The sequence below is a fragment of the Microtus oregoni genome, unplaced genomic scaffold (assembly GCF_018167655.1).
Source record: "Microtus oregoni isolate MIOR12 unplaced genomic scaffold, Mior012 000019F_ref0000042, whole genome shotgun sequence".
NCBI classification, from domain to species: domain Eukaryota; kingdom Metazoa; phylum Chordata; class Mammalia; order Rodentia; family Cricetidae; genus Microtus; species Microtus oregoni.
This window is the reverse complement of record NW_024543078.1, coordinates 4,845,994-4,917,885: the sequence shown is the minus strand read 5'-3', so window position 1 is coordinate 4,917,885 and position 71,892 is coordinate 4,845,994. Positions and strand designations below refer to the sequence as shown.

The 71,892-nt window shown below is 42.7% G+C and overlaps 3 protein-coding genes across 7 annotated transcripts in view; 1 reads left to right on the top strand and 2 right to left on the bottom strand.

Moving 5' to 3' along the window:
- LOC121459364 (zinc finger protein 431-like) overlaps positions 1-6,315 on the bottom strand; it is a 21,078-nt gene extending 14,763 nt beyond the window's left edge. Inside the window, exon 1 of the mRNA XM_041669031.1 lies at positions 6,140-6,315. Within this exon, the coding sequence (XP_041524965.1) occupies positions 6,140-6,142 (3 nt within the window). The 5' untranslated portion in view covers positions 6,143-6,315. The remainder of the gene's footprint in view (positions 1-6,139) is intronic.
- Positions 6,316-19,726: 13,411 nt separating this feature from the next.
- LOC121459365 (zinc finger protein 431-like) lies at positions 19,727-34,549 on the bottom strand. 2 transcript variants are annotated; one of them, XM_041669034.1, is made up of 4 exons: positions 34,228-34,549; positions 23,639-23,765; positions 23,375-23,435; positions 19,727-22,866 (listed from the first exon to the last, which is right to left on the bottom strand). In XM_041669034.1, the coding sequence occupies exons 1-4, from the start codon at positions 34,228-34,230 to the stop codon at positions 21,465-21,467; spliced, it is 1,593 nt and encodes a 530-aa protein (XP_041524968.1). In that variant the 5' UTR covers positions 34,231-34,549; the 3' UTR covers positions 19,727-21,464. The 2 variants fall into 2 exon arrangements, with proteins under 2 accessions (XP_041524968.1, XP_041524969.1); XM_041669035.1 differs by lacking the exon at positions 19,727-22,866 and having other exon boundaries at positions 23,371-23,435.
- Positions 34,550-49,079: 14,530 nt separating this feature from the next.
- On the top strand, positions 49,080-64,611 carry LOC121459477 (zinc finger protein 431-like). 4 transcript variants are annotated; one of them, XM_041669292.1, is made up of 4 exons: positions 49,080-49,211; positions 61,197-61,323; positions 61,517-61,577; positions 62,701-64,611. In XM_041669292.1, exons 1-4 carry the CDS (start codon positions 49,209-49,211, stop codon positions 64,262-64,264), a joined length of 1,755 nt encoding a protein of 584 aa, XP_041525226.1. In that variant the 5' UTR covers positions 49,080-49,208; the 3' UTR covers positions 64,265-64,611. The 4 variants fall into 4 exon arrangements, with proteins under 4 accessions (XP_041525226.1, XP_041525228.1, XP_041525229.1 ...); XM_041669293.1 differs by lacking the exon at positions 49,080-49,211 and adding an exon at positions 60,147-60,196; XM_041669294.1 differs by lacking the exon at positions 61,517-61,577 and having other exon boundaries at positions 62,701-62,827.
- The last annotated feature ends 7,281 nt before the right edge of the window (positions 64,612-71,892 follow it).

Genomic DNA, 71,892 nt, shown 5'->3' with positions numbered 1-71,892 from the left:
TGGTGGGAAGCACGGAAGCATGCAGGCAGACATGAGGCTGGAGAAATAGCAGAGAGTCCTACATGTTGCAGGCAACAGGAAACAGTCTGTATCACCCTGAGTGAGGCCTGAGTATATCACATCTCTAAGCCTGCTTCCACAGTGACATACTTACTTCATACCTACACCAACAACGCCACAGCTCCCAATAGCAATAGTGCTACTGTCTTTCACACCACCACAGTGGCCAAGGTTGCACCTTGCACTGGCAGGTGAACTTAGGAGTGTTAGAGTCATCCAGGTGGCACTGGTTTTGAAGGCATGAAGGAGTCGTGAAGGGCACCTGAGGCTTGGCTAGTGAGAGGCCATTGGTGAAGACGCAGTCTTAGTAGCAGCTGAAGGCTCAGGATTGAGCAGAGCTATGCAGGGAAGTTGAGGGTTAGCACCAGGAAGTAAGCCAGGAGAGGCTACTGGTGAAAGTGGAATTGCAGCAAGAAGCCTGAGCACAGTGGAGATACCGGTACCACGAGATGACACAAGAACAGCAGTGGAGGAGCGGAGGCAGTCGGAGCCTGGAAGACAGGATGTGTGCGCTGCAGAGGGCGGGGCTGGAGAAGTGAGCAGAGTCCCTTGGAGGAGCCCAGAAGACTATGAATCCCAGATAGATGGACAGTGAGCTATTTATACTGCTGGCGTTTGTTTCTGCTTTGTTCAGACTGTGACGGTGACCTAGTTCTTCCCGACAACTGGGCTGACAGTGGCTCCACACCTCTCCTGTTCTCCAGATCCAATTTCCCCAGACTCATGCCCAGCTGTGTAGCAGAACACCTGCTGCTGTCTCCCTTTCCTCCCTGACCCCACCCCTAATGGATCACAAAGCTCTCCAACCTTCCTTCTCCCAACGCATCCCAGTACCCCAGCCTCCAACACCAGCAGGCAGTCACTGTAATACACCAGCCGAGCAGGCTGGGGAAACGGGTAAATTAACCGAAGACCTTCACCTTCCTTCCTCTCCGCACAACCCAATACCCAATCTCGTCTCAACCTCTGCAACAGAACGCCAGCTGCAGACTTCGCGTCTGTGCACATGTGCTGTGCATCCCACGGACTTCCCCCTTAGCCGCCCTCTCACACCTGTTGCTTTATCCCAGTCCCCAATTCCAGCAGGCACATCCCATTAAGCAACAGACCACTTCTGCCAAGGAAGCAAGTAGGCTGTCTGTTTATCTTACCCTCTCCTTTTGTTATTCTAGATCCAATCCATGAATCTCATCCCCAGTCCTATAGCAGACTCTCTAGAGCAGGCTCTTTTCACTCTCTCCCTCCATTCCAAGGAGATGCCATAAGCAGATCCTCATTGTACACTCTACTCTGCTCCATGCTAATCCCTTCAGATCCCTAGTCTGTTCCCATTCCTAAATGTCAGCTCCCAATACCCAGCAACATATTTTACCTGGGACCACCATTGGCCAAAACTATCAAGTCCACAGAAAATGTCCTACCAGGCAACACACAGCCATTACACTCCCGGAAAATGCAGAGAAAAAACAGAAGCCAAGAAACACCCACCCAACAAAGACAAACTCAGAAATCTGTCCTAGACCTATAAACAATCCAATCCCATCTATGCCTAGATGCCAGCATAAAACACAATCATTAATAGCCAAGGTAATACCTCCACTAGAGCCCAGGTATCCTACCACAGCAGGCTCTGAATATTACAACATAGTTGAAATACAAGGAAAAAGCTTTAAAATTGCCTGTATGAACTATAGAGGTCCCTAAAGAGGAAATTAATAAACCCCTTAAAGAAATCCAGGAAAACACAAATATGGAGTATAAGGAGATGAATAAAGGTGCCATCCTTGGGCTGGTGGTCCTAGGTTCTACAAGAAAGCAGGCTGAGAAAGCCATGAGGAGCAAGCAAGTCAGTAAATAGCATCCCTCCAAGGCCTCTCATCAGCTCCTGCCTCCAGGTTCCGGCCCATTTTGTGTTCTTGTCCTCACTTCCCACAAAGATGAACAATGACATGAAAATGTAAACCAATATACCGTTTCCTCCTTCAACTTGCTCTTTGGTCATGGTATTTTATCTTAGCAACAGAAATGCTAACTAAGACATGATTATTCAGGAGACTCAGGATTAATACTATAGATACATACCATCCTTGAGGAAAACATGATAGCCTTTGCAAATGTTGGAATATTAAGATGTAAATAAAGATAGATAGATATGCCATGCGGAGCTTGGGTGTAGAGTTTATTTAGTGAGTTATGGAGGGGGAAAGGGAGGAGAGAAGGAGGGAGAAGAGAGAGAGAAGCAGAAGATGCCTCTCCAGAAGAAGGGCAGATAGAGATGGGGGAGGGAAGGAGAGAGAGAGGGAGAAAGAGAGAGAGGGGAGGGAGAGAGGACTGAAGAGGAGGTTGGACAGCAGACAGGGGAGACTGGAAGTGGGCGGGGATTGTCTCTAAAAGGGACAGGATACCCAGGTGACAGACCAGGCCAGCAGATTACAACAATCCCTCCAAAATGAATGGGCTCCAAAAAGGCAGGCAGTTCAAGCACAATGGATAAATCCTGTTTCCACTGCCAGCGGCCCCACAGACGGCCTAAGTCACACAACTGTCACCCACAGAGGGCCTAGTCTAGTTCTCTGTAGGCTACTGTGCTGTCGGTCCAGAGTCAGTGAGCTCCCACTAGCTCAGGTCAACTGTTTCAGGGGGGTTCCCCATCACAGTCTTTACCCCTCCGCTCCTGCTATCACTCTGTTCAACTGGTCTCCAGTAACTCAATCCAGTGATTGGGTGTGGCTCTCTGATTCTGCTTCCCACAGTTGCTGGATGAGGTTCTATGATGATAATTAAGATAGTCATCAATCTGATTACAGGAGAAGGCCAGATGAGGCACCTTCCCCACTAGTGCTTAGGATCTTAGCTGGGGTCATCCTTGTAGATTTCTGGGAATTTCCCTAATATCGGGTTTCTCCCGGCACCTAGGTTTCAGTTCTTCCTCCAGGTGCCAGAATGACAGTGTATCTGTTCATTGTCCTTGTGTTGTTATTAGACTGACATGGATGGTATGGGACAGACTAAGAGAACTCTCACTCCCCTAACTGTAATTCTGGAAGACTTTCAGACTTTAGAAATAAGGCAAAAAGAGACAAACTGGAGACTAAAGGGGTAAACTTAGCATCTTTTGCAAGAATAAATGGCCAACATTTGGAACCAGGTAGTCAATAGAGAGAACCTTTGACCCATGTTATCATTTCTAGGACAAAAGACATGATCTTCGGCAAACCTGAACACCCAGACCAGATTCCTTACATAGACACTTGGGAGGACTTTGTAGCACACCCTCCCCCTTGGTTAAAATCCTTTATCTCCACAGGGCTGATTAAGAAAACCATCTTTGCCTTGCAGAAAGACAAAGGCTACATGACACCTTGCTCTCAAAATAAATTAATGAATAACAAATTGAGAAACATCAAATGAAGTTCTTATTTCTTCCTTGTTTTGAAGTTTTTAGAGGAGGGGGTTTCTCTGTGTATCCCTGGCTGTGATGGAACTCACTCAGTAGACCTGGCTGGTCTCAAACTCAGAGAGATCTGGTGTAAGAGGTTCTTCTGTTCATGTCTTGCTTTCATTGGTTAATGAATAAAGAAACTGCTTTGGGCCTGATAGGGCAGAAATTAGGTAGGTGGAGAAGACAGAACTGAATGCTAGGAAGAAAGGGAGAGAGACAGAGAAGCCATGGATCCTCTGCCTGAGATGGATGCCAGTTAAAATCTCTGGTAAGCCACAGCCACATAGCGATACACAGATTAATGGAGATGGGTTAATCTAATATGTAAGATTCAGCAAAAAAGAAGTTAAAGCTAATGGCCAAGTAGTGTTTTAATTAATACAGTTTCTGTGTGGTAATTTTGGATGTAAGCTAGCCATGCAGCTGGCCCCCTCCTCTTGTAACAGAGATCTGCCTGCCCCAGCCTCCTGAGTGCTGGGATTAAAGGCCTGCAGTGCCACCAGCAGGAATAAACTCTTGATCACTGGCAGTCACTGGAGAACAGAAGTGATACTGTGGTAGTTTGAATGAGAATGGCCTCCACAGGCCTTTATGACTGAATACTCAGTCACCAGAGAGTGGCACTGTTTGACAGGGATTAGGAGGCGTGGCCAATCCCTCCTAATAGGTGTGGGCTTGGAGGAAGTGTCTCATTGCAGGTGGGCTTTGAGTTTCAAGGGCCCAAGCATGGCCCAGTGGCCTTCTTGCTGCCTGTGGATCCAATGTAGAACCCTAAAGTACTTTCTCCAGGACCATGTCTGCCTGCCTGCCACCATATTCCTCACTATGATGACAATAAACTAAACCTTTGGAACTATAAGCCAGGCCCAATTAAATGTTTTCCTTTATAACACTTGCCATGGCCAAGGTTTCTCTTCACAGCAACAGAACACTAACACAGGCACCAACAACCGATGTGTAAAAGTCTTAAAAATAAGCAGAAAGAACACTTACCTATACTGATTGCACTAGAGCATGTCCTTTCCTGGTAGAGGGAATGTCATTACTGCGTGTATGGCCTTCTCTGTGTAAAATGTTAGCTGCTGAGTGCTGTATGCGGACACATAAGGCACAGCCAAATGCCTGTGTCTCAGTCCTCTCGGCACGTCTGCATGTACCAACATGAGAGAGTCGCCCAGTTGGAAACTTCAGAGGCTCGAGGTAAGCTCCCCAATTTGTAAACCCATCAATTTGGTTTGCACTCATTCATACGGTGCGAATGAACACACGCTGGAAAAGTGCACAGACGTTCACTCGCCATGCCCCATCAGGTTCCTCTTCCAACGGAGGCCTCTGCAGCTGTCTTAGAATTAACTTGAAATCCAGCCATTGCCTAGCCTGCTGACCCCTGCAGTGGACAACTGGTCATACTCTTCTGTTCTCCACGGAGAAGCCATGCTCCAAATACCATGCTCCTGTTCCTGAAATGCACAGCCCACTCGGAGTCAAATGGGGAGATCTAGCGCTGTGCAATGCTACAAACCTGTAATCCAAGAATCGAGGAGCAGATTCAGGGGGACAGCCACATTAATGGGCTGCGGGGCTGTACACTGGGATCCAGGCAACCTTGGAGCACACTGAGACCTTAATAAAGAAAAATCTCTTCAATAATAAGTCTCCGGCTCTGGCTGACACCCCAAGAGGATGGGTCCAGGAACAGATCTGCTAACTCACACACACCACAGGCTTGTGTACTCTATATGTGCTGTCAACCTGGAGAAATGCGGATGACTGCCCCGCTAGCATGGCCTGTTCAGTTTGCTTCCTTATACAACTCAGGATCACCTGCCCAGGGTAGGCCCTATTATATCAACCACTAATCAAGAAAACACCCTATAGCTTTGTATACAGGCCAGCGTGACTCTAGCTTGTGGCAAGCTGACCAAATTTAACCAGCAAACCTCTTCTGAGTCATCCCCCAAACATGGGCGGTGGTGGCGCATATCTTTAATCCCAGCACTTGGGAGGCAGAGGCTGGCAGATCTCTGTGAGTTGGAGGCCAGCATGGTCTAAATAACTAGTTCCAGGACAGGCTCCAAAGCTACAGAGAAACGTTATCTAGAAAAACCGGGGGTAGGGGCGCAAACTTAGAAACAAAATCACAATTAAAACACCGATATTTTAACACATGAGGTCAGGTAATCCAGTAAGTAGGTCTGGCCTTATTGACAACTGAACCACCCTGGCATCTCCAAACAGATGTGTTCATGACACAGACTTTACGCCCTGCACAGAACTAACTGTAGACGGATCCTACACCTGAATGTTCAGTGCCAAGTGCAGAACTTCTAGAAGACGCTAGAGGAAACCAGGTATCTGCCAGTTAACAAGTCTACCTCCCACTGCACAGATGAAAGTTGCGCATGCGCGGCATGGTGGCTTCATCCTCGCGCATTCTCTCCTTCCGCTCCCTCCCCCCCAAATCTCCATCCCCGTGTTCTGCGCAGCCGCAGCCTTAGATGAGTCATTCCGGGGCCAGGGGACCCGGGAGCTGCAGGGAATGCAAGGACCTCTCCGCCGCCGGTTCCCACAGCCCCAGGAGGACCCCACACCGGCTCCCGCGGCTCCTCTCGCGTGGGGACTGCGGCCCTCGCTCACCATGGCGGATTCCGAGCTCGCCCCGCTCTCCCCACAGCTCCCGACCGCGGGTCACAGCGCAGAACACGGAACACAAGACTCTGCTTCAGGCCCGGGGCCTCAGAGCATGGCGGACCGGAAGTGCCCGCCCCATTCTGACGGGTAGTCCGGCTGGGAGCCCTGATTGGCTACTGAGGCCTTAGTCACGGGAGCAGCATCCTTAGGAACAAAGTGTCGTGAAGGAACGCAGCCCTATAGTTCCCAGCTCTGTCTTCCAGCCCAGGCACACAACTACCCCAGACCTGCAGAGACTGGCATTGCAGCAGAACTTGGGGCTGGACTGCAAAGTCTTCCCTGAACATCTCTTCACTCAGTAGGACTCTTTTCTGGGGCTTTAGTGAGGTCTTGCTAAGAAACTGAGAGAGGACTAAGGAAACCGGACACTTTCTGGATAGTCATACACTGTGGAAAATGTGCTATTTTCATTTTTGTAAATAGAAAGTTTGATTTAAAGGACTATGCACCAAAAATCTCTTAAACTATCCTGTAGAAATGGCCCATACAAAATTTTGGTGAACTAAACCGATGGGGTCAAAGTATATTTACTTAATCACTCCATATTTACCTCTTAATATTTTGACTCAATTATGCTTATTTTACTGCCCACTTGATATATAAATCTACAGATTGATTTTTCTCTCAGTTCTGCACCATTTGTGAAAAGCCACATTAAGAAAACTTATATATACATCACGATCCTAGAGTTTCATTTTCTTTGTAGGGTCTCACTCTGCAGCCTTGGCTGTACAGGACCTCACTCTGCAGACCAGGCTAGCCCTAAAATCATAAAGATCAGTTTCCCTCTGCTGCAGAGAGATCAGATTAAAGGTCTGCACCACCATGCCCGACTTCTATTCATTGTGCACTTGTATTAGTGAAATAAACAGAAGCCTGGTGTGTTGCACAACTGAACTCTGGACTGAACATTGTATCAGGGAGAGCACTCTGAGAGTTAGGCAAGCCTGGGTTATAAGTGAGACCCTTTCTCAAAAGACCAAAGGTAAACACGAGCAGCCGCTGCCACCCCAGCATTTTGAGCCTGGAGTCCTGGAGTCTCCACGTGGGACTATGGAACCTTTTCCCCCAAGTCTACAATCACTTTTGATCTCTCTGTGGGGAACCCGTGATGGTGCTGAAGCAGCGGCTAACAGCAGTGACAATGGCAGGAAGAGCCCGTGTCCAGCTGCTTTACTGCTGTGCTCCACTGCTGTGGGGAGGAATTCCATCCCGTGTCCTGCTTGCAGGCCTTCCACTGAGGAGTCCTTAAAGCCATGCTAATGCGTGACTGCCGTGTTCAGTCTGGCACACTACATGATTCCTGGCTCAGGTAATCAAGTTTCCCAGGGCTACTCATTTGTACATGAACTTAGAAACTGCAGGCAGTTACAGAAAGTGGTTGGACAGTCCTTGACAGCCCACCGGATGGATTAGAGGTACATGTGGTATTTTGTCAGAACTTATAAACAATTGTTAAAAGGACAGAAAGCAGTGGGTGACCGGTGGCTGAAGATAGCTCTCCCTTCTCAGGCGACCCTGCTGGGGCCAGGTTCTTCCCATTCCACCTCATCAAGTATCTGGCCATGTTAAAGCAGAAGCTCATGTTCGTTTGCACCATCTTACTGTGGACATGGAGACAGCCATGACAACCAAGACCAGGAGTTCTACAGTGACTCCTGCTCTTTCTGAGTGTACATTGAATGAGCGCACTTTGGCCAGCGAGTTTTTCTCTTTAGAAAAGTAAAGTTAGGTAAAACCATCTTTTTTTTTTTTTTTTTAACCATCTTTTACTTAAGTCAGTTGGTACTGACTCGCCAACTTCAGAAACCTGCAGTACCGGTCGAAAACGCACAGCTGTGCTCTTGCAGAGGACCTGAGCCTGGATCCAAACACACAACATGGTTGGTTCGCATGCCTATGACCCCAACTCTAAGGGGTCTGACCCCTTTTCTCTCCTCTGAGAGAATTAGTCAGGCGGGTATGCAGGAAACAAAGATACACAAAGAAACCTCAACAAAGAAATTGAAATAAACCCTATGAAGTAAGGCGCAGGCAGTGTTTTTAAAAAGCATGCTATGAACAAGTTAGAAAGTCTAGAAAGCATTTTTCTTGTTTACCTCACAGCTTGTGATATATTGTATAGATGTTACATAAAGATTATAAATATGGTCTGTATGGTGCCTTATGCCTTTAATCCTCAACCCATGTGGGACCGAGGTGGTTGGATCTGTGACTTAGATGCCAGTTAGGACCACACAGTGAGACCTGGGCTCAAAACTAAAAATGAATAAGCAAAGAGTGGAGGTGACAAATAGAAACTCTTTGCCTGGGGAGACTACACTCTTGAATGTAGTTCTTGAACATCACCAGTCTATCATGTGAATTGATTTTTCTCGTATAAATGATCCTCATAATTATTTGAATGCTTTTATGATGATAAAAGAATCAACTTGAGCCGGGCGTTGGTGGCGCACGCCTTTAATCCAGCACTCGGGAGGCAGAGGCAGGTGGATCTCTGTGAGTTCGAGACCAGCCTGGTCTACAGAGCTAGTTCCAGTTCCAGGACAGGCTCCAAAGCCGCAGAGAAACCCTGTCTCGAAAAACCAAAAAAAAAAAAAAAAAAGAATCAACTTTTAGGGGGCTGGAGAGATGGCTCAGTGGTTAAGAGCATTGCCTGCTCCTCCAAAGGTCCCAAGTTCAACTCCCAACAACCACATGGTGGCTCACAACCATCTGCAATGAGGTCTGGTGCCCTCTTCTGGCCTGCAGGCACACACGTAAGAATATTGTATACATAATAAATAAATAAATATTTTTTAAAAAAGAAGAAACAACTTTTAAACATCTACAAAAGTAAACTTGTTGATTTAAAACTGCAGAGGTTTGATCCTTGTCATTTTGGCTGGATGGTGGCTCAGCTGTAAGGAGCACACACTGCTGTTACAGAGAACGCAAGCTGCACTCAGCGCCTGTGTCGGGCAGATGTGAAAAGACCTTGAATCCAGTTTTTTAAAGTAAGCATTTATTTATTTAAAGCTTTTTCTCTTTTTTGAGACAGGGTCTCTTTTCCATATGTAGCCTTGAACAACTTCAAACTTGCATTGTAGACCAGGCTGGCCTTGAACTAATAGAGATCAAACTCCTTTACCTATTAACTTCTGGGTTTAAAGGCTAGAGCCACTACCACCCACCCAGGTTCTTGAAGGGTTTTTGGTGTTATTGTTTCTTTTTTTTTTTTTTTTTTTGAGAAAAGCTTTCACTGTGGATACCCAGGCAGCCTGGAACTCACTATGTGGGTCAGGTTGGCCTCAGACTCACAGATGTGTCCTCCCTGAAACAGCGGACAAGCGAATACCAACGGAAACAGCGGACAAGCGAATACCAATGGAAACAGCGGACAAGCGAATACCAACGGAAACAGTGGACAAGCGAATACCAACGGAAACAGTGGACAAGCGAATACCAATGGAAACAGTGGACAAGCGAATACCAATGGAAACAGTGGACAAGCGAATACCAATGGAAACAGTGGACAAGCGAATACCAACGGAAACAGTGGACAAGCGAATACCAACGGAAACAGTGGACAAGCGAATACCAACGGAAACAGTGGACAAGCGAATACCAATGGAAACAGTGGACAAGCGAATACCAATGGAAACAGTGGACAAGCGAATACCAATGGAAACAGTGGACAAGCGAATATCAATGGAAACAGTGGACAAGCGAATACCAATGGAAACAATGGACAAGCGAATACCAATGGAAACAGTGGACAAGCGAATACCAATGGACACTGTGGTAGACCATGAGCAGACACGGAGGTGATGTTTGTCAGCGCTGCTGTTAGCCAGCTTCATTGGTTCCCGTGTCCCCGAGGGTGAAGACAAATACAGCCAAGACACAAGGCCTGAGAAGTCATCCCTGCAGACGAGGGGGACAGCCTGGAACTCACTCCCAACGCTATGCTTTCCTCAGCAAAGGAGTCATGGACACATTCATGTGGAGGTCTGCCTATACCTAAGGATGCTCACATAGCAGGTCCACCTCTGGACATGGCCACATTGTAAAAGCAGAGAGGGTTCGGGCAGTCTTAGCTCAACGCCATGCAGAAACGAACGCATAATATAAAAATCAAGGACAGAAATGCTTTCACAATGTGCAGCCTGAACCATAAAATCTTAAGTGAACATCTAGTAAAGGATTCTGGGAAAGGAGGCTGCTTAGGAGCCAAGGCTACCTGTTAATCACAGTACACGATATAGAGATTGAGGTAGCAATGCCCGGATTCTCACAAATACAAAGGACAAAGAGCAGAACACAGAAAGCATCAAGGCAAAGTCACCGCCAATCACTGTGGATGCCATTCTGAGATGAACGTCTCTGTTGTGCTAGTCTAACCTCAGAACAGACTGGCTCGGAGGAAACATATTTGTGTTTTGATTTTACAAGACGCCACATTCAAGGCATTGCCTTGATTTTCCGAAGAAACTTTAGACACTGTAACAGCGTTGGGACTGTTTCATAATACGAAGATCTTTTCAGTTCTGCTGCAACGCCAATGTCTGGAGGCCCGGGGCAGTACTGTGCCAGGGGTGGACGCCAGGGCTGGGAAACACTGTGCTGAGCCCCTTTTCAGTACCAGGTCCCTAAGGCAGTTGCTCCTGTCACTCAGATCACACTAGCCAATCAGAGCTCCCAGGCGCACTGCCAGTCAGAACGGGGTGGGCACTTCCGGTCCGCCATGCTGTAGGCTCGCGACTCCGAGACTGAGGGAGACTCCTGTGTTCTTTGTGCCGTGCTGTGACCCGCGGTCCGGAGCTGTGGGGAGAGCGGGGCGAGCTCGGAACCCGCCATGGTGAGCGAGGGCCGCCGACCCCACGCGGGAGGAGCCGCGGGAGCCGGTGTGGGGTCCTCCCGGGGCTGTGGGAACCGGCGGCGGACGCGGCGCCCGTGTGGTCACCTGAGCTCCCTGAGGTCCCCGCTGTGCCCGCAGCTCCGGGGTCCTGTGGACTCCGAATATCTGCCGTCTGCGGCTGCACAGAACAGGGGACAGGTCCATTGTGTGATGATTTTTTTCTTATCGCTGACGTCACCATGCTGCGCACGCGTCTGGGCATCTGTCATCTGTGCTGTGCAATGGCAGATTCGCTAACTGGCAGAGCCCAGAAGTTCTGCACTTGGCACCGAACATTCCGGTTTGGGATCCGTCTGCAGTTCATCTGTGCTGAGTGTAAAGTCTGTGTCATTAACGTATTTGCATGTGGATTCCAGGGTGGTTCAGTCACGTGTGTTAATAAGGCCAGACTCGCTGGCCCCATGTGTCAAACTTGATTATATTAATTGTGTCTTTATTTCTAAGTTTTCTCTTAGGTTCTCTTGATCTCTTTATTCTTTCCAGACAGTTGTTAGAATGTTCTAAAACAGCTAGTGTTGCATAGTGAGAGTCCATCTCAAAAAACCTGTAAGATAGGTATGTCTGTGTACCTTCTTTATTTTTATTTTTGAGACAAGTTCTCTCTGCCTGATATAGGTCATGAAACTAAAATTGAGTTCCCTGCAAAAGCAGTATGTGCCCTTAACAGCTGAGCCATTTCTGCAGCCAGAGATCCAAGCATTAAATCTCTGTAAATTTAAAACAACAGGTGTACTTTTTCAAACATTTAAAAGTTGATCCTTTTATCAATATCAAAACATTCTCACCAGCAATGGATAAGTGTTCCCTTGCTCCACATTCTCTCCAACATAAGCTATCATTAGTGTTTTTGATCTTAGCCATTCTGACAGGTATAAGATGGTATCTCAGAGTTGTTTTGATTTGCATTTCTCTAATAGCTAAGGAAGTTGAACATGTCCTTCGGTATCTTATGGCCATTTGAAATTCTTCTGTTGAGAATTCTGTTTAGTTCAGTGCACCACGTTTTAATTGGATTATTTAGGATTTTAAATGTTTAATTTCTTGAGTTCTTTGTATATGTTGGAGATCAGTTCTTTTTCTGATATGGGGTTGGTGAAAATCTTTTCCCATTCAGTAGGCTGCCTTTTTTTGTCTTATGGTCTGTGTCCTTTGCTTTACAGAAGCTTCTCAGTTCCAGGAGGTCCCATTTATTTATTATTGCTCTTATTGTCTGTGCTACTGGGGTTACATTTAGGAAGTGATCTCCTGTGCCCATGCATTTCAGATTACTTCCCACTTTCTCTTTTATCAGGTTCAGTGTGGTCAGAGTTATATTGAGGTCTTTAATCCATTTGGACTCGAGTTTTGTGCATGGCGACAGAAATGGATCTATTTTCATTCTTCTACATGTTGACATCCAGTTATGCCAGCACAATTTGTTGAAGACGCATTCTTTTTTCCATTGTATCTTTTTTGCTTCTTTGTCAAATATCAGGTGTTCATAGGTGTGTGGATTAATATCCGGGTCTTCGATTTGATTCCATTGTCAACATCTCTGTTTGTATGCCAATACCAAGCTGTTTTCATTACTGTAGCTCTGTAATAGAGCTTGATGTTAGGGATGGTAATGCTTCTGGCAGTTCCTTTATTGTACAGGATTGTTTTGGCTATCCTGGGTTTTTTTGTTTTTCCATATGAAGTTGATTATTGTTTTTTCAAGGTCTGTGAAGAATTGTGTTGGGATTTTGATGGGGATTGCATTGAATCTATAGACAGTCTTCATAAGATTGCCATTTTTACTATGTTGATCCTTCCTATCCAAGAGCATGGGCGATCTTTCCATTTTCTGGTATCTTCTTCAATTTCTTTCTTCAAAGTTCTTATCAATTAGGCCGTTCACATCCTTTCTTAGTGTTACCCCCAGATATTTTATGTGATTTGTAGCTATTGTGAAAGCTGATGTTTCTCTGATTTCCCTCTCAGCTTCTTTATCCTTTGTGTATAGGAGGGCTACTGATTTTTTTGAGTTGATCTTGTAACCTGCCACATCACTAAAGGTGTTTATCAGCTGTAGGAGTTCTTTGGTAGAGTTTTTGGGGTCGCTTATGTATACTATCATATCATCTGCAAATAATGAAAGTTTAACTTCTTCCTTTCCAATTCGAATTCCCTTGATCCCCTTATGTTGTCTTATTGCTATTGCTAGAACTTCAAGCACTATATTGAAGAGGTATGGAGAGAGTGGACAGCCTTGTCGTGTTCCTGATTTTAGTGGGATGGCTTTGAATTTCTCTCTGTTTAATTTGATGTTAGCTGTTGGCTTGCTATAAATAGCTTTTATTATATTTAGGTATGACCCTTGTATCCCTAATCTCTCCAAGACCTTTATCATAAAGGGGTGTTGAATTTTGTCAAATGCTTTTTCAGCATCTAATGAAATGATCATATGGTTTTTTTCTTTCAGTATAGTTATATGGTGGATTACATTGATAGATTTTCATATGTTGAACCAGCCCTGCATGTCTGGGATGAAGCCTTCTTGATCGTAATGGATGATTTTTTTTTATATGTCCTTGGATTCAGATTGAGAATTTTTGCCTCAATGTTCATGAGTGAGATTGGTCTATAATACTCTTTCTTGGTTGCGTCTTTGTATGGTTTTGGTATCAGGGTAAATGTAGCTTCATAAAAAGAGTTCGGCAATGACTCTTCTGTTTCTATTATATGGAACACATTAAGGAGTATAGGTATTAGCTCCTCTTGGAAGTTCTGGTAGAATTCTGCACTAAAACCATCCGGCCCTGGGCTTTTGTGGTTGGGAGATTTTTGATGACAGCTTCTATCTCCTCGTGATTTATAAGTCTATTTAAATAGCTCACCCAGTCTTGATTTAATTTTGGTATATTTGCTTCCTTTTTTTCCTAGAGCTTTCAGGTGTGCTGTTAATTCACTAGTGTGAGTTTTCTCCGTTTTCTTGATGTGGGCACTTATTGCTATAAACTTTCCTCTTAGCACTGCTTTCATAGTGTCCCATAGGTTTGGATATGGTGTGTCTTCATTTTCATTGAATTCAAGGAAGACTTTGATTTATTTCTTTATTTCTTCCTTGACCCAGAGGTGTTTCTGTAGTTGACTGTTCAGATTCCATGAGTTTGTGGGCTTTCTGGGGGTAGTATTGTTCTTAAATTCTAACTTTACTCCATAGTGATCCAATAAGACACAGGTGGTTACTCCAATTTTTTTTTTGTATCTGCGGATGTTTGCTTTGTTACCTAGTATGTGATCAATTTTCAAGAAGGTTCCATGAGGTGCTGAGGAGATGGTATATTCTTTTGTTTGTCTTCTCTTCCATTTCTTTAAGGGAGTTTTTCACTTCCTCTCTAAAGGTCTCCATCATTTTCATAAAGTTACGTTTAATTTGTTTTCTTTACTTCTGCTGGGTTAGGATGATCAAGTCTTCCTGTTGTGTGTCCACTAGGTTCTGGTGTTACCATGTTACTTTTTAGGATGTTGGAAGAATTTTTGCATTGGCACCTACCCATCTATTTCTTCAAATGACACCAGCAAGTGTTTTGGCATCTTGGTTCAGTCTTTCTGTGGCTGTCTGAGTACTTAGGAGTTTTTCTTGATCTGCCCTCTTTAAGGTCCCTTCAGTATTGGAGCAAGCTCTGTTGCATGGTTCCAAAGACCTTGCAGGTGAAAAGGCGGGCTTGGAGGCAGGGTGGGTTTGGGGAAAGAAAATCCAGCAGCAGGAACACTCCCCGCTGGCTGGTCAGAAAAGCCAGGAAGTTGGGGAGGGGCCCCAGGTTCTGTCCCACTGGTAAGGTCCCAGAGAGTGGGGCGCCTGGCTGTCCCCTCAGCTCTGGAGCTCCATCCATTTTCCTGCAAAATTCAGAACAGGCTGACTTTGAACTCACAGGTATCTGCCCGCCTCTGCCTCCCAAGGTGTGAACCATCACAGCCTGGCCCCAATAGAGGCATGTAAAGTATAGTTTAAACATTTAATTGAATGATATGAACAAGCAATGAGTAATCTGAAGTAAATTAACTCTTGTATGCTACAAACAAGAGGAGAATGAAAACACATTCTAAGAACAAGTCCAAGTTTTTTAAGAAACTGAGGTCATAAGAATCTTGTCTTAAACCAGGCGGTGGTGGCGCATGCCTTTAATTCCAGCAGAGGAAGAGACCAGCGGATTGCTGTGAGTTCAAGGCCAGCCTGGTCTACAAGAGCTAGTTCCAGGATAGGCTCCAAAACTACAGTGAAACCCTGTCTCAAAAACAAAAACAAACAAACAGAATCTTGTCTTGTTTTCTTGGGGTTTTCTCATAAGCACTGAGAAATCTCCTCATAGGATTTCATTCTTAGACTGTGTTCCAACAGATTCCTCCCCCCCTTTTTTTTATGTTTTTAAACACAGGATATCCAGAATAGTTTCAAGATGATGTATATAAATGTAACTGTCATTTGATACATGAGTGTCCTATCACAAGCAAATTATAAATGTAATAAATAATATTGAAGTTGTGAAAGAATTGTCTATCACCAAGAACAGAAATCCAAACTATTTCAAGGAGTATTGGTTATATTAGCATATTGATCAAAAAAAATCTAGCAAATAGCTTGAAGAGATCCATATGATGAGTAGTCCTGGTATCTCATAGAACATAAGCCCACGTTTGCTTTTAATTGTAATGCTAATGTTATGACATCTTATGCAAATGGGAAGTGATTCAAATCCCAAGGAAAAGATTAAATACAGTTCTTTCCTCAGATGAATGAAGGAGTCTCTTATGGTCCCAAGGCCCACTTAGTCATCAGCACAGAGCCGTTGGTATTGATAACAGGAGCTGGATCCAAACAAAACAATCCAGTGTGAAGCTAAAAAGGATGAGTAATGTTAGATCAATACATGTACTCAGCGGTACTCACTGCAAATGCATGGGTCAAATCAACTACAGTGCCAGAAAAAGGTTTGCAAGTCACATAGAGCAGAGCACTGCATGTTTGTAGAACAGCTTCTACCTTGGTGTATAGGGTCTTCCCTTGGCCCCAGGTGGGTTGAATAGAGTTCTGATGATATGGTTCATATCTCCTTTTCCCCATGAGCTGAAGGGTTGCTATCTTTCCTGTGACTTCCGTGCTCTTGTCACCTTGTGCAGCTGTCCTTGATGGTCCCTGAAAAGAGGAGCTGAACAGAAATCCATGTTTCCGTGGATCTGTCTGCAATGACAGATGCATGTCTCTTCCCAATTTTTCAGCCAACTGGACTTCCAAGTCTCAAACTGTTTAAACCACACAGACCTAGCTCAAAACAGTTCAGAGTGCTCTGCACAGAAATGATTTTGAGCTCTGAAACATATATAACCTGTAGGTTAATTTTAAAACTTAAAAGTACCTCTTGATACTTTACCTTTTTAAAAATTTTTTAGTGAATTGTTTTAACATGCTATTTGCTCTTTTAATTATATTCTGGCCTTGAGAATTTTTTTTTTTTCGAGACAGGTTTTCTCTGTGGTTTTGGAGCCTGTCCTGGAACTAGCTCTTGTAGACCAGGCTGGTCTCAAACTCCCAGAGATCCGCCTGCCTCTGCCTCCCGAGTGCTGGGATTAAAGGCGTGCGCCACCACCGCCCGGCTTGGCCTTGAGAATTTTAAGGAATGCCTGTAATATGATTAATACTTTACAGTTATTAAAATACTTTATTAGTATAAGCTATTCCATTGCAAGTTGTCTAGAAGCAGAAACTCCCATAATAGTGAAGGTTTTGATAAGAGTAGAGCCTACTACAGAAGCATTCTCTTGAGGATTGACGTACAGTCCAAAGAAATTTAGAATAGATATAAACAAATACAAGCAGGTAGGGCATCCAAGGTTCAAGAGCAAAGGATTCAAGACAGTCATTTATTATAATTCATTAGTGGTTTTAACTTAATTCAAGCTATATAACTCTACTAGTGTAAAAAAACCTCAATCAGATATTCCTGCACAATTTATCTCACAATTTATCCCACAATTTACGTGGGATAGGGCACTGTATATGAAGTCAATTAGCTTTAGTGTGTAGGTGCTTATATACCTGTTCTGGAGAAGAAAAACAAGGCAGGTTCACGCATCTGCTCACTTATTTCCTTAGCAATAAAAACACAGGGAGGTTAGAGTATGAGTAACAAAGGATATGTACTGGTTTTAACCAGAAGTTGTAGCTCCTGTAGTAATGGGAGAATAACAGCAAATGAAGATAGAATTAAAGCAGCTCCTATTGCTGGAAATAATCCTACAACATAAGCAGAATCTGAAACAATATTTAAAGGTTTATAAATGAACTGGAATACATCAATCAAAACAGCTGGTTCCACATGTTGAGCTCTGGAAGTATTAATAGACTGATGAATTTCTGGACTATGAATCCTTGCTAATCCATTAGATGAGCCATCAATAAAATGGTTCTGCCTCTAGAATGGAAGAGGTTTGGACATTTTTTGTAATCACAAATTCAGGTCATGTGAAGAAAATATTATAGCTTGACAGCTAGATAATAATTTCCTAGCCTCCCACAGTAATCTGCAGATAATGTGAAAGTCCATAGAGTTCTCTAACATGTCTATGGACTGATTGTTAGTTAAAAATAATATAATACAGCAAAGATCAAATCCATATAATATCAGGTAATATCAGGTCCTGATCAAGAAGAGTAAGGAAAGCTGGTAGTATGTTTTCACCCCTTTTGGTATAAACAAATCCATTCTAAAGGCTCATCTTTGGTGCTATAAACCTGTAGGAGACAAATTAGTGGGGAGAATAAGTAATTTTAAAGGGAGTGAAAGTCCACATGACAAACAACGTCTCTGTTATTCCAGATTCAGGTATCTGTAGTTCTTCCTGCCTCGGAAGAGAATGTGTGAGGACTATCTACTGCTGCCTCTCTTCTAGCTTTAAATAGAATAGTCAGTGCATCATTGGGTGCTCCTAAAGGATAACACAGTCAATTAATGTGCCCTAATAATTTCTGAAAGTCATTGCGTGCTTTTAAATTATCTTGTCTGGGTGGCACACGACTTTAATCCCAGCAATCGGGAGGCAGAGACAGGCGGATCTCTGTGAGTTCAAGGCCAGCCTGGTCTACGGAGAGGCTCCAAAGCTACGGAGAAACCCTGTCTTGAAAAACAAAACAAACAAATAAATAGTCTTGTCCAATGGATGACTTTTTTGTTTTGGTTTAACAGTTATTCTAGTAACTAATTTCCCCAAATATTGTACAGTGTCTGATCTTTGTACCATTTCAGTGCAATAATAAGTCCATTTTGGCATATCCTGAGTCATGTCATCTATGAATTATAGCTCTTCCTCTTTGGAGCAGACAAACAGGATATCATCTATATATTGAGTGACATTAGGCAAAGTAAGGCCTTCCTCACGGGCTCCAACACCTTTCCTATATAGTATTCATTCATAGTAAGGGAGTTTGTCATGCCTTGAGGTAATAGAGTCCATTGACATTGGAGCACCTGCTCTTTACGATTGAGTGAAGGGAAAAGGCAAAATGCATGTTATCATCAGGAAGAATACATATAGTATAAAAGCAATTTTTTAAATCCAAAACTATTGAAGGTCAATATTTAGGAATACCTGTGGGCATGAGGAAACCTGGCTGTAAATCTCCTATTGGCCAGTTAGCTTTATGGCCTTTATGATGTAAATAAATCCATTTCACAGGTTTATCTGATGCTATATTATCTGTAGATGACAATTTAGTGGAGAAATGAGTATGTTTAAAGTCAACAGAGGAGCCATATGTTACATAATGCCTTTTTGGTCTGAATTTAATAGTTGTAACTTTTAGATTTTGCTGAAGTTGCACTGGACATACCAATTACAACTCATGAGGCCAGGAAGGAATTGGTGAAGGAAGTTAAGCTTTCCCACATATGCTCCTAAGTCCTCATCAAAATGGATAATTCAAAATTTGGTTAATGAGCAAATAACGCACCCCATGCTACAGGTCATTTTCAGAAAATGGACGGCATGGATGTAAAGACGGCTCCAGTAAGGGAGCTACAGGAGCTGTCGCCTACACAGATGTTGGTGATGCTATTTTTACTCTTGGTTTTCCCTGAACAAGGAAAATCAGCTTTTTGCTTCTTTTACCACTTTTAAGGTTTGATCATAAAGATTATATCCATTCAAGTAATTCACCATCACTCTTTCATGTACAATATTCTCCCATTCTTTCTTAATCATTTTGATGTCAGCCCCAGTTAATAATCAAGCGACTAAAAATTGCACAGGGATCTTTCCCACTTATTAATATGCCTTTTCAATGAACTTTTGGACTCTGTCCCATTTTGCTTCATCTAAAATTCCTTCTGTGTAAACAGGAATAACAATCATAAACATTTGCAAGCGATTTAACAGTTGCGGTTTTAACATTTGTGCTCTTCCTTACTCTAAAAACTGATGGACTAGTTAGATATAAGGCAAAGCCTTCCCTGGTTTCTGCTACCTTGTTCTCACTCACTTCCTTTTTGAGGGTCTTCACTCTCTTATCTCATAGCCGACGTCTGTTTCCTCGGCAAGCACAGCTTTTTACCACTCTAGAGATGGTGGGACCTGGGAGAATGAAGCCAATAAATGTGGAAGACTAAAGTCTCATACAATAGCCAACTTTATTCAGAGCCCGAGACAATTTATATTTGGCAGGTTAAGAAAAGTCACATGAGGAAGAAAGGTCTCATGAGTTCAAACTGTATACAATGATAAAAACAAGCAACCTGGGCCAAAACATGTCTTTCCATATGGGCATATCAATGATAGTTTAAGCATTTAATGAGTAACAACAGCAAGCAATAATGTACAACCTGAAGTCAACTCACTCCTACCTGCTACACCTGGGAGGAACACAGAAACACATGCCAAGAACAATTTCATGTCTTGAAGAAACCAAGGTCTCAAGACTCTTGTCTTTTCTTGAATTGTTAACATAAGCATGTGGAATTCTCTTCTCTTCAAAAGACCCCTTCCCAGAACCATGTTCCAAAAATACACCCAAATTTATTTTAATTTAGGAAAAAACAAAACACATAAATGATGTTTTTTTTAAACTATGGAAAATATACATACACAAATACATACATATCTATCTTTGCACCATTTGCATACCTGGTGCCCAAGGAAGCCAGAAGAGTGCAACAGATCTCCAGGACAAGGCTTTAGAAGTAGTTTTAAGCCATCTGATGCGGGTGCTAGTATTCAAACGCGGGTACCCAACAGCAGCTTTACTACTGAGGCAGATCCCTGACTCCCAAATATGTCGTTATAGTGTAGAAGATGAAGATGTGCCAGTACTCCTGCTTTCTCTCACTTCATAGTGATAAAATTCCCTGTTTGAACATTGAAGGATTAAATGATTTCTATCCCTCTGTAAATGGACTCTGGACATGGCTTCGAATTATAATTGTCAATACCATTCTCCTGATGTAAAAGAAGACAACAAAAGATTTACTCGAGTAGATATGAGTCCAGATTATGTTAGAGAAAGTTCCACAATGTGATATATTCTTTTTTAAAAGAATAGTTTATATTTTACATGTATAGGTGTTTTGTTTGTATGTATGTCTCTATGAGTGTGTTAGATACCGTGGAACAGGACTTACAGAAAGTTGTAAACTTCCATCTGGGCGTTGGGAATTGAAACTTTGTCATCTGGAAGAATGGCCAGTGTGTTTAATTGCTGCCCTGTCTGACCACAACCCTGTTTTTTTTATTTTTTGAGACAGGATTTCTTAGTAAGAATGTTGGCAATGAAACACCATGATGAAAAAGCAATATGGGAAGGATTATTTAGTCTTCTCTTCAATATTGCTGTTCATCTTAAAAGATGTCAGGACAGAAACCTAACTGGGGCAGGAACCTAGATGCAGGAGCTTATGCAAAGGCCATGGAGGTGCTGCTTACTGACTTGCTCCCTATGGCTTGTACAGCCTGCTTTCTTATAGATCCTAGGACCCTTCCCCATGAATCATTTAAAAAATGCCTTATAGCCATATCTTACAGAGGCATTTTCTCAATTGAGTGTCCCTCCTGTCAGGTAAGTCCAGTTTGTACGTGAAGTTGACATAAGATCAGTCAGTGCAGTGGGTCAGTTCTCAGCTTCACATGCAAACACATCACTATTGAGCCACAACCTTCCCTTTTCTATTCATTCCCAAAATCTCATATTGAAAACATAAATAACTTTAATAAAAGTCCCATAATCTTTACAAATTCAAATGCATTAAAATTTTTCTTTAAAAATATCCAATCTCACTAAAAATCCAAGATCTCTTTTAAAAGTTCAAAGTCTTCCAACTATGGCTTTTTAAAAAATCAAACTTAAATTAAATACCCTCCCCTTCAAGAGGGAAGAATCAGAGCAGTCACATTCTGAAAGAAGGAAAAAGAAACTCCGACAGCATAAATAACTCCACTACTAATGGCTGGGACCCACTCACAATCTTCAGGGCCTCTCCAAAGAGCTTGAGTCACTTCACTGGCTCTGCCATCTGCAGTACAAACTTCTCTTCTAGGCTCTGACTGGTTCCACGTCACCACTGCGGACGGTCTGGATGCACACCCCATGGGACTAGCACCTCCAACACGAAGGCGTCTGTGCAAAGCTTTACCTCTTCTGCGAGGTACATAGGATTTTTCTCTAGTATGTATTTTTTCATGATATTGAAGATGACTCTTACGTGCAAAGGCTTTACCACAATGATTACATTCATAGGGTTTCACTCCAGCATGACTTCTTTCATGACTGAGAAGATTACTGCGAGATGAAAATGCAATTCCACACTGATTACATTCAAAGGGTCTCTCTCCAGTGTGGCTTCTTTCATGCCTTTGAAGATGACTGTTATGTGCAAAGACTTTACCACACTGGTGACATTCATAGCGTTTCCCTCCAGAATGACTTCTTTCATGCCTTTGAAGATGATTGTTATGTGTAAAGGCCTTACCACACTGATGACATTCAAAGGGCTTCTCAACAGTATGATTTCTTTCATGCCTTTGAAGGCTACTGGGATATGCAAAGGTTTTACCACATTGACTACATTCATAGGGTTTCTCTCCAGTGTGACTTCTTTCGTGTATTTTACGTTCACTGGGACGTGCAAAGGCTTTTCCACATTGATGGCATTCATACGGTTTCTTTCCAGTATAAATTCTGGGCACTTGAAGATAACTGTGACATGCAAAGTCTTGATCACCTTGATTATACTCGTAAGGTTCCATTTTCAAATGTGTTCTCTGGTGTAAATGTAAAGAAGAATCAGATCTAAATGTTTTGTCACATTGTTTACCCTCACGGGGTTCCTCTTCGGTATGGAACCTTCTGTGTGTGTGAAGACATCTGTGATGGGTCAAGCCTTTTGTACAAGGCTCACATTTACAGCATCCTTTTCCCAAATGAGTCTTTTCACCACTTTGAAGAGAACTGGAAGGATTGAGAGTTTTGGGACACTGACTGCAAGCAGTGTCAGTCACATTACATGTGCAACATGAATCAGTGCAGACAGAAGAATTTCCATATTCCCTGTACTCACAAGGTTCTTTTCCATCGTGTGTTTGTGGATGTGTTCCCAGTGAACTTGGAAATCCAATTAATTGAACACTTGTATCTCTATCACTATATCTTCTCATAGCAGGAACCAGTACATATCTCCTATTTTGGGGGGGAGAGAGAGAGGTACATTGCTTCTTTCCATATCCCTTAGGATCACATGAGTTGGATCCAGAGTGACACATCATATACCTATTTAGGGAACAAGAACAAAAGGATTTCACATTCTATTCACACAGTTGAACATTTGTTCTTCATAAAGATGGTACAGGGATTAAGGTTTCTCTACCACAACACCCTTCTTGACTGTCATAAACTGCCCCTCTCACTAAACTATGGTGGGTCACTTCAAGAGTAACATTAGCTCGCCTAGGGCAACTTTGCTTTAAAAAGATCTTGGACACACCCTAATCCCCTCATGAATGTGAATGCCTTTATAGTACTCTACAATATGGATCTCAGAGGACTGTGATTAATATGGTGACATCTACTAAGGCATTGCTTCCTTGTCTTATTTCTTAGAGGACCACCTTGCAAACACTGATCAGGTACCTGAAATTGAGGTACTTGATACTGTAAAAATTTAATAATCATGACAAAGCTATAAGTATTTACACTGTTGCTTTTCATTAAATATCAGGGCACATTAAAATTTCTTCAGAGATACAAATCTATCACCTTGCACAAGAAAATTAATTACCTTCCATGTCTTCTAGAACTTTGACAATGTTCTTCAATATTCTGGTCTTCCCATTTGTAGCCTAAAATATATTATCAGAAAATGTATGATATATTATTAGAAATTATGCAAAATTTGAGTTATTATCTTCAGTGAACCTTAGAACCAGGCCTTACTTACTCACCACATTTTTCTACTTTCCCAGTCGAAATCACAGTGGATCACCAATCTCCATTAAAGGCTTTTCTCCTTAAGTTTCAAAGTAAAGGAAACTCACATTCTTACCTACAGCAGTGAGGTTCCAGTAGGTTTCCAGCATCACATCTTTGTAGAGACTCTTCTGGGAAGGATCCAGCAAAGCCCACTCTTCATGGGTGAAGTTCACATGCACATCCTCATAGGTCACTGCGTCCTACAATATCCCATATGAGTACATAACAGAAATGTTGAGACTGCACTAAAAAGGCACACTTCATTGTGAACATATTTACAATTCTGTGTGTTCCACAAATTCATTTAACATCACAGAATTTTAAATGCAATCACCAAGTCATTTTAGAAAGAAACAGAAAAGGAGAATTATGATTCTCATTTCTGGCCATCTGAAAAGTACATGGCATTGCAAGAGAAATGCTGACTTACACATAGAGAGAGACAGGTAAACTGAGCAATAGTATTGAACAAACATCAGCAAAGCTTTATCGAAATTACTGACATCAAAAAAGAAAGGAGAGGGGCTGGAGAGCATTGCCTGCTCTTCCAAAGGTCCAGAGTTCAATTCCCAGCAACCACGTGGTGGCTCACAACCATCTATAATGATGTACGGTACCCTCTTCTGGCCTGTAGGCATACAAGCAGACAGAATACTGTATGCATAATAAATAAATAAATATTTTATTTAAAAAAAAGGAAGGAGAGGATGGGCATGATGGTACACACCTTTAATCCCAAAACTCAGGAGGCAGAGACAAGTAAATCTCTATGATTTCCAGGCCAGCCTAGTCTTCTGTGTATTGATTTCCAGGATAGCCAAAGGTATATACTGAAACCGTCTCAAACAGGAAAAAAAAAAAAGAGAGAGAGCACTCGGGCTCACTCTAAATTCCATCAATGAGTTAAAAATCCACTCAACATATGTAATTGTCTTTCAGAAAACTGGAGTGCCTCAAACTATAAGGCTAATATGATATTCTTAAGAAGGAATGCATTTTTAATAAGTTATTGCCTGATAGATTAAAGGATTATCAAAACCATTAATGACTAAAGGCTTATGCTAAAAAATAAAACAAACGAACAAACAAAAGCCCAATAGAGTATATAAAGACAGGGCAAGAGTTAAAATCATCTGTTGCTTTTCCAGAGAAGCTGCATCAATGCCCAACACTCACTTGGAGCTCCCAACAATTTGTAATACTAGTTCAAGAGAATCCAGTGCTCTCTTCTGACTTCAGTGAACACCAGGCACGTACATGGTACACATGCATGGGGATAGGTAAAACATTCTCACGCAAGTTTTAAAAATTTAAAAAAATATATTAAAACATGCATAGAGATATGTAGAAAGTTACATATTTCCAATGTGATGACTCAGGAGATCAGTATTAATTTCATAAATGTATGCCATCCTGGTGGAAGAAATGATACTTTCTGCCAAAGTTTGAAAGTAAAAAAGTGGGCATAGCTCAGCACAAGAGCAAATGCTTCACGTGTACAAAAAACTAATTCTTCCCAGCAAAAAGATATGAAGAATATCAGGGCAGAAAAAAAAAATGGCTTAGCAAGGAAAAGCAATTGTTTCTGTTTTACCTTATGCTGTTTAGGGATGGAGTCTGTTATGGTATGAATGGTGTGGCTGCATGAAAATGAAGGGGGCTGCTCGGTTTCAACCACAGAAAAAGGCAAGTGTGGTCAGGGAATAAACACTCAAAGCCCATCCCCACAGGCTAACGTGGTCCAGAAAGGCCCCTCATACTAGTAGTACCCCATGTACCCGAAGAAAACCACAAACCTGAGACAGAGTCTCAAATACATCTTTGTACTTGGAAAATGTTTCATTCAACCCACCACATTTTGACATGGGTCATGATAGGCTCACACTCAACCCATGATGCAAAACGCAATTACTCTAACCACAAGATCTCCATGTTCTGTACAGTCCCAACAACATTAGAATGTACAAAGTTTCTTCTCACACTGAAGGCAGTCTCTTAACAGTGATATCTTGTGAAATAAAAAAATAAATTACATCTACACAACACACAAAGGTACAGAATACATATTTCCTTTTCAAAGCAGTAAGAAAGATTGCACCAAGGCAAGCCTGAACCCTGCTGGGCAAACACCAAGCCCTGCAGCTCTGTGTCAGGCACTTGGAGCTGAGGTGGCTCTTTCCCTCTGAATTTTTCACACATCTCTCTCTTTGGCGGCTTCCACTCCCTACGTGCAGCTATTGACAGCAGGTGTCTCAAAGCTTGGGTATCTCAACATCTAGTAGACTCAAAGTACAACCAGGTCTTCATTTCCACACCTTCATACAGTGACCTATCACAGTCTCCTCCCTGTTGCTGTGCTCTGCCAAACAGGTGCCTGCAACAATGCTGAACTGAAGCACAGAGGAAGAACCCATGACCTTTAAATTGTGCATCTTTCTTCTTTCAAGAAAACGTGACACATCAATGGTGCATCTACACGGGGTTCTAGATTTGTATTGGCTCTGCCCCACTGGAGCACAGCTTGCTGGGACTCGGAATCTTGTTGCCTTTTCCTTCACTATTTAAATGCTTGGCTGGTTCCAAAGAGGAGCAGGTAGGTGCCCTCTCTTTAATGGCCCTAATCTCCCTGATAATGACTGACTCTGTTTCAGCTCATGACTGCCCTCTGAAACTACCTAGCGCTGTTTTTCTTGCCAAACCACACAGGTTTCATTAATATCTGCCCCTATTGTTGCTCTTTTCCTCTATGGATCGGCATGAGTCATCAGTAATAACCAAGCCACAGACTAAATGTTTTGTCAAGACATTTTCACAGGACATGGGATGAATATATACAGAAAATATGCAAAATATTACACAAGCATCTATCTTAATTACTACCCTATGGCTGTGAAGAAACATTATGACCAAGGTGACTGTTATAATGCAAGGCTTTTAATTTGTGGCTTGAATACAGAGGATTACTTCACTGTTATCATGAATGGTGGCATCAAGGTAGGCATACTAACAACCTGATACACAGACAGGCAAAGAGAAAGAAACAGGTGTCTCGGCTTGGGTTTTTTAAATCTCAAAGTGACACCTTAACAAACAAGACACACCTACACTATTCCCACTTGGGCATACCTCCTAATTTTACACAATTAGTTCCACTAATTGGGAACCTAGCATTCAAAGATAGGAGCTTGATGGTCTTGAGCAAATATAAACAATGAAAAAAATATAGTAGAAAGTAAATAAAATTTTAAAATTATTTAATTATTTTATTTAGAAATTTTATTTTATTTAGAAAGTAAATAAAATAAAAATAAAGTAGAAAGAGCTCTAAAGGAAAAGAGTGAAAGAAATTGAGGAAAAACGGAGTGAGAACAAATGAGAGGCAGAAAGAAAGGAAGGGAGAAACTATTCACCCCACATAGGGGGAATCAGTACTTCTTGCTGGGTTGCAGACTTCATCAAAATAACCTTCCCTAGCTCACCTAAGAAGAGATTAAACGTACAAGACATCCAAAGTAAAATGTAAATCCCTCTTTTCTCTGAGTGCATACACAGCATTATCCTTTGTTTCACTCCCTACCCAGTTCTCTCAGAGTACCTGGGAAACCTTACATTAAGTCAGGTAGAAGCAATGAAGGCAATTCCTTGGTGTCTTCAATGTGACTTTTGTAGATGATGTCATCTGGTCAGTGTATTTCTAACTGAGTAGAAGTGCCTCAAAAGGCTACTAAGGTTTTATATTTGGTTTCGCTGTTATAGCAAGTTAGATTCCAAAGTCTCAAATTCCAGCCAACATGGAGAGTCACAGATCTGTCTGAGCACAGCCCAGACCACACTCTACTGAGATAAAATGCAGCCAAACAACATGTTGTGTCTGGGGACTGAAGAGAAATGAACCACCTGGACGATAACACTTGGCTTCCAGTTATAATCTGTTGATAAGACATATGGATGGACTCAACTTTCTCTGCTTGAGGCCACAGAATTCTTTCCTCTATTTCTTTGCTGTGTGGAGCCTACATACCTAGGCCATAGGTATCATCTCCACCTATATTCATGATAACCTAATTAAAATGCCTTTTTAAAGAACTGGTGTAACAGTGCACATTTAAGCTTTGAGAACTGTGGGTCCCACTGGGACGTGTGTCTGATGGAGATGGGCTAATCTTAGCAGTGAGCTGAACCAACCTTGAAAAGAAAGCAACCTTGTAGTTTGCTGCTATCTTGGCTATTATGTCAATAGTATATTACCAAAATTCAGAATTTGAGTCCAATAAAAACTCTAATAATTTATGCTATCAACAACAGAAAACTGATGGCAAAAGGTCATCCTAAATGAAATAATGATCAACATAAGATTGAATATTTACCACACCAGTGACATCATCCAACCTCAAAACTTCACACACAACTACCATGAACTGCCCCATCTGGGGAAGAATAAAGGGATCAACAGAACATTAGAACAAATAGACATAAAAACACAATTAAAACATACTTGGTGTTGACCAACCAGACTAGAAAACACAGTGAGTATGGGCTCCCTAACACGTGACTAGAACATGGTGGCATTTATATGCAAATGTATTACCAACAGATTTTAAGATCTGTACAAAATTAACTCCAGAGGGATCTTACACCTGCATGTTAAGTGGCAAGTTCAGAACTGTGAGATTCTGGAGAAACTAGGCCTTGCTGGTTAGCAAATCTGCCTTCCATTGTAACAGCAAAAGCAGCTGAGGTGTGCTCACTGCATGGCGAGGTCAACAAAGAGCATATTTCCACACAAGAGCTCCTGCTCCCCTTGGTCAGGAAGGAAGGCTTGACAGGAACTCAAGCACATCAGGAACCTGGAAGCAGGAGCTGATGCAGAGGCCATGCAAGGTGCTTCTTACTGGTTTGCTCCCCCTGGCTTGCTCACCTGCTTTCTTATAGAACCCAGATCCACTGCCTAATGATGGCACCATCTACAATGGACTGGGCACTTCCCCCATCAATCACTAATTAAGAAAATGTCCATACAGGCTTGCCTAGAGCTGGATCCTATGGATGCACTGTCTTCATTGACACTTCCTTCTCAGATGAATCTAGATGTGCCATGTGAACATAATACTATCCAGACACTGATGATTCATTCACCTTAATGGGACTAAACAGAAACTTGGAGAAGAACAAGAAGTGGAGAGAACAGAAAGGAGCTGCTAGAGCCTATGTCCTGCCGGATTTAATGCCTAGGGCTAGAGGAGTGTAAATGCATTCTGCTCTTAGTACTTCTGTATGTTTAGGATGTCTTTATCCCAACTCTTCAGGAGACTTAAACAATATATGAAGCTGACTATGTAGCACATGCCTGTAATCCCAGCATCCAAACTAGCACAGGCTGCACAAGAAGGTTCAGGAGATCAGAGACAGCAGAGAGAAATTCTGTGTCAAGTAAGATGTTTTTCTGAGGTGCTAGGATGGGGCCCAGAGCTTTCATGGATTTGGTCAGATGTTCTAACAGTGATCTACAGCCACAGCACCCTGTTTTCCATGCATGCTGACTTAAGTGTTGCACACATGCGGAAGTCAGAGAACAACACGTGAGAGTCATTTTTTCCATCATGTGGACCCTGGGGATAGAACTCAAGTCAACAGGTTCAGAAGCAAGCACCTGAACCACTTGTAGGCATTCTATTTTCATGGGTTAAGACATCTATTGCTGTTCTGCTGAGGGACAAGGTTTCTCTATGTAGACCTGACTCATCTAGAACACTATACAAACACTAGTTTAAATGTGCTTTCCTCCTTCTGCCTCTGTCCTGAGTCCTGCAATTACACTGTGCACTACCACACACGGCTGCTTTTGTTTGGAGAGGACACTGTCTCAAGTAGTTCAGGTTGGCCTCAAGTTCAGTAAACAGCAGACGTTAGTCTTGCATTTTTTCCATACCACGGTACATTCTCCCCGTAGTGACATTTTAATAGTCAACACAGTGACATACATAGTGGAAGTCTATCCACAAGAATGGCTTAGCACATCGCCTTGGGTTGAAAAGTGAGCACAAACCAAGTTAGGCAGGGACAGTGGGGAAGAGTACTGAAAGAGACTACTGGAAAGGGGGATCATTTTGGAGTCAGATTAAAAACCTGGTGCAAGGAAACCTCCCAGGAATCTACAAGGATGATCCCAGCTAAGGCACCTCGTAATAGTGGATACTTAAACTGGACTAGTCATTTCCTGTGACCAGAATGGTCCTAAGCCAACTTTCAGAGAGGCATCATCCAGCAACTGATGGAAACAGATGCAGACCCAGAGACAAGCATTAGGTGGAGTTTGGGGAACCTGGAAGAAGAGGGAGAGAGAGAATTGTAGGAACCAGAGGAGTCAAGGACATCACAAGAAAACTCACAGAATCAACTAACCTAGATTCATAGAGGCTCACAAGAATGAACCAACTACCAGGGAGCCTGCATGGGACTGACCTAGGCACTCTACATATATATTACAGTTGTGTAGCTTGGTCCTCTTCTGGGACTCCTAGAAGCAGGAACAGGAGCTATCTCCAACTATTTTACAGGTTTTGAGGATCCAACTACTCATACTAGGTAGCCTTGCCCGGCCTTAATGCATGTGGAGGTGCTTGGTCTTACTGCAACTTGATATGCCATGTTTTGTTGATACTCATGAGAGACCTGCCTTTCCTAAACAGAAACAGAGGAATGGATTGGCAAGTGGGAACAGAGACTGAGTGGGGAGGACGACTGGGTGGGAGGAGAGGAGGGAGAGGAAAAGGAGATGTGGAGAGTGTAGACACATCAGCAGGCTGGCTACTGACTGCCCACACTACTTTATAACTCAATGTTCTGACTTCTGGGAATATTCAGGAGCATGGTGGGTCACTCTTGTTACTTAAAAGTGCAGTGTGCCAGGTAGGTTGATCCCCAGGGCATGCCTGCATTTTCTCATACCGTCTCCCACCCCCTATATCATTTTGCTCTCCTGAAAGCAGAGCCACATGATTGATGGACAGGGTATAACAACGAATATTATTACAACTAAAGAGAGAACAGCAGAGGTCAAGGAAAACCAAGGCCACTGACAACTAAGCTGGTGACAGTTCCCGAAGAGCCCTTACTGGGACCGCCTTCAAATACACGTCCTCCCTTGCTTGAAAATGACCCTGAAGTATGGGGTAAGGAACTCAATAATCTGTCTAGCATAAGCTCCTTCCATTTCCTGATGAGGACTATGAAACACATGAAAATGCTAACTTCGACAAATTCCACAGGAGTGGGACTGAACCAGCTACCTAGGACAGAGTGGGCCTGAGGAAGCAAGCTCCACGGGACCAGAAGCCAAGAGCCAATCCAGTCCCAGGAGCCAATCCAGTCCCAGGACACTGGCGGACCAAGACTGAGCCAACAACCTGATCCAGAGTCAGCAATCTCCACCAGAAAAGATACAGGAGAGTAACCGCTGAGTGAGTGAGCCAGAGCCAGAGTCTGCTGAGGGTCTAGACATGAATCTGGGACCTTGAAAGGAGTAGACCTAAGCCAGGACCCCTGTGGGCCTGGGTGAGAGTCTAGGACCTCCCAGGTACTAGGCTGGAGCCAGAACCTCTGACAGTCTGGGCGTAAATCTGGGACCTCCAAAGGAGTAGGCAGGAACCAGAGATCTCTGCTGGGCCAGGCATGAATCTGGGACCTCAGAGGGAGTAGGCCTGAGCCAGGACCTCTGTGGGTCTGGATATTGGTCTGGGACATCAAAAGGAATAGGCAGAAACATGAAAACTCTGTGGGTCCAAGCGTGAGTCTGCGACCTGTGAGAGAGTAAGCCTGAGCCAGGTTCACTGAATTTCTGGGCACACCTGAGCCTGGGAACTCTGAGGTAGTAGCTCAGAGCCAGAAACCTTTCCAGGACCAACTCCAAGCCAGGGACTTCTGCAGGAGGGGATACAGACCAGGATTTACAGAAACAGGTCATAGCCAGTAACCTAGGCCAAAGCAGGTCTGAGACATCAAACTCCAAGGGAGCAGAGCAAAGCACAGAAACACTTGAGCTATCTCCAGGAACAGAAGTAACCAACGGGGTAACTATAACTGTGGCATTGACTGTACCATGAGGAACAACCATCTGAGCTTTGGATTCACTGGCACCTAGAAGATTATTCAACAGAATCTCAGACAGCCCCAACCACACCTATTAGAGGAAAAGATGAGTAGAAAAGGTAAGAACACACGCAACACCACAAAGAGCAACACAACACTAATAAAACCTAAAGACCCTACAACAGCAAGACCTGAACAACCAAATATAGATGAAGCAGAAGAAAATGACCTAAACAATAACTTCAAGAGAATGTTTGAAGCTCTTAAGAAGGACTATGCCCTAACCAATCTGTTTAACACTCTAGAAGGAGGGATGAAATTGAACAGTCCTTGCGCATTATCTTCAGAGGAAGAAAAAAACGAGAGCCATTTAATCCAGACTAAGATACATGTACTACATGTATTTCTGCGCATGATCCTGGTGATTATATAATGTCTGGACAGTTACTGACAGCTCATGGCTGGGCCCTAGGTGCATGTGGTACTATTGTCATAACGTGTAAACAATTGATAGAAACACCAGAAAGCAGAAGGTGATGGGTGGATGAAGATGCCTTTCCCTTCCCTCATGATTCTGCTGGAGTCAAGTATCTTCACATTCCAGCACATCAAATATCTGGCAATTTCAAAGCATAAGCTTTTTATTTACATGTGAACATAAAGACAGCCATGACAACCATGACCAGGAATTCTACAGTGACTCCTGCTCTTTTTTGAGGGCGCACTGAGTGGGTGTGTGTTGGTTGCCAAGTTTTCATTATTAGAAAAGTAAGACCATCTTCCAATGGCAGTGGCTCACCAGCTTCAGAAACCTGCAGTGCCTGCAGAGACAGCTCAGCTGTCAAGACCATGTGCTGCTCTTGCAGAGGACCCGAGCCTGATTTCCCAACACAGAGATGAGTTGGCTCACATGCCTGTAACTCCAACAAATCTGACCCTATTCTAGCCTCATAGAGAAAGAAGGCAAGCATATTCACTCATGCAGGCATGCACAAAAAATAATAAAACAAGCCGGGCGCGCCTTTAATCCCAGCACTTGGGAGGCAGAGGCAGGCGGATCTCTGTGAGTTCAAGGCCAACCTGGACTACAAGAGCTAGTTCCAGGACAGGAACCAAAAAGCTACAGAGAAACCCTGTCTTGAAAATCCAAAAAAAAAAAACAAAAAAAACAAATAAAGCTCAACAGAAATAGAAATAAAACCTATAGTCAAAGTCCCGGTCAATGTTAAAAAGAAGCATGATATTTACTTGATGTCTAGAAGGCAACTTTTTCTTATTAACCCATTATATTTTATATAAATGTAAATAGAGATAATAAACGTAAACAGGCATGGTGGTTTTTGATTTAATCCTAACCCTTGGGAGGCAGAGGCATATAAATCTGTGACTTCAAGCCGGGCGGTGGTGGCACACGCCTTTAATCCCAGCACTCGGGAGGCAGAGGCAGGCGGATCTCTGTGAGTTCGAGACCAGCCTGGTCTACAAGAGCTAGTTCCAGGACAGGCTCCAAAACCACAGAGAAACCCTGTCTCGAAAAAAAAAAAAATCTGTGACTTCAAGACCAGCTAGGACTACACAGCGAGACCTAGTCTCAAAAAATTATATATAAAGAATGGTGACAAACAGAAAAGGTTTTGTTTTAGGAAAACTACTCTTTTCAACATAATTTTTAAAGATTACAAGTGTATCATGAGAATTTATTTTTCTCATAAAGATAATCCACATACTTATTTAAATGTTTTGATATTGATAAAAGGATCAACTTTTAAATGTTTGAAAAAGTACACCTGTTGTTTTAAATTTACAGAGATTTAATGCTTGGATCTCTGGATGCAGAAATGGCTCAGCTGTTAAGGGCACATACTGCTTTTGCAGGGAACTCAATTTTAGTTTCATGACCTATATCAGGCAGAGAGAACTTGTCTCAAAAATAAAAATAAAGAAGGTACACAGACATACCTATCTTACAGGTTTTTTGAGATGGACTCTCACTATGCAACACTAGCTGTTTTAGAACATTCTAACAACTGTCTGGAAAGAATAAAGAGATCAAGAGAACCTAAGAGAAAACTTAGAAATAAAGACACAATTAATATAATCAAGTTTGACACATGGGGCCAGCGAGTCTGGCCTTATTAACACACGTGACTGAACCACCCTGGAATCCACATGCAAATACGTTAATGACACAGACTTTACACTCAGCACAGATGAACTGCAGACGGATCCCAAACCGGAATGTTCGGTGCCAAGTGCAGAACTTCTGGGCTCTGCCAGTTAGCGAATCTGCCATTGCACAGCACAGATGACAGATGCCCAGACGCGTGCGCAGCATGGTGACGTCAGCGATAAGAAAAAAATCATCACACAATGGACCTGTCCCCTGTTCTGTGCAGCCGCAGACGGCAGATATTCGGAGTCCACAGGACCCCGGAGCTGCGGGCACAGCGGGGACCTCAGGGAGCTCAGGTGACCACACGGGCGCCGCGTCCGCCGCCGGTTCCCACAGCCCCGGGAGGACCCCACACCGGCTCCCGCGGCTCCTCCCGCGTGGGGTCGGCGGCCCTCGCTCACCATGGCGGGTTCCGAGCTCGCCCCGCTCTCCCCACAGCTCCGGACCGCGGGTCACAGCACGGCACAAAGAACACAGGAGTCTCCCTCAGTCCCGGAGTCGCGAGCCTACAGCATGGCGGACCGGAAGTGCCCACCCCGTTCTGACTGGCAGTGCGCCTGGGAGCTCTGATTGGCTAGTGTGATCTGAGTGACAGGAGCAACTGCCTTAGGGACCTGGTACTGAAAAGGGGCTCAGCACAGTGTTTCCCAGCCCTGGCGTCCACCCCTGGCACAGTACTGCCCCGGGCCTCCAGACATTGGCGTTGCAGCAGAACTGAAAAGATCTTCGTATTATGAAACAGTCCCAACGCTGTCACAGTGTCTAAAGTTTCTTCGGAAAATCAAGGTAATGCCTTGTAAAATCTTGTAAAATCAAAACACAAAGTAAATATGTCCTGTGAGCTGTCCCCTGATTGCACACTGTGCAGGTGAGCACATGCATATACCCCACTCGCCCACCTATAACTTCTGCAAGCTATCCTGATTTGAGACGTATGCTCTGAGACACAAGAGCACCCACACACACAAATAAAGGAATGTCAGTTAGAATACGAAGATAAACAGAAGAAGCAGTGCTATCATATCAGCTGTAGCCCACCCACAGTGAGGTTAGACTGTAGATAAAATCTTTCTACAGTACATCTGTCGGAGAGGGCACCAGGGCCTTGTACTCATGGGAAAATACTAAGAGAAGCGGGAAAGTTAATCACAGAGAGGTGTCTCCTCAATGGAGGAGATAAATCAAATACCTGCAGTCTTCAGAAGACAGAAAGTGGATTTTGTTAATGACCTGGTGCCCTTTCTGCTATCCATGGAGGCAAATCTCGCCCATCTTTTGCTATAGAGAGAGTCCTCACCCAGATTCCCCAGAATGATTATTCCAGACACGTCTGTCCCTGAACCACCATTAGTCTTTAAGGGAGATGTTACATGTGCTCTGGCCTGCTACCACGCTTGGGCAGAGACCATGGTGGATTCTGGGCCTTATGAGCTACAGATCCTACCCTCGTGGTCACATGTACTTTATCAAGGAATTTCTGTAGTGGCCGTGTAAAGTTTACTGTGCACCTGTGTTGGGCTGGTTGAACTCATTGTACCCTGGACATTTTTTCCAAAAATGTATTTTCAAATATGGTGATGAAGATCTGCTGGCACATTGAACTCGGCACATTGAACTCACAGACATCCTCCTGCCTCTGCCTCTGGAGTGGTTGGAGTAAAGATATGGAGTTCCATGCCCATCTGGAAAAAGATTTGTGGTTTCAGTTGACTCTATTTTATTTTTCTAAAATGATTATTTCATCTATAGTGGTCTTCACCTCTACACAGGTCTGCGTACCAGGTACAAGCTCAGTGTCCCGGGAGGCCTGGTCAGTAGTCACAGACCCTGGAACTGGAGTTACACCACGGCTGAAAGCTGCCATGTCATCCTGGGCATCAAACCTGGGTCCTCTGGGAGAGCAGCTTGTGCTCCTAATTGCTGGGCTGTTACTCCAGACCAAGTTCTCCATTCTCGAAAATGTTCCCTGTCCTAGATCACTAGGGGTCAGACTCCTGTTGGCCATTAAACAGAGGACTACTCCTGCCTTCAGCATGGATGAGCTCCCTACTTGGTTATTGTATAAAACAAAGTGGTCAGCCATAAATAACACAGGCACACTACAAAAGCAGGGTTAGCAGGCTGCATTGATAATTGTGTATATTTATTCATACATATGTAACAAAATAAAGAAAAAGAGACAATCAATTTGAAATTTGGGAGGCAGAGAAGGAGATGGAGGGAGGGAACAAAGGATGGGATGGATGGAGAAAAGGGAAGGAGAAAAATGACAGTTACATTTTAATGAAGATGAATAAAAATAAAATTCAAATTAAATAAAAGAATGGAATTCTCTATAACAATGTCACTATCCCAAGCCAGCCAGCAATCAGAGCTAAGTAGAATGATCTCTTTCTGGTATGGCAGGGAAGTCACGCAGGTTTCCTCCGAGCCAGTCTGTTCTGAGGTTAGACTAGCACAACAGAGACGTTCATCTCAGAATGGCATCCACAGTGATTGGTGGATAGTTTGTCTTGATGCTTTCTGTGTTCTGCTCTTTGTCCTTTGTATTTGTGAGAATCCAGGCATTGCTACCTCAATCTCTATATCGTGTATTGTGATTAGCAGGTAGCCTTGGTTCCTCAGCAGCCTCCTTTCCCAGAATCCTTTACTAGATGTTCACTTAAGATTTTATGGTTTTCCTTCTGCAGGGCTCTCTTTCTTACACACGACCCCCCACACCCAAGCCTGCATGATCTGCAAGGTCCTTTGCTCAGGAACAGGTTTCTGCTCCTACACTAAGGCTACCCACCCAGAGAGGTGAGTGCCTGCCTACCGGGCAGGCCTCAAGGACCCCCAAAGAGAGCATAGGCACTGTCAGCTTGCCCAGCAGGGTCTCCTGTGATCTACTGGATCCCGCCCCGCCTGCCACTTTCTTCCTTTTGTCCCCGGTTCATTGGGCTACCAGCCATCCCTGTTTAGGTGCTGAGGAGCTACATCTGGACGGGTGAGTGTGTGCTATCCAGGGGCGGATTGTCCCGGAAGAGAGCACAAACCCCCCTCCCCCAGCTCCTTCTGCAGGGCTGTCTTTCTTACACGCGACCACCACTCCCAAGCCTGCGTGATCTGCAAGGTCCTGTGCTCAGGAACAGTTTTCTGCTCCTACACTAAGGCTACCGACCCAGAGAGGTGAGTGCCTGCCTACCAGGCAGGCCTCAAGGACCCCCAAAGGGAGCTCAGGCACCTTCACCTTGCACAGCAGGGTCTCCTGTGTTCTACTCGACCCAGCCCTGCCCCCCAAGTTTGCCCATTTGTCCGCGGGTCATTGGATTACCAGGCGTCCATGTTTAGGTGCTGAAGAGATTCATCTGGACAGAAACGGTTCCTGCTTCTACACTGATGAAATACACCCAGAGAGTCAGTCAGAGCAAAGTCTGCACCAAGACACCAGGTCTCTACTGGCTCCATTTGAAGGAATGGATGGGAAGGCGCCAATGCAAGAATTCCTCCAACAACCTGAAAGGCAACATGACATCACCAGAATCCAGCGATCCCAAAATAAGAAGAATTGTACACCCTATTCCAGAAGAATTAGAAGAAATCGACTCAAAAGTGAATTATATGAAAATAATAGAAGACCTTAAACAGAAGGTGAAAAACTGCCATAAACAATTAGAGATTACAAACAAAAAGGTAGAGGAAATGAATAAATCGCTCAAAGATACCCAAGAAAACCAAGAGAAACAAGAAAAAGCAATCAAACAGGTAAGGGAAACGGTTCAAGACTTGAAGAATGAAATGGAAGTAATGAAGAAAACACAAACTGAGGGAAGGATGGAGATGGAAAATCTGGGTAAACGAACAGGAACTACAGAGACAAGTACTACCAACAGATTACAAGAGATAGAAGAAAGAATCTCAGACACTGAAGATACCACAGAGAAAATAAACACACTGATCAAAGAAAACAGCAAAACCAACAAATTCTCATCACAAAACATTCAGGAAATCTGGGACACAATAAAAAGACCAAACCTAAGAATTATAGGGGTAGAAGAAGGAGAAGAAGTACAGCTCAACGGTCCAGAAAATATATTTAATAAAATTATAGAAGAAAACTTTCCCAAGCTAAAGAAAGATATTCCTATGAAGGTTCAAGAAGCATACAGAACACCGAATAGACTGGACCAAAAAAAAAAAATCTCCTCGCCATATAATAATCAAAACACAAAACATACAGAATAAAGAAAGAATATTAAGAGCTGCAAAGGAAAAAGGCCAAGTTACTTATAAAGGTAAACCGATCAGACTTACACCTGACTTCTCTATGGAAACCATGAAAGACAGAAGGAACTAAGAGACCATGGATGCAAGCCCAGACTACTATACCCAGCCAAGCTTTCGTTCACTATAAATGGAGAAAACAAAATTTTCCAGGATAATAACAAATTTAAACAATACGTAGCCACAAATCCAGCCTTACAGAAAGTAATAGAAGGAAAATCACAACCCAAGGAGTCCAACAATGCCCACAATAACTCAGACATCTAATGACCCTTCACCAGCACAACTCGAAGAAGGGAAACACACAAACTCTACTACCAAAAAAAAAAAGAAAAGAAAAGAAAAGAAAAAATGACCGGAGTTAACAACCACTGGTCATTAATATCACTTAATATCAATGGACTCAACTCACCTATAAAGAGGCACAGTCTAAGAGATTGGATACGAAAACAGGATCCAACATTCTGCTGTTTACAAGAAACACACCTCAACCACAAAGACAGACATCGACTCAGAGGAAAGGGCTGGGAAAAGGTTTATCAAGCAAATGGACCTAAGAAATAAGCAGGTGTGGCCATACTGATTTCTAACAAAGTTGACTTCAAACTAAAATCAATCAGAAGAGATGGAGAGGGACATTTTATACTCATAACAGGAACAATTCATCAGGACAAAGTTTCAATCCTGAATATCTATGCCCCTAATATAAAAGCACCCACATACGTAAAAGAAACATTACTAAAACTCAAGGCAGTCATCAAACCACACACACTAATAGTAGGAGATTTCAACACTCCTCTCTCACCAATGGACAGGTCAATCAGACAGAAACCTAACAGAGAAATAAGAGAATTAAGGGAGGTAATGAATCAAATGGACTTAACAGACATCGATAGAAAATTCCACCCAAATAGGAAAGAATATACCTTCTTCTCTGCAGCTCATGGAACCTTCTCGAAAATTGACCACATACTCAGTAACAAAGCAAACTTACACAGTTAAAAAAAAAATATTAGTAACCACCTGAGTCTTATCGGATCACCATGGATTAAAGTTAGAATTCAACAACAATGCTACCCCTAGAAAGCATACGAACTAATGGAAACAGGACAGTCAACTACTGAACGACACCTGGATCAAGGAAGAAATAAAGAAAGAAATTAAAGTCTTTCTTGAATTCAGTGAAAATAAAGACTCAACATACTCAAACTTATGGGACACTATGAAGCAGTGATAAGAGGAAAGTTCATAGCACTAAGTGCCCACTTAAAGAAAAAGGAGAAAGCACACATTGGAGACTTAACTGCCCACCTGAAAGCTCTAGAAAAAAAAAAGAAGCAGACTCACTTAGGAGGAGTAGAAGACTGGAAATAATCAAACTAAAGGCTGAAATCAACAAAATAGAAACACAGAAAACAATCCAAAGAATCAATGAAACAAAAAGCTGGTGCTGGTCCTTGGAGAAAATCAACAAGATTGATAAACCCCTATCCAATCTAATCAAACGGCGGAGAGAGAATACACAAATTAACAAGATCAGAAATGAAAAGGGAGACATAACCACAGACACAGAGGAAATTCAGAATATCACTAGATCTTACTACAAAAGCTTATATGCCACAAAATTGGAAAATGTTAAAGAAATGGACACTTTTTTAGATAAGTACCATATACCAAAGTTAGACCAGGACCAGGTGAACAATCTAAATAGACCTGTGAGTCGCGACGAATTAGAAGTTGTTATAAAAAAACCTCCCTACCAAAAAAAGCCAAGGTCCAGACAGTTTCAATGCAGAATTCTACCAGAACTTCCAAGAAGATCTAATACTCCTTAATGTATTTCACAATATAGAAACAGAAAAGTCATTGTCAAATACCTTTTATGAAGCTACAGTTACCCTGATACCAAAACCACACAAAGACTCAACCAAGAAAGAGAATTACAGGCCAATCTCACTCATGAATATCAACACAAAAGTCCTCAACAAAATACTGGCAAGCTGTATCCAAGAACCCATTAGAAAAATTATTCATTATGATCAAGTAGGCTTCATCCCAGGGATGCAGGGATGATTCAACATACAAAAATCTATCAATGTAATCCATCATATAAATAAACTGAAAGAAAAAAACATATGATCATTTCATTAGATGCTGAAAAAGCATTTGACAAAATTCAACATCCCTTTATGATAAAGGTCTTGGAGAGATTAGGGATACAAGGGTCATACCTAAATATAATAAAAAACTATTTATAGCAAGCCAACAGCTAACATCAAATTAAATGGAGAGAAACTCAAAGCCATTCCACTAAAATCAGGAACATGACAAGGATGTCCACTCTCTTCATACATTTTCAAAATAGTGCTTGAAGTTCTAGCAATAGCAATAAGACCACATAAGGGGATCAAAGGGATTCGAATTGGAAAGGAAGAAGTTAAACTTTTATTATTTGCAGATGATATGATAGTGTACATGAGCGACCCCAAAAACTACAGCAAAGAACTCCTACAGCTGATAAACATCTTTAGTAGCGTGGCAAGATACAAAATCAATTCCAAAAAGTCAGTTGCCCTCCTATACACAAAGGATAAGGAAGCAGAGAGGGAAACCAGTGAAGCATCACCTTTCAAGATAGCCACAAATAGCATAAAATATCTTGGGGTAACTCTAACCAAGGAAGTGAAGGATCTATTTGACAAGAACTTTAAGTCCTTGAAGAAAGAAATTGAGGAGGATATCAGAAAATGGAAGTATCTCCCTTGCTTTTGGATTGGGAGGATCAACATAGTAAAAATGGCAATTCTGCCAAGGGCAATTTATAGATTCAATGCAATCCCCATTAAAATCCCATCGAAATTCTTCACAGATCTTGAGAGGACATTAATCAACTTTATATGGAAAAACAAAAAAACCCAGATAGCCAAAACAATCTTATACAATAAAGGAACTTCTGGAGGCATTACCATCCCCGACTTCAAACTCTATTACAGAGTTTCAGTATTGAAAACGGCTTGGTATTGGCATAAAAACAGAGAAGTCGATCAATGGAATAGAGTAGAAGACCCAGATTTTATCCCACAAACCAATGAACACCTGATTTTTGATAAAGGAGCTAAAAGTATTCAGTGGAAGAAAGATAGCATCTTCAACAAATGGTGCTGGCAGAACTGGTTGTCAACCTGTAGAAGAATGAAAATAGATCCATATCTATTGCTGTGCACAAAAATCAAGTCCAAATGGATTAAAGACCTCAATATCAGGCTAAACACACTGAACCTGATAGAAGAGAAAGTGGGAAGTACTCTACAACATATGGGCACAGGAGACCACTTCCTACGCATATCCACAGCAGCACAGACATTAAGGACAACATTGAATAAATGGGACCTCCTGAAACTGAGAAGCTTCTGTAAAGCAAAGGACACTGTCACTAAGACAAAAAGGCAACCCACTGACTGGGAGAAGATCTTCACCAACCCTGCAACAAACAAAGGTCTGATCTCCAAAATATATAAAGAACTCAAGAGGGCTGGAGAGATGGCTCAGTGGTTAAGAGCACTGACTGCTCTTCCAGAGGTCCTGAGTTCAATTACCAGCAACCACATGGTGGCTTATAGCCATCTATAATGAGACCTGGCGCCCCCTTCTGGCTTGCTGGCACACATGGAAGGGATGCTGGACACGTAATAAATAAATATTTTTAAAAACAAACCAAAAAAAAAAAAGAACTCAAGAAACTAGCCTTTAAAATGCTAATTAACCCAGTTAAAAAATAGGACACTAAACTGAACAGAGAATTCTCAACAGAAAAAATTCAAATGGCCAAAAGACACTTAAGGTCATGCTCATCCTCCTTGGTGATCAGGGAAATGCAAAATAAAACAACTTTGAGATACCATCTTACACCTGTCAGAATGGCTAAAATCAAAAACACTAATGATAGCCTTTGCTGGAGAGGCTGTGGAGTAAGGGGCACACTCATCCATTGCTGGTGGAAATGCAAACTTGTACAACCACTTTGGAAATCAGTGTGGCGGTTTCTCAGGAAATTCGGGATCAACCTACCCCAAGATCCAGTGATACCACTCTTGGGAATATACCCAAGAGATGCCCTATCATATGACAAAAGCATTTGTTCAACTATGTTCATAGCAGCATTATTTGTAATAGCCAGAACTGGAAACAACCTAGATGCCCTTCAATGGAAGAATGGATGAAGAAAGTGTGGAATATATACACATTAGAGTACTACTCAGCGGCAAAAAACAAAGACTTCGCGAATTTTGCATGCAAATGGATGGAAATAGAAAACACTATCCTGAGTGAGGTATCCCAGACCCAAAAAGATGAACATGGGATGTACTCACTCATAATGGGTTTCTAGCCATAAATAAAGGACATTGAACATATAATTTGTGATCCTAGATAAGCTAAATAAGAAGTTGAACCCAAAGAAAAACATATAGTCATCTGCCTGGATATGGGAAGTAGACAAGATTGCAGGGCAAAACCTGGGAAGTTGGGGGTGAGGTGTCATGGGGCTAAGGGGAAATGGGGTGAGAAACATGAGAAGGGGAGAATTGGGGGAGCTTGGGGAAATGGGATGGTTGGGATAAAGGAAGGGTGGACACGGGAGCAGAGAAATATATATCCTAATTAAGGGAGCCATCTTTGGGTTGGCAAGAGACTTGACTCTTGAGGGGCTCGCAGGTGTCTAGGGAGATGTCCCCAGCTAGTACCTTGAGCAACTGAGGAGAGGGAACCTGAAATGACCCTATCCTATAGCCATACTGATGAATATCTTGCATATCACCTTATAACTTTCATCTGGCGATGGATCGAGACAGAGACAGAGACCCAAATTGGAGTACCGGACTGAGCTCTTAAGATCCAAATGAGGAGCAAAGGAGGGAGAACATGAGCAAGGAAGTCAGGACCACGAGGGGTGCACACACCCACTGTGACAGTGGAACTGATCTATTGGGAGCTCACCAAGGCCAGCGGGACTGGGACTGAATAAGCATGGGATGAAACCGAACTTTCTGAACATGGCGGACAATGAAGGCTGATGAAATGCCAAGGACAATGGCACTAGGTTTCGATCCTAATACATGAACTGGCTTTGTGGGAGCCTAGCCTGTTTGGATGCTCACCTTCCCGGTCCTGGATAGAAGTGGAAGGACCTTGGACTTCCCGCAGGGCAGGGAATCTGGACTGCTCTTCATTCTCGAGAGGGAGGGGGAATGGATTGGGGGGAAGGGGAAGAGGGGGAGGGGCAATGTGTGAGAGGAGGGGGAGGGAAATGAGAAACGGGGAGGAGGCAGAAATTTTTTTTTGCAACAACTAAAAAAAATAAACAAACAAAAAAAAGATTTTATGGTTCAGGCTGCACATTCTGAAAGCATTTCTGTCCTTGATTTTTATATTATGCATTTGTTCCTGCATGGCGTTGAGCTAAGACTGCCCGAACCCTCTCTGCTTTTACAATGTGGCCATGTCCAGAGGTGGACCTGCTATGTGAGCATCCTTAGGTATAGGCAGACCTCCACATGAATGTGTCCATGACTCCTTTGCTGAGGAAAGCATAGCGTTGGGAATGAGTTCCAGGCTGTCCCCCTCGTCTGCAGGGATGACTTCTCAGGCCTTGTGTCTTGGCTATGTTTGTCTTCACACTCGGGAAAATGAAGCTGGCTAACAGCAGCGCTGACAAACAGCACCTCCGTGTCTGCTCATGGTCTACCACAGTGTCCATTGGTATTCGCTTGTCCACTGTTTCCATTGGTATTCACTTGTCCACTGTTTCCATTGGTATTCGCTTGTCCATTGTTTCCATTGGTATTCGCTTGTCCACTGTTTCCGTTGGTATTCGCTTGTCCACTGTTTCCGTTGGTATTCGCTTGTCCACTGTTTCCATTGGTATTCGCTTGTCCACTGTTTCCGTTGGTATTCGCTTGTCTGCTGTTGCAGGGAGGACACATCTGTGAGTCTGAGGCCAACCTGACCCACATAGTGAGTTCCAGGCCGCCTGGGTATCCACAGTGAAAGCTTTTCTCAAAAAAAGAAACAATAACACCAAAAACCCTTCAAGAACCTGAGTGGTAGTGGCTCAAGCCTTTAATTCCAGCATTTAATACGTAAAGGAGTTTGATATCTGTTAGTTCAAGGCCAGCCTGATCTACAAAGCAGGTGCAACATCAGCCAAGGCTACACGCGGAAAAAAGACCCTGTGTCAAAAAAAAAAATCTTGAATTAATAGGTATGCTTACCTTATTTTTTTTTTTGATTCAAGTCTCTCCATGTCTGCCCGACACAGGCGCTGAGTGCAGCTTGTGTTCTCTGTAACAGCAGTGTGTGCTCCTTACAGCTGAGCCACCATCCAGCCAAAATGACAAGGATCAAACCTCTGCAGTTTTAAATCAACAAGTTTATCTTTGCAGATGTTTAAAAGTTGATTCTTTTATCATCATAAAAGCATTCAAATAATTATGAGGATCATTTATACGAGAAAAATAAATTCACATGATATACAGGTGATGTTTAAGAACTACATTCAAAAGAGTAAATTCCCTATGACAAGGAATTCCTATTTGTCACCTACATTCCTTACATATTTATTTTTATTTTTAAGAACAGGTCTCACTGTGCGGTCCTCTCTGCACTCATAGTCACTGATTCATTTGCCTCTGCCCCATAAGGGCTGAGATAAAATCATAAGTCACCATACCAGGCCATATTTATAAACTTTATGTAGCATCTACACTAAATATCACCAGCTGATTGATAGGTAAATAGAACACAATGTCTTCTAGACCTCAAGTAAATGTATCTCATTCACAACATGCTTCTTTTTAATATTGTCTCAACAGTCCTTCATAGGTTTTCTTCAATTTCTTTTTTTTTTTTTTTTTTTTTTGGTTTTTCGAGACAGGGTTTCTCTGTGGTTTTGGAGCCTGTCCTGGAACTAGCTCTTGTAGACCAGGCTGGTCTCAAACTCACAGAGATCCGCCTGCCTCTGCCTCCCGAGTGCTGGGATTAAAGGCGTGCGCCACCACCGCCCGGCTCTTCAATTTCTTTATTGAGCTTTATTTTCTCATTTTATGTTTGTTTGTACATTCCTGCATGAATGTATACACTATCTTCCATCTCTGCAACCAGAAAGGCTCAGGTTTGTTGGAGTTATAGGCATGTGAGCCAAACAAACAGTATGATGGGAGCCAGGATGGGTCCTCTGCAAGAGCAGCATCTCACAGAGATCCGTCTGCCTCTGCCTCTGCCTCTGCCTCTGCCTCTGCCTCTGCCTCTGCCTCTGCCTCTGCCTCTGCCTCTGCCTCCCGAGTGCTGGGATTAAAGGCGTACGCCACCATCACCCATTAAACTTTACTTTTCTAATGTTGAAAACATGGCAGCCAAAGCACACCTACTCAATGCACCCTTAAAAAGGACAAGAGTCACTATAGAATTCCTGGTCTTGGTCATCATGGCTGTCTTCGTGTTCACAAGTAAGATGATGTAAACAAACATAAACTGTTGACAGATGTTTCTCTCCTGCCTGGTCCCGCAGCCGTTCAGTCCCAAAGAAACACACAGAGGTCTATATTAATTATAAACTGGTTGTCCTATTAGCTCAGGCTTCTTATTAACTCTTACATCTTACATTAGCCCATAATTCTTATCTGTGTTAGGCTCTCTTAAGTGAGACACACTTGCCTGTAGCAAATAGAGCCCACCTGAGAAAATGCTGCTACCAAGAAGCCATGTTTAACTCTGTTCTTTTGTATCTAGAATTATTTCCCCAGTTTCTTGGGTTTTATGTGGATGCAGTTGTTCACGTTGGTGCCAGTTGTAGACAGAGGTTTCTGTCCTACCCAATCCCGCAGCCATTCATCTCCAAAGAAACACACAGAGGTCTTGTTTTGAAAAAAAAAAAAACCAGGGGGAAGTGCTGTGGGACAATGTTCTTGTACCCTGTAAGCATTTGTCAGTTATATTGTTTTAATAAAATGCTGGAAGCAGAGGCAGGGCGATGAGAACAGGAGAATTCTGGGAAAAGGAAAGAGTCTGCAGGCCTCACCCAGACACAGAGGAAACAAGAATGTCTCACTGATAAAAGGTGCCAAGCCACGTGGCTAAGGCAGACAAGAAATATGGGTGAATGTACGCTGTAAGAGTTAATAAGAAGCCTGAGCTAATAGACCAACCAGTTTATAATTAAAGTAGAATTCTGTGTGTTTCTTTGGGGACAAATGGCTGTAGGGTTGGGCAGAACAGAAACCTCTGTCAAGAATAAGATTATGCTTTAAAGCTGCCAGCTGCTCAGAGTTGAAAGTGAAGATTTTTGGCCCCATCAGGGTCATCTGGGAAGGGGAAGCCATCTTCAGTCACCTATCACCTTCTGCATACCAATCTTTTAAAGAATTGTTCACATGCTGTGACAATATACCACCTGCACTTCTAACCCATCCAGGGGCTGTCAATGACTGTTCAAGCACTTCTGTAATCAGCACTAGCATGTGACTGCACCTGCCATTTTCCAAGTTCAGGTGCAAATGAGATTCCCTTGGAAAACTAGATTACCCGGGTGTCAGAGCCCACTCAGACAGGAATCAGCAAGGGATACCTGGGAGGGGGCACAAGGTCATAGGAAATGGCAGATTAAGAGAAATGAAGACAGAAACATAGGTCTATCCTAGGTAGAGGACCAAAGGTAAATACCAATCAGCCCCGAGTTTGTTTCTCAACCAGCATCCATACTAAATACAGTCAGAAGGCAGAAGAAAGGGCAGTCCAGTCAGCTGACCACCTCCCTGCACTGTCCTTGGGAGGCAGCTCAAGCAGGTGAGTTATCTATTCAGCTAAACAACTTCTAATCTCCAGCGAGGAGTACCTCTGGCTGGCGTAATAGAAAAACGTGCTGCTTCATCTGGGCAAAAATACTCTTTCTAAGGACAAACGCGGACATTACTCACAGCCCTTAAGGTTACTGGAAAAAGCAGCAGGAAAACTTGAACTTAAGTGACTTCTTTAAGTCAGAAATTACTCCAGGTGGAAACATTCACACATGGGCTCCCCCACCTGAGCCAGGAATCGTGTAGTGTGCCAGACTGAACACGGCAGTCACGCATTAGCATGGCTTTAAGGACTCCTCAGTGGAAGGCCTGCAAGCAGGACACGGGATGGAATTCCTCCCCACAGCAGTGGAGCACAGCAGTAAAGCAGCTGGACACGGGCTCTTCCTGCCATTGTCACTGCTGTTAGCCGCTGCTTCAGCACCATCACGGGTTCCCCACAGAGAGATCAAAAGTGATTGTAGACTTGGGGGAAAAGGTTCCATAGTCCCACGTGGAGACTCCAGGACTCCAGGCTCAAAATGCTGGGGTGGCAGCGGCTGCTCGTGTTTACCTTTGGTCTTTTGAGAAAGGGTCTCACTTATAACCCAGGCTTGCCTAACTCTCAGAGTGCTCTCCCTGATACAATGTTCAGTCCAGAGTTCAGTTGTGCAACACACCAGGCTTCTGTTTATTTCACTAATACAAGTGCACAATGAATAGAAGTCGGGCATGGTGGTGCAGACCTTTAATCTGATCTCTCTGCAGCAGAGGGAAACTGATCTTTATGATTTAGGGCAATCTGAGCTCTCTGCAGCAGAGGGAAACTGATCTTTATGATTTTAGGGCTAGCCTGGTCTGCAGAGTGAGGTCCTGTACAGCCAAGGCTGCAGAGTGAGACCCTACAAAGAAAATGAAACTCTAGGAACATAATGTAAAAATTCTTTTTCAAATGTGTCTTACTTAATTTTCACTAGAAATGCAGAATTGAAAGAAATATAAACCTGTAGACTCACATGTAAAGCAGGAAGCAAAATATGTATAATTTGGTCATCAGACTATTATAAGATTCTATATTGAGTATGGTGTTATTAAGTAAAAAACTAACTTTGACCCCATAGGGTGCAGTTGACTAAAATCCTGTTTTTACATTGATTTGTCTTTTCTACAAAATAATAGTTTAAGAGACTGCATATTTCTGGTGCATTTTTAAATCACCCCGCTCTCCCCACAGCTCCCGACCGCGGGTCACAGCGCAGAACACGGAACACAAGACTCTGCCTCACATCAGCTGCTCCATTGCGAGCCGCATGGTGGACCGGAAGTGCCCATCCCATTTTCGATTTTGACTGGCAGTCCACCTGGGAGCCCTGATTAGCTAGTGTGATCTGAGCGGCAGGAAGAGCTGGCAGGGGGGAGGGGGGGCGGAAGGGAGGGAGGGAACAGAGAAACAGAAAGGGAGGGGGAGGAGGGGAAAGAGAGGGAGGGAGGCAGGAGAAGGGGGGGGGGGGAGAGAGAGAGAGAGAGAGAGAGAGAGAGAGAGAAAGGGAGAGAAAGGGAGGGGGAGGAGGGGAAGAGATTTGTATTTACAAAAATGAAAATAATAGCATGTTTCCACAGCTGGCCTGAAGTAAGGCTAGCCCAGAAACAGGCAGGTTTCCTTTGTCCTTTCTCATTTTCATAGCAAAACCTCACTAATGCCCCCAAAATGGGTCCTCATCCCCAGAAGGTGATCAGAATTGAGGGCAGGTGGCTGGTCCTTCAGAGGTTCAAGGTACCACACTTCTCTGTCTAGCAAGGATGGTGGGAGTCCTGCACCTTACTCAGCAGGCTGCCATGGCCTTACAAGGGATAGGGCTGGACTTGCCAGACCAGACACTTAACTCTGGCCCTACTGAGTTCATATACATTCTCATAAAACTGCTTCAGTACCTTAAAAACGCACCTCAGTCTTCTCTGTCTCTGTCTCTCTCTCTCTCTCTTTCCTCTCCCTCCCTCCACCCTCCCCCTCCTCAATCTCTTCCCCTCCTCCCCCTCCCTTTCTGTTTCTCTGTCCCCCTCCCCCCCCGCCCCCCCCCCCCACCAGCTCTTCCTGCCGCTCAGATCACACTAGCTAATCAGGGCTCCCAGGCTAACTGCCAGTCAAAATCGAAAATGGGGTGGGCACTTCCGGTCCGCCATGCGGCGCGCAATGGAGCAGCTGAAGTGAGGCAGAGTCTTGTGTTCCGTGTTCTGCGCTGTGACCCGCGGTCGGGAGCTGTGGGGAGAGCGGGGCGAGCTCGGAACCCGCCATGGTGAGCGAGGGGCGCCGTCACCACGCGGGAGGAGCCGCGGGAGCCGGTGTGGGGTCCTCCCGGGTCTGTGGGAACCGCGTGTGGTCACCTGAGGTCCCTGAGGTCCCCGCTGTGCCCGCAGCTCCGGGGTCCTGTGGACTCCGAGTATCTGCCGTCTGCGGCTGCGCAGAACACGGAGATGTGCCAATAATTCCTTATTGTGACTTCAGCATGCAAGGCGTGTGCACGCGCCACTTTCGTTGTTGCCTGGAGAGGCAGATTCGCTAACTCGCAGAGCCCTGGTCCCCTAGCGTCTTCTAGAAGTTTTGCACTTGGCACTGAACGTTCAGGTGTAGGATCCGTCTGCAGTTCTGTGCAGGGCGTAAAGTCTGTGTCATGAACACATCTGCGTGCTCCAGTCAGGTGTGTCGGTAAGGCCAGACTGAAAGCCCCTGCCGTGGGATATAAGGATGATTGTGTGTGCCATTATGCTAGTGCTGGGAACCAAACCCAGGTCTTCTGCAAGAACAAGAAGTGGCGGTAACTGCTGGGTCATCTCTCCTGTTCAAAACCTGCTGTGTGCTTGTGCACAAGTACAAGCTGAAAAGCCAGTGTCAGGAGAGTTGAGGTTTGGGGCTTGGGAGATGACGCAGTAGGTTTGCTGGTCAGATTTGGTCAGCTAGAGTCAGACTGGCCTGTAGGCAAAGCTATATATAGGGTGTTTTTTGATTAGTAGTTGTTGCAGTAGGGCCCATCCCACTGTGGGTGGGGCCACCCTGGGCAGATGCTCCCAAGTTGCACGAGGAAGCAAACTGAGCAGGCCATGCTAGCGGGGCAGTCATCCACATTTCTCCAGGTTGACAGCACATGTGAGGTACACAAGCCTGTGGTGTATGTGAGTTAGCAGATCTTTTCCTGGACCCATCCTCTTGGGGTGTCAGCCAGAGCCGGAGACTTATTATTGAAGAGATTTTTCTTTATTAAGGTCTCAGTGTGCTCCAAGGTTGCCTGGATCCCAGTGTACAGCCCCGCAGCCCATTAACGTGGCTGTCCCCCTGAATCTGCTCCTCGATTCTTGGATTACAGGTTTGTAGCATTGCACAGCGCTAGATCTCCCCATTTGACTCCGAGTGGGCTGTGCATTTCAGGAACAGGAGCATGGTATTTGGAGCATGGCTTCTCCGTGGAGAACAGAAGAGTATGACCAGTTGTCCACTGCAGGAGTCAGCAGGCTAGGCAATGGCTGGATTTCAAGTTAATTCTAAGACAGCTGCAGAGGCCTCCGTTGGAAGAGGAACCTGATGGGGCATGGCGAGTGAACGTCTGTGCACTTTTCCAGCGTGTGTTCATTCGCACCATATGAATGAGTGCAAACCAAATTGATGGGTTTACAAATTGGGGAGCTTACCTCGAGCCTCTGAAGTTTCCAACTGGGCGACTCTCTCATGTTGGTACATGCAGACATGCCGAGAGGACTGAGACACAGGCATTTGGCTGTGCCTTATGTGTCCGCATACAGCACTCAGCAGCTAACATTTTACACAGAGAAGGCCATACACGCAGTAATGACATTCCCTCTACCAGGAAAGGACATGCTCTAGTGCAATCAGTATAGGTAAGTGTTCTTTCTGCTTATTTTTAAGACTTTTACACACCGGTTGTTGGTGCCTGTGTTAGTGTTCTGTTGCTGTGAAGAGAAACCTTGGCCATGGCAAGTGTTATAAAGGAAAACATTTAATTGGGCCTGGCTTATAGTTCCAAAGGTTTAGTTTATTGTCATCATAGTGAGGAATATGGTGGCAGGCAGGCAGACATGGTCCTGGAGAAAGTACTTGAGGGTTCTACATTGGATCCACAGGCAGCAAGAAGGCCACTGGGCCATGCTTGGGCCCTTGAAACTCAAAGCCCACCTGCAATGAGACACTTCCTCCAAGCCCACACCTATTAGGAGGGATTGGCCACGCCTCCTAATCCCTGTCAAACAGTGCCACTCTCTGGTGACTGAGTATTCAGTCATAAAGGCCTGTGGAGGCCATTCTCATTCAAACCACCACAGTATCACTTCTGTTCTCCAGTGACTGCCAGTTATCGAGAGTTTATTCCTGCTGGTGGCACTGCAGGCCTTTAATGCCAGCACTCGGGAGGCAGAGGCAGGCGGATCTCTGAGTTTGAGGCCAGCCTGGTCTACAGAGCGAGTTGTATCACAGCCAGGGCTACGAAATAAGAACTTGTGATGTTTCTCAATTGGTTATTCATTCATTTTAAGAACAAGGTGCCATGTAGCCCAGGCTTTCCTAATACTATGCCATTGAGACCTGCCTTGAATATCTAAACCTGCCTCTGCCACCCAGTACTGGGAATACGGGTGTGCAGGTCAGTGAGAAGGAAAAAGACAAGGGAATGAGTGTCTTCATAGCACCCAGACTTTTATTAGGGATTTGCTAATGCACAGGAACCTGTAAGAATCTGAGTCCATTGCCAACCTGCAGGCTGGTATAGTCACAGCAGAAAAATGGAGGTGACAGGAAGGAGGTTGAAAGGATTCTGGTTTTGTCTGCAGTGTGAATTAACTGTGAGTTAACTGTGAGTAGTTCTGTCATCAATTTTAGGTGATTGTTAAGCCAGAAAAATCACAGGCCAGTTAGGCAGGACCACATAAATTTGTCCAGTTCTTCTGCTCTGGTTGAACTAGTGTAACTATGGTAATTTGGTTTCTAGAAGGAAATTCACTTCTCTATCCAAATTCTTGATTGCCCTGGTCTGTGGACCCCAATAAACGTTTATCAGGACATTTATCACTTAAGGTATCTTTGGTGTGTTCCAACATAGATTGTCAGTCCCTTCAGCACATGGGGCCATGAGCTGGTTTAGAAGCTTTAAAGTAATTTGTGAAGTAATACTTCCATCATCTGGCCTTTCCCTTTCCTTGCTCCCAGCCCGCCATAAAGCCCTCCTTGCCTTCAAAGTCATAGCCTTCTTTTGTTTTGGTGATCCTATTTGAATTTGACCTATCGTTTTTAATTTATTTAAATTTGTTTTATATGCATTGGCGTCAGACCCCTGGAATTAGAGTTACAAACAACTATGAGCTAGCTGCCTTGTGGGTGCTGGGAATTGAACCTGAGTCCTCGGGAAGAGCAGCCAGTTCTCAACTGCCGTCAGTCTCTCCAGTCCCCTGACCTATGTTTTTTAAAAACACCTTTTTCTTCAAACTCTCAGTTGTTTGCACTGTCCTATATTTGAATAAGAAATTGCAATAGGAAGGGAGTATCCAATTTAATTTTTGGTTGTGAGCCTAGCAGTTAAAAGCTGAGCCATCTCACCAGTCCACTATCCCTGTTTGGTATTAATTTAGAATTAATTACTGCATCTATTTTATTGGTGTGGCTTAAGGTGAGTCTCCTGCCTTTTAGGCGTGGTTTCTAGGTGGGGGCATCGGCTTGTCTTCATTTGATTTTAGACCTCTATGCAGGCAGAGTTTCTGTTCTCTGTATCGTGGGGCTTTATCTGTTAGCAGGCCTTCACCACTACTTCTAATTTTACTCCTTCATAAAGCCCCTAGAATCACTTAGCTCAGAAATCCAGAACTCCCAAACGCTGTTGGCTTTGTTGACCTCTGGTAAGGATGAAACTGCTAAGAGTTTCAGTGACACCTCTGGGTTTTTGTCAAGAACACAACTGATTCTTTTGTTTGAGGACTTTTTACCCTACGAGACCTAGCCAGTTTCTACCTCTTTTGTCTCTCTCCCTCTCTCATACCGGGATTGGAGCAACAACTGATCTGGCTTCTTCCAGCTATTTGGGGTGTCAGGTGGCAGCATTTGGGCACTACACCAGAGGTCCTCTTTATAAGACCCATCTGTCAGATGTAGATAGGAAAGTAGGTCCTTGACTGGTGTTTTGAAGGGATTAAAATGCCCAGAGTACATTAGGCTGTCCTGATCCGGTCACAGGAGCCCTTCCATAGACTCCTGGTTTTCTTGTGTCGCTAAGGTTATTCTCCAGAGCAGTGAACCTGCCGTCAGCTCTCATTCCTGTAACAGCTGTTGCATGAGCTAAAGTCAGCATGGTGCCCTTCTCATATGGCTTCTAAATAGGAAGAGAAAAGATATTTACTATCATTTCATGTTTATATTAAAACAATGCTGGCTGGTCTCCCTTCGCTGTGCTTCAGTGAGCCAAAGTCTAATGTCGTATATCTGAGGAACATATTTTTATCAAAAAAAAATAAATTAGTGAGATATGTTTGTCTAAGTACTATCTCCTGTAGACTTAGACTTAATATCTGCTGAGTGTGATCCCTTGAGTTGTTACCAAGTCTTTTAGTTTTTGGTTAAACTTTCCTGTTGAATGCTGAAGACTATGCAGGTGAGCAAAAGTATTTTTTTCTCTCCCGTCAAGGCCAGTTGTGCAGCTGATCCTCCGGTGTCACATGGACTTGAGAGAATTCTCAGGCTGCTGTGACCTTTTTTGTACTTCTTGTCCATCAATATGAGGATAAGTCAAAGTCTTGCTTGACAAACTGGTTCCCTTTGAAACCTGGATTGACCCTTTTTGTAGACCTGACAATGTTTTGAATTCATTGAATGGGGTCTGCTTGCTCTCCAAATTTACTACCTGTCAACCCTTTCGTCTTCTCAATTTAAGTAAGAGTGGAGCATGGCATGACTCAGAATCCCCTTTAGAGATGGCCTCTGTAGTCAAGTTGCCTGTGTTAGCAAAGGCACAGTATAGTTTATCATGTGCAGTGTGGGATTAATAACTCATAATTTAAAGACTATAGGACACAGAAAATATCTAAAATAACTGAGAAAGAAACAATATTAGGATATTCTTTTTCCATGTCTTGTTTATTTCAATGCAAACAGAAAATTCATGTAAAAGCATGGGTTCCCAAGGCATGCTTAGGGCGATACAAAGATACAAAGATGGAAATCAATGTGGGCCAGAAAAGTCCCAAGTGTCTTTGGGAAAAACTTTGTGGATGTTCCAGGACGGAGTTGAGAGCATGAGGTGCGGTTAAGACCCAGCGTAGCCTGCTCACTGGCAGCATGTTGTCTAGCAACCTGCCATCTATTCTCTTGATTCTCTTGGGTGTGTACTTTCCCAAGTCTGGCTCTGCACTAATACAAATTTCACATAAGCCTTCCAATTCTAACGGTTGTAGAGGATTAGGAAGTTAGTTAATGTTAGTCCTGTTAATCCTGTTAATGTAGTCCTAGTTAACATTACAGGTGAAATCTGGGCAGTGTTTCCTCAGCTGGCATTCAGTTGCAGAGGTAGAGACGAGACTGGGTATTGGGTTGTGCGGAGAGGAAGGAAGGTGAAGGTCTTCGGTTAATTTACCCGTTTCCCCAGCCTGCTCGGCTGGTGTATTACAGTGACTGCCTGCTGGTGTTGGAGGCTGGGGTACTGGGATGCGTTGGGGGAAGGAAGGTTGGAGAGCTTTGTGATCCATTAGGGATGGGGTCAGGGAGGAAAGGGAGACAGCAGCAGGTGTTCTGCTACACAGCTGGGCATGAGTCTGGGGAAATTGGATCTGGAGAACAGGAGAGGTGTGGAGCCACTGTCAGCCCAGTTGTCGGGAAGAACTAGGTAATCGTCACAGTCTGAACAAAGCAGAAACAAACGCCAGCAGTATAAATAGCTCACTGTCCATCTATCTGGGATTCATAGTCTTCTGGGCTCCTCCAAGGGACTCTGCTCACTTCTCCAGCCCCGCCCTCTGCAGCGCACACATCCTGTCTTCCAGGCTCCGACTGCCTCCGCTCCTCCACTGCTGTTCTTGTGTCATCTCGTGGTACCGGTATCTCCACTGTGCTCAGGCTTCTTGCTGCAATTCCACTTTCACCAGTAGCCTCTCCTGGCTTACTTCCTGGTGCTAACCCTCAACTTCCCTGCATAGCTCTGCTCAATCCTGAGCCTTCAGCTGCTACTAAGACTGCGTCTTCACCAATGGCCTCTCACTAGCCAAGCCTCAGGTGCCCTTCACGACTCCTTCATGCCTTCAAAACCAGTGCCACCTGGATGACTCTAACACTCCTAAGTTCACCTGCCAGTGCAAGGTGCAACCTTGGCCACTGTGGTGGTGTGAAAGACAGTAGCACTATTGCTATTGGGAGCTGTGGCGTTGTTGGTGTAGGTATGAAATAAGTATGTCACTGTGGAAGCAGGCTTAGAGATGTGATATACTCAGGCCTCACTCAGTGTGATACACAAACTGTTATCATTCATAAACACAAGTGACTCGAGGCTTCTGCTGGTCTCTTTGCAGGTGAGAGACAGACAGTGTTAACATTTATAAAATGGGATGATCCGAGGCCAGCCCCATGAGAGGCAACAGCAGGTTCCCTTGGCCCTGGGGAGACCGCAGTGAGTGAAAGACAGATACACCATGCAGAGAGAGCTTGGGTATTGAGTTTATTTAGTGGGCTATGGCGGGAAAAGAGAGAGGGGAGTGAGAAAGATTAGAGAGGGAGAGACAGATTCTTCACATAAAGGTGCTGGTAGAATCTTTACTTCTTCTGAAACATCACAAACCAGACCTCCATCTTCTGCACTGCTCTCAGTATTCTGTCTTCCAAGTTCCTGCAGAACTGTTCACTTGAGCTCTCAATGCTCAAAGTTCGAAAGTCCTTTGACAATCCTCCCGAAACAACATTGCCAGATTTGTAAGCGATACCCCATGATACTGGTACCAACTTGTCTTATTTAGGTTTTCTATTGCTGTGATAAAGCACCATGACTAAAAAGGAAGTTGCAGAGGAAGGGGTTTATTTGGCTTACACTTTATTATCAGTGTACATCAATGGAGACCAGGTCAGGAAACCTGGAGGCAGGAACTGATGCAGAGCCCATGGAGGGGTACTGTTTACTGACTTGCTCCCCATGGCTGCTCAGCTTGCTTTCTGTAGAACCCAGGACCACCAGCCCATGGATGGAACTGTTCACCGTTGACTGGGCCCTCTTTGATAATCAGTAATTAAATTAAAATGTCCTACTGATTTCCAAAGTGGTTGCACAACTTTGCATTCCCACCAGCAATGGATGAGTGTTCCCCTTACTCCACATCCTCTCCAGCAAAGGCTATCATTAGTGTTTTTGATCTTAGCCATTCTGACAGGTGTAAGATGGTATCTCAGAGTTGTTTTGATTTGCATTTTCCTGATAGCATTTTCCTGAAGTATCTTTTGGCCATTTGAAATTCTTCTGTTGAGAATTCTCTGTTTAGTTCAGTACTCCATTTTTGAATTGATTTATTTAGAATTTTAATGTCTAACTTCTTGAGTTCTTCATATATTTTGGAGGTCAGACATTTGTCTGATGTGGGGTTGGTGAAGATCTTTTCCCATTCAGTAGGCTGCCTTTTTATCTTATTGAATGTGTCCTTTGCTTTACAGAAGCTTATCAGTTTCAGGAGGTCCCATTCATTTATTGTTGCTTTTAGTGTCTGTGCTACTGGGCTTATATTTAGGAAGTGGTCTCCTGTGCCCATGCATTGAAGGCTACTTCCCACTTTCTCCTCTATCATGTTCAGTGTGGTTGGAGTTATATTGAGTTCTTTAATCCATTTAGACTTGAGTTTTGTGCATAATGATAGATATGAACCTATTTTCATTCTTCTACATGTTGACATCCAATTATGCCAGCACCCTTTATTAAAGATGCTTTCTTTCTTCCATTGTATACTTTAGCTCCTTTATTGAAAATGAGGTGTTCATAGGTTTGTGGGTTAAAATCCGGGTCTTCTATACGATTCCATTAGTCGACTTCTCTGTTTTCTAGCCAACACACATATAGATTGCTTTTTTAAATTTTTGCTGTTGTTTTGTTTTTGTGTTTTGGTTTTTTTTTTTTTTTTGGTTTTTTTTTTGTTTTTCAGATAGAATCTCACTATATAACAGCTTTGACTGTTCTGGAACTTCCTCTGAAGACCAGACTGGACTCAAACTCTCAAAGATATGCCTGGCTCTGTCTCCTGAGAGCTGGGATTTAAAGACAAGCACCATGAGCCCCTGGCAAGATTTTTGAATTTTTTAAAAATATGCTTATGTCTTTTGCCTATGTATATACACACACAAACATACACACATACACATGTGAACCTGCTGTTACTGAAGTCAGAAGAATATATTGTCTTCTCTTGATTTGAAGTTACAAATGGTTGTAAACTTCTGAGTACTGGGGATTGATTGAGGTCCTCTGCAAAAACAACACATTATCTGTTTAACTGTTGAGCCATATGTGTGCTCTAACATTTCCCTTGCTAATGCTTTTGAGAACTTTTTGATCTACCAGTCAGTAACTTATTAAAATTTCATTCAGGAATATATTAGTCTTAAAGTTTAAACTAGGCCTCTCCTGTTTTCTGGAAGACAAGTATAGAACTGGAATGCATGTTTAAGTCTTTGGAGGAATTCTGTTTGATCCCCTAAGTGCTTTCTATTCTTGTTTGTTTGTTTGTGACAGCGTCTTACTATGTACCTCTGTCTGTCTTGGAAATCTCTACATAGACCAGGCTGGCCTCAAATCTCAGAGAGTCACCTATCTCTGCCTCCTTAGTTTGGGAATTAAAGGTTTACACCACCATGTATACCTTATTCATTCTTTTTTAAGTTAGGATTTTTGATACAATTTTGCTATTGTTTCCTCATCATCCTGTTTGAATGTTTCTCTGTATATCTGCTAATAGTCATTTCTCTTGCAATGCTATAACCTATTCAGCTGGCATAGAAACTGAGAGGTGATGTGGGAATGTCATATATCAATCTGTTGATTTCATTGGTTAAGCAATAAAGAAACTGCTTGGCCCTCACAGGTTAAAATATAGGTGGGAGGAGTAAACAGAACAGAATGCTGGGAGAAAGAAGCTGAATCAGGCAGTCACCATGATTCTCCCACTCCAGGCAGACGCAGGTTAAGATCATTCCTGGTAAGCCAGCTCATGGGCTACACAGATTAATAGAAATGGGTTAGATCGATATGTAAGAGCTAGCCAATAAGAAAGAACCTGAAACTAATGGGCCAAGCAGTGTTTAAAAGAATACAGTTTCCGTGTAATTATTTTGGGGCATAAGCTAGCCAGGCGGCCGGGGTGCTGGGGACGCAGCCCCGCCGCTCATAATTACTACAAATGGCGCCCGACGTGATGGACTAAATCCACTTAAAAACCAGAGAAAGCTTAAAAATAAGGGAGAGAGAGTTTAACACAGATTTTTGCTGTTCGTTGGTGGCGTGCTGTAGAGAGATTTCCTGATTCGGCAACAGCAGCAGAAAAAAACGCTGTGTCATTTTAAAGCTCAGCTTCTTGGGACTGTGCAGCCAGTGCAAACTCTGGCTTTAAAGCATTTCAACAGCTTTTATGGGACTGGATGTTTGTGTTCCCACTTGGGATGGGAAGGAGAGTGCTCTGAGACGTGCTGATGGCTCAGCGCTCCCTGCCTGCACCTGGGCAGACTGCGGAATCAGGCTTAGGCAGGCGGGAGAACATGGCGGATTCCTGACAGAGATGTGTTTTCAGACTGTGCAGTGCTCTGCGTGTCAGATTTGGTTGTAACTTGGATAAAAAGAGTTTCTGTGCTGCACACTCAGTCTCAGAGTTAAACTGCTGACTGAGGCGCCAATGTGGACTTGCTATGTGCCTGGAACTGTGCTCAGCTCAGAGGCACCAAATGGATCTGAGGCAAGAGCGGCTGCTCCATGCTGAACTGTACTGACCTCAGGCAGGAACTACCGTAATTACTGTAATAACAGCACAGTTAAGGTTTAGACTGGGCAGGACACAGATGGTACCGTATTACCTGTACATGGTGCAACTTAAGTTTTTAAGAACTGCTTGCTCCTGGATACTAAAAAAAATGTTACAGATTCACAATAAAATAGATTCAGACATAAAAGACCACACTGTTGGATGAATGTACATAGGCTTGAGAGAGAGAAGAAAAAGAATATAGAGAATAAAGTTAATGGTTTAAAAAAAAAAGGTAAAGTCTTTAAAGAGACAGAGTACAGATAGTTACAGATTAAGAGAAATAAAGTAAAAATAAGCCACATAAAAATGGAAAATTCACAGAGAGTCTGGATTATGTACATTGTGTTTTCTTTAAAATTTTTGACTGTAAAGGAGCTAACTACAGACAGACATTTCATTATATGGACTGCCAAATGGAACCAGAACGGATATCATGAGGGTATTACGATTTCAAAATTTGGGTCTAAGGATATGATGCTTTGGAGCGGGTCTTCTTTTGTTTTCACAGAGGACCAGACCCTGTGGATTGCATATATCCCAATTTGGTATGATGGACCACGCCCTCCTGAAGGGTTGCTGTGAACATCTTCAGAAAATTGCTTCGCTCAACTGCCAACTGAGATGAAACTAGCACACAGGTTATACCATGAAAGACCTAATTAACGACACCCCCATTCAGCAGGAAGCAGTTTGGAGAGAAAAACCTGCGCCCATGTTCCCTAATATGGTTTATAAACATTCTTTAACATTAAAGAGGGATATGATATAGATATGAATAATTTGTATTAGTATAGATTTTGCTTTATTGATAGAGATTTAAGGTCAATTTTGTTACATGTATATGTATTTCTGATCTTGATTAAGGTATTGTGATTGTGTAGTTCATTTTTAAAATGTAATGTATAATTAGGAAATATAGGTTGTTGATGGATAATCATAAATAATAGTCAAGTTTGTAGTCATGTTACTTAGATTTTCTAGATATATAGAGATATATTTCAGATAGGCATTCTTCATATCTCTCAAAGGCTGCAGAATATGACATTTAAAATATTTTAATAACTTAGGGTTTTTCATGACTATGAGACACGTCTGCTCCTGACAGCGCCAATCTACTTAAAGAGGAAGATGGGCATTGAAGAGGATCCTTATGGAGTTTGATAGCTATTTGGGCAAGAAACTGCTCTTGCCTGGACTATTGCATAAACTGGACACAGAGAACCCACAGAGAGAGGACTGATGAACTTGCCTAAAGGTGAGATGGTCTTTCGGGGTTCCTGATTCTTGAAAGCATCTGCGAGACATTCTGCAGGACACAGCAGAAAGTGACTGAACTGTCTTTGGAATTTCCTGCTTGATGAAAATGTCTGCTGGATACTATGGGCCTGAAGGCTGAAGATGGATGCCCCAACGGTACAAAAGAACTTTGGGTGACTGTCCAGACAGCGAGATGTCTCTGTCATTTGTAGAGTTTTCTTATTTCTTGTTTACTTAGGTAGTATTATATCCTTCTGGAGTCTTTGAGGGAGTTGAAGAATGAATAGATAGTTATAGCTTTCCTTAGTTATGATAAATGATAAAATAGATATAAATATTGTAACTGTAATTCTTGCTTGATAACTGTTTTGTTATATGTAATTTTGCTATGTTAAAGTTAAGCCTTTCCTTTTTTGTTTAAACAGAAAAAGGGGAAGTGATGTGGGAATGTCATATATCAATCTATTGATTTCATTGGTTAAGCAATAAAGAAACTGCTTGGCCCTCACAGGTTAAAATATAGGTGGGAGGAGTAAACAGAACAGAATGCTGGGAGAAAGAAGCTGAGTCAGGCAGTCACCATGATTCTCCCACTCCAGGCAGAAGCAGGTTAAGATCATTCCTGGTAAGCCAGCTCGTGGGCTACACAGATTAATAGAAATGGGTTAGATCGATATGTAAGAGCTAGCCAATAAGAAAGAACCTGAAACTAATGGGCCAAGCAGTGTTTAAAAGAATACAGTTTCCGTGTAATTTTTTCGGGGCATAAGCTAGCCAGGCGGCCGGGGTGCTGGGGACGCAGCCCCGCCGCTCATAATTACTACAGAGAGGCATGATCTTCCTTTTATATTTCCTTCTAAAACATCTTCATAACTACATTTGAAATTCTGTGACATGAAATAAGTGTATGGATCATACAGAATCATGTAAATATATTCTCAATTTGCAATGCAGTCAGTCTCACCATTTCTATTATGTATATATTTGGGATACTTTAGGATGCAGTGACCTATGAGGATGTGCATGTGAACTTCACTCATGAAGAGTGGACTTTGCTGTATCCTTCCCAGAAGAGTCTCTACAAAGATGTGATGCTGGAAACCTACTGGAACCTCACTGCTGTAGGTAAGACTGCTGGGTTTTTGTAACTTTTTAACAATAAGTGGACAAGCATTTCTTGATTGTTGATGCTTTCCTGGGATTGAAGGAAGTATGTGATGAATAAATTAGGCATGGTTCTCAGGTTCAACAAAGATAGTGACTTAAATTTTGTAGTTTGCTGTAGTTTTATCATACATTTTCCGGTACTGTGTTTTAGGCTACAAATGGGAAAACCAGAATATTGAAGAATATTGTCAAAGTTCTAGAAGACATGAAAGGTAATTTTCATATGCAAACTGATATATATGTACCTCTGAAGAAATCTCTGTTTTCCCTGAAACTTTAAGGCAAGACAACACTAAATAAGCCCAGCTTTATGATGATTATGAAATTCTCACAAACCAGTGTACCTCAGTGTCAGGTAGGTGATCTATTTCCAAGGCATTCCTCTAAGAAAGAAGACAATGAAAAAAAAACGTTAACACATGACACTTTTAATTATATTAATTATAGCCCCATAAGATCCATTTTGTAGAACTGTTTATTCTTTTTGTTTCATACCATGTAAGTATCATATAGGAACCCCTTAATTAGGGGGATCAGTATCTGTCCAAGACCTTTTTTTATTAAGATTTATTTATTTACTATGTATACAGTGTTCTGCCTAAATGTTCCCTGCAGGCCAAGAGAAGGCACCAGATCTTATTACAGATGGTTGTGAGCTACCGTGTGGTTGCTGGGAAGTGAATTCAGGACCTCTGGAAGAGCAGCCAGTGCTCTTAACCTCTGAGCCATCTCTTCAGCCCTGTCCAAGACCTTTTATATGTATATATTCCATAGTAAAGCTAGTGTTGCCCATATACTTACAGAGACTTACCATAGTTTATTGAGAGGAACAGTTGATGAGCATCAAGAAGGTTGTCATGGGGGAAAAACCTTAGTCCCTATACCACATCTCTCTATGAGGAACAAAAACTTAGATTGTGTGAATGCAATATGAAAGCCTTTTGTTTGTTGTTCTATAGATACCTGAAAATAAGAGATATGAAAAGAAGCAGTGTAACCAACAGTTAGATATGTAGTAGTCCCCACTATGAGTAGATTTGGTGAATGTGGTACAAATTTACAATTCATTCGTTTTCCACCTACACTGGAAGTACATCAACAAACTCACACACTGTAAAAAAAAAAAAATACCCTTATGAGTACAAGGAAGGTGAGAATTCTTCTGTCTACACTGGTTCACTCGCACATGTAGTATGACTCACAGTATAGAAAAATGTTATGCATGTAGCCAGTGTGGTAAAATTCTTTGTTCTTCCAGTTCTGTTCTGAAAAAGCTCATATGGTAAAAGGAAGTGATAAATATGAACTATCTACTAAAGTCTTTAACCTTCACAGGTATCTTCAAATACACAAACGAACCCATAATGAAGAAGATCTCTGTGAATATAATCAGCATGATAAAGACTTTAGATCTGATTCCTCTTTACAGTTACACCTGAGAACCCATGTGGAAGTAGAGCCCTATAAATACAATCAATGTGGAAAAGACTTTGCATATTTCACTAGTCTTCAATATCTTGAAAACATTCATACTGGAGAGAAACCCTATGAATGTGATCAATGTGGTAAAGCCTTTATACATTTCAGTCGTCTTCAAAACCATTACAAAATCCATACTGGACAGAAACCCTATGAATGCCATCAATGTGGTAAAGCCTTTGGAAGTCGCAATTATCTTAAAGTACATGGAAGAATTCATACTGGAGAGAAACCCTATGTATGTAATTGGTGTGGTAAAGCTTTTATGTATTTAAGCAGTCACCGACATCATGAAAAATCTCATGCTGGGGAGAAACCCCATGTATGTAATCAATGTGGTAAAGCCTTTGTATATCGCGGTGATCTTAAAATACATGAAAAAATTCATACTGGAGAGAAACCCTATGTATGTAATCAGTGTGGTAAAGCCTTTAGACGTTTCATTCATCTTCAAAGCCATTTCAGAAACCATACTGGAGAGAAACCCTATGAATGCCATCAATGTGGTAAAGCCTTTGCAAGTCGCCAATATCTTAAAGTACATGGAAGAATTCATACTGGAGAGAAACCCTATGTATGTAATTGGTGTGGTAAAGCTTTTATGTTTTTAAATAGTCACCGAAGTCATGAAATATCTCATACTGGGGAGAAACCCCATGTATGTAATCAATGTGGTAAAGCCTTTGCATGTCACAGTGATCTTAAAACACATGAAAAAATTCATACTGGAGAGAAGCCCTATGTATGTAATCAGTGTGGTAAAGCCTTTATAAGTCGCCGTAAGCTTCAAATACATGAAAATACTCATACAGGAGTGAAACCTTTTGGATGTAACCAGTGTGGTAAAGCCTTTGCACAATTCATTCATCTTCAAAACCATTTCAGACACCATACTGGAGAGAAACCCTATAACTGCAGTCAGTGTGGTAAAGCCTTTGCAAATCGCGGTTCTCTTAAAACACATGAAAGGATTCATACTGGAGACCAACCCTATAAATGTGATCAATGTGGTAAAGCCTTTCCACATTTCAGTCGTCTCCAAAATCATTATAAAGTCCACACTGGAGAGAAACCCTATAAATGCAGTCAATGTGATAAGCCCTTTGCAAGTCACCATTATCTTAAAATACATGAAAGAATTCATACTGGAGAAAAGCCCTATATGTGTGATCAGTGTGATAAAGCCTTTGCACATTCCAGTAGTCTTCGACTTCATGTAAAAAGTCATACTGGAGAGAAGTGCCATGAATGTAATCAATGTGGTGAAGCCTTTATAAGTCACCGTAGTCTTCAAATACACCGAAGAACTCATGCAGCAGTGAAACCTTACAAATGTGATCAATGTGGTAAAGGCTTTACAAGACACAAAAACCTTCAAAATCATGAAAGGCGTCATACTGAAGAAAAACACTGTATATAATTGCTGCACGACACTTTGAAGGTCAATGTAATCTTCAAACATATCAAAGAAGTAATAGTAAAAAGAAATCCTACAAATGTGAATGTGATAATACATCTATATGTTACAGTGTTCTTCACAGTATTAAGAATTACTCCTGAAGAAAAACACTGTGAATCTAGTAAATTCAGTAAAGCTTTGCATACCACATACATTGTTTCCACTGAGCAGTCTCACTGGTGCTCAGATAGAATTAGTAGAACCATTCCATCAGTCAGATATTGGGTTTTTTTTCAAATTATAAATAAATTGTCATCGGTGGATAGAGGAGCACAGAATAATCCGAATAATAAAACCTATTTGCAAATGAAAATGGTATTTATCCTACCATCCATTCTTTTGAATTCTGTTTATTCTAAACACTAAATGTTGTAGGAGGCTGCTTGTTCATTTCCCGGCAACCCAGACTCCTAAAATAAGCTCACAGAAACTGTATTCATTAAATCACTGCTTGGCCCATTAGCTCCAGCTTCTTATTAGCTAGCTCTTACATATTAATTTAACCCATTTCTATTCATCTGTGCTTACCAGCAAAGTTCTGTCAGGCGGGGGCTACATGACTTCTCTCTGACTCCACCTCCTTTCTCCCAGCATTCAGTTTAGTTTTCCGGATCTAGCTCTGCTCTACCCTATCACAGGCCCAAAACAGCTTCTTTATTAACCAATGGCATTTACAGCATACAGAAGGGAATCCACAGCACCTCCCCTTTTCTGTTTAAATAAAAAGGAAGATTTTAACTTTAACATAGAAAAATTACATATAACAAAGTAGCTATCAAGCAAGGATTACAGTTAACAATATTTATATTTTATCTTTTATCATAACTAAGGAAAGCTATAATTATATATTCTTCAACTCCATCAAAGATTCCAGAAGGATATAATATTACCTAAGTAAATAGGAAGTACATTGTAAGCATCTTCCAAAACTCTAGAATTGACAGAGACATCTCACTGCTTGGATAGTCACCCGAGAGAATGTTGAGTGTCTTTGGTAAGACACTCCACTTGGAGCTTGTTTTCTTCTTGGCAAAACTGGCCTTTGTGCAGGGAACTGCTCATGCATCGGCCTCTGACAACATGCACAATGTCCGGACAGGACAAGCAGGATACAAGAAAAAAAAACTGTCAAACCTTGACAAGACAAGGTAAAACGGTTTTGAAAAAATTCCTGCCTCTGAAAATGATCTGTCAGTTACTGTAGGGCTTAGCCAAAGTTGGTTGCTCCAGTGTTGCAAATGAGACTTTGGGTGATTGCCCAGGTAGCCAGTTGTCTCTGTCATTTGTTGCACATTTTGGGAGTTGCTTGATTGCACTTCCTACTTACTCAAGTAATATTATTTCCCTTCTTGGGTTTGGATGGGGTTGAAGACTAGATAGTTGTAGTTACTTTCCTCTCATGACTTGGCCAAGTTATTTATAATATAAGGCTTAAACTCCTTAGGATAGGATAATTATTGAAACATCACGTTTCTTGCTTGATATTAGTTTTAGTGGTTGTAATTCTAATTTTTATACCTGATATTTGTTCTGTTTGTATTAGGCTTAGAACTCTCTTATTTAAACTAAAGGGGAGGTACAGTAGGAAATCCTACAGCCTTTAAGTTACCCGCCCGGTTGGGCATGGCCTCTCATAAATGCCTGTGGAAAGTGTGCCTTCTCTCGCTCTTCCTGCTGCTGGATTCAGTTCCCGTTCCCTGTTCATGCAGAGGACTGTGATCTGTGAGTCTATCCTAAATAAATAACCCTTTGTTATACTCAATTCTGAGCCAGAGTGGGATTTCTTTTTAGTGTCCATCTTCAACTAAAGGCTTGTTCCTAATACCTTCTCAGAAACACAAATGGCAGAGAATTGTCTCAGTGGGTAAATGTGGCAGAGAATTGTCTCAGTGGGTAAATGTGGCAGAGAATTGTCTCAGTGGGTAAAGGTCATTGCAGCTAAACCTGATGACCTGAGTTCAGTCTCTGGGATATATACTTCACGCATGCCAGTGTTTCTGATTCATGTTAAGGGAATGTGTTACAGCTGTAGAGTTGCGGAAGATATCCTGACTTATCGGGAAGCCAGGCTATAGTACAGGTCTGGAACCTGGAACTGCAATAGGACAGACAGCTGAGGCTGGGGTGCAGTGGGGGATGGTCTCCCCACAGGATATAGCAGTCCTGCTCTTCTGGAGAGTCACTACAGCTAAGCTCTGCTCTTTGTTTCCTGAAGGGAACATCCTAGCAGAGGTATCTGCTTCTTTTCCAGTCCAAGATGTTTCTCTTTTTTGCTATAGGAGAAGCCCCAGCAGAAATGTAGCAATCTCCTCAGGCTCCAGTGAAAAGTTTCTTTTTTCTGCTCAGCCTTGCTCAGGCCCGTTAAGGAGCATCCTAGCAAGGTTCTTCTGTTCTACTCCACCTTGCTTAACCCCCCAAGGGAGCATCTCAGCAAGGTTTTTCAGCTCATTCCCCTAAGGGACTTCCCAGCCAAGTTCTTCTACTTGGCAAATGAAGGTCATCACCCAAGACTCTTTTGAGAAACAGATTTATTTGGGAAGGAGTCCAGGAGAGTGGCTGCATCTGCCAGGGAAAGATAAACAGTGGCCTTTAACTGAACAGAAAGAGCAAAGAGGCTTATATAGGGCTTATTAGGACTGGAGTTTTCCCAGGCAGAAGAGGGATTGGTTAGTTTTGTTGGTAAGGGGCAGAGATTGCTCTGACTTCATGATCAAACTATGTTTCTTTCACTGGTCCTTTTTAGCTTTTTGACTCGAATCTTAGGACCAGGACATATTTCTTTAACTGGTTCTGATTCTAGGGACAAAGTGTTTTTTCAGATTCAGGGCACGTGTCCTGGGTTCAAGGATAAAGGTGTTTCTTTCCCCGGCCCAGTTCTCAGATCCAGGATGTGTTTCTTTCACTGGCTCTGGGTTCAGAGTCAGGGTACTCAGTGATTGGTTGGTTTCCTGCTCCTGTTGTCCCTTTTGCCCTATAATTATATACTACTGTATGTCACACACTCACATACATGAATATTTTTGTAACTGAAATAATGGCCAGTGAGGTCACTCACCTGTTTAAGACTCCCAAACTTAACTACCTCAGTTTGTTCTCTAGTACTGACATAGAAGAAGTAGAGAATACACACCTGTAAGTTGACCTCTGCCTGTCACATGCACAACATGGTACAGGTGTTTGCATACTGTTAAAAATTTCTAAAGAAATGAAATTAACAAAGCAAACAACCAAAATATTGAGAACCCAGGAAATGATTTTCCAGTTGAAATTGATACATTGTTGCATTCCATGACATGTCACTGTTCAACAACATAATGACAGTTTCTGTTTAAATCTTTTATTATTTTATGCCTGATTTAAAGATAGGTCATTTTATAAACATATCAAGTGGGCTTAGTAGTGCAGTTTGGAGACAGGCAAATGCATCTTGCTGTGTTTGAGGCTGTCATGGTCCACATAGTGAGTTCCAGGATACTCATGGTCATGTAGAGAGATCCTGTCTCAAGCAATAAGAAGGGAGGTCAAGTTCATGAAGACGAAATCTACAGAGAAAGCTGGGAACTCATGAGCTCTAGACCGACAGTTGTGCAGCCTCCAAGGGACAAACTAGGCACTCTGTATATAGGAGACAGTTGTGTAGTGTGGTGTATCTGAGGGGCCTCTGCAGAGCTTATTCTCTATGACGGGATGTCGTGTTTAGCCTTAATGCAGGGCAGAGGGGCTTGGGCCTGCCTCAACTTAATGGTCCAGGCTTTGTTGACTCCCTTTGAAAGCCCTTACCCTTTGGGAGAAGTGGATTGTTAGGGGGTGAAGAGGCAAGGGGGACAAGAGGAAGACTGGGAGGGAGAACTGTGGTTGGAATGTAAAATGAAATTTTTAAAAATAAAAGTAACTATAGCATATATCACGTGGAATTTTTTTCTAACTTAATCTGGAGTCATCTCTGCTCAACCCTTCATTATCTTCACTCACATCAAGATGTGTATGTTAAGAATGGCAATAAGCGCCAAGTGGTGGTGGCTCACACCTTTAATTCCAGCGCTCAGGAGGCAGGTGGATCTCTGTGAGTTCGAGGCCAGCCTGGTCTACAGAGCAAGTTCCAGGACAAACTCCAAAGCTACAAAGAGAAACCCTGTCTTGAAAAAGATACATGCAGAGTCCATTCACAGAGGTAAAGAAATCCATTGAATCATTCAAAGACCATGTAGCAGGGATTTTCTTCACCTCCAAGTGAGAGAAGATAGGTGTCATCTTCATCTTCAAAATGTAATGATATATTTAGGTAATGAACATTGTCTCAGCACTTCTGCTATTGGATACCCACTTTGGGTTCCTACCATCCTCATCAAGTGGCTCAGAACTACCTGTATTCCAGCTCCAGGAAATCTGATGCATTCTTGTGGCGTCCTTGAGTACCAGATATGCAAATGGTATAAAGATAAAATTTTAGATATTTTTATGTATTATAAATTTCTCAATTATAAAATAAAAGCTCAAAGAAATCCCTTTTAAAAATATGAAGTCAGATAGATGATAGATAGATAGATGATAGATAGATAGATGATAGCAAGATAGATAGATAGATAGATAGATAGATGTGGTTTAAATGTGTGAGAGGGAAAGACTACATATTATAGAAAGGGCTTTCTTTGTGTATATTTTTTATAAATTTAAATAAAAATAATTTGATTTAGGTATATTGTCAGAATATAGTCCCTAGAATGGAAACTTCTAAGTGCTTGGAAGAACACACCCAAGAATACAAGAGTCTTATGACCTCAGTTTCTTCAAAACACAAAATCTTGGATTTTTTTTTTTTTGCATGTGTGCATGCTCCTCCCAGGTGCAGAAAATAAGAGTGAGTTTACCTCAGATTACTCATTATTGCTTGCTGTTGTTATTCAATTAAATGTTTCAACTATCTTTTCTAGGCCTATATGAAAAAATGTGTTTCCATATCTGGCTTGTTCTTGTCATTGTATACAGTTTGAAGGTATGAGAAGTTTGAAGTTATACCATTGACTGCTTTTGTTGTTGTTGTTTGGCTTTTTGAGACAGGATTTCTCTGTGTAACAACACTTAAATGTCCTGGAACTAACTCTATAAACCAGGCTGGCCTCGAACTCACAATGATCTAGCTGCCTCTACCTCTCAAGTGCTGGGATTAAAGGTGTGTGCCACCACCGCCCTTCTTAACCCTTAGTGTCTTTTTTTTTTTTTTTTGATTTTTCGAGACAGGGTTTCTCCGTAGCTTTTTGGTTCTAGTGTCTTTTTTGAGGTATAGTTTTGTATTGTAGTTTATTGGTCCCTAAATGAAGTTGTCTGTTGTGAGAGACTTTAGTCTGCCTCATTTACGGGCTCCATTCTTCCAGGTCCCGTCTAGAATGGTGACGAGTGGCACCTGAGCAGGAACCAGGTTGGCTTAAAAAGAAGAAAGTGGGGTCCTCACAGAAGATGACAATAATGGGGCAAAAGCCATGAAAGACTGATTTTCTCTAACTTGTGAATCCCTTTTTTTGGGGGTTTTTTTTTTGGTTTTTTTTTTTTTAAGACAGGGTTTCTCTGTAGTTTTTAGGACCTGTCTTGGAACTAGCTCTTGTAGACCAGGCTGGCCTCAAACTCACAGAGATCCGCCTGCCTCTGCTTCCCGAGTGTTGGGATTAAAGGCGTGCGCCACCACCGCCCAGCTATGTGAATCACTTTTTTCATGTGCGTTGGTGTTTGCCATGGGCTTTGGGTCCCCTAGAACTTAAGTTACAGACAGTAGTGAACTACCATGTGGGTGTTGGGAATCAAAGTTGGGTCCTCTGGAAGAGCAATCAATACTCCTAACTGCTGAGCCATCTAAAGCATTTAAAGCACAAACATTACAACCACAACTATTCAACTGCCTGCAAGTTACTTATAATTATAATCCCTGGTTTCCAGAAGAACCTTAGATAAAGTATGGGACACAATCTAAAATAATATTGAACAGAACATGAACTAGGTGAAAGGCCTTCTTTCAGGCTTCTATTATTCAATATGGATGATATCTTGCTAGTCACCTCCAAAAAGGAAGAGCTACAATCCATGACTCAGGACTTGCTATGTAAAAGTGGGCTCATCATTACACCAAAAAGGTACATAGATTAGATATTGTGCAATGTTTGGGACAACTGGTTACTAGAACAAATTTTAGACCACAAAAAAAAAAATCCATAAACAAGACAATTTAAAAATCAGTTAACGTTCAGAAATTGATAGGGTGTATTTAACTGGATACATCCTACTTCAGGAAACTATTTAAAACTCTAGAAGGTGAGACATCATTACATATATGTATTATAATTTATATATATATATATATATACATATACATATATTATCTCCTGAGGCAAGAAAACAACTATAGCTATTTGAATCCAGACTAGAAACAGCATTCGTGTATTGTGAGGATCATTTGATGACTAACTGGCTGGTTTTCTCCCAACTTGACATGAGCAAGAGTCAGAGAGGAAGGAGCCTCAGTTGAAGAAATCCTCGGTGAGATCCAACTGTACGGTATTTTCTCATTTGCTGGTCATTGAGGGATGGCCCAGCCCATTGTATTTCCATCTCTGGGCAGGTTGTCCTGGCTTCTATAAGAAGGTGGGTTGAGCAAGCCATTGGAAGCAAGCCAGTATCAGCACCCGCCATGTTCTCTGCATCAGCTCCTTTTTTCTGGGATCCTGCTTTGTTTATGTCCTGACTTCCTTTTGTCATGAACTGAAGTGTAAGCCTAATAAACCCTTTCCTCCCTAACTTGCTTTTTGGTCATGGTATTTCAGTTGCAGCAATAGAAACCCTAGCTAAGACACTGCCTTTAAACTTATTTTCGGGCTGGAGAGATGGCTCAGTGGTTAAGAGCATTGCCTGCTCTTCCAAAGGTCCTGAGTTCAATTCCCAGCAACCACATGGTGGTTCACAACCATCTGTAATGAGGTCTGGTGCCCTCTTCTGGCCTGCGGGCATATACGTGTATACATAATAAATAAATTACGAAAAAAAAACTTATTTTCCCCACTACTTTGTCTTCTATAGGTATTATAGCACCAGAAGATAAACCTGTGGAATGAAAATATTTACACCATAATGGTCAGAAAATGCTAAGTGTGTTCATTAATATTCTTCTTTATGATATTTCTCCTAACAATCAATGTTTACGACTTATCCTTTCCGATTCTGCTTATATAGTTGGGTTGTCCTCAGCAACAGAACCTGCTTCAGTTTTGTCTTCACATCCTGCTGGGTTCCCATCACCACAGGAACCACATCAGGTTAAAAGTCTTCACACATCCTTTGTTTATTAGTCATACCCATGCACCTTTGAACCTCCTTGTCTTCATTGCAGAGATAAAGAAGCAAGCTTACACATGAACCTGCCCAGTGTTCACTTCTCTATAACAGGAATATCAACACTGCACACTGATACTATCGACCTCGTGTACAGGAATGCCCCAGTTGTGCTCTCCTGCACCGTCATGGTCACATGTAGCTGAAGGTATTCCCAGAGTTAAAAGTACTAATGAATTATGGCAAATGAATGCCATCCACTTTGTTCTTGTCCC

Coding starts and splice junctions, on each gene's coding strand:
- LOC121459365 (XM_041669034.1), bottom strand. Junction 23,436..23,638: donor CTGGAACCTCACTGCTGTAG/GTAAGAATGTGA, acceptor AATATATTTTAG/GCTACAAATGGGAAGACCAG. Junction 22,867..23,374: donor AGTTCTAGAAGACATGGAAG/GTAATTAATTTT, acceptor TTCCCTAAATAG/GTATATGATGTGTCACTCTG.
- LOC121459477 (XM_041669292.1), top strand. Junction 61,324..61,516: donor CTGGAACCTCACTGCTGTAG/GTAAGACTGCTG, acceptor ACTGTGTTTTAG/GCTACAAATGGGAAAACCAG. Junction 61,578..62,700: donor AGTTCTAGAAGACATGAAAG/GTAATTTTCATA, acceptor TAACCTTCACAG/GTATCTTCAAATACACAAAC.